General features: G+C 38.6%; 1 protein-coding gene across 2 annotated transcripts; it reads right to left on the bottom strand.

Moving 5' to 3' along the window:
- Window positions 1-33,746: 33,746 nt before the first annotated feature.
- Window positions 33,747-39,819, bottom strand: LOC134841964 (zinc finger protein 423-like). Of its 2 annotated transcripts, none has more exons than XM_063858075.1 (3): window positions 39,037-39,819; window positions 37,005-37,382; window positions 33,747-34,020 (listed from the first exon to the last, which is right to left on the bottom strand). In XM_063858075.1, the coding sequence occupies exons 1-3, from the start codon at window positions 39,092-39,094 to the stop codon at window positions 33,878-33,880; spliced, it is 579 nt and encodes a 192-aa protein (XP_063714145.1). In that variant the 5' UTR covers window positions 39,095-39,819; the 3' UTR covers window positions 33,747-33,877. The 2 variants fall into 2 exon arrangements, with proteins under 2 accessions (XP_063714145.1, XP_063714144.1); XM_063858074.1 differs by lacking the exon at window positions 33,747-34,020 and adding an exon at window positions 35,600-36,627.
- Window positions 39,820-72,089: the final 32,270 nt, after the last annotated feature.

Below are 72,089 nucleotides of genomic sequence, written 5' to 3'. Positions count from 1 at the left end.
AAATATCGATATTTCAAAAATCGCGATTTGTGGGGGGATCAAAATAACGCTATTTTGACTCTAAAAAACAGTCTGTTTTCTTTGTTTTTTCACTGAAAAACGATATAGGAGTATTAATATGGGCTATATAAGTAATAATATTAGTAATAATATACCCCTCCGGGTTTGTTCAATATCCGAATTAAGGTGCTTAACTCGGATATTTGCAGTTCGGTGAAGGGTCACTACAGTGCAGCACTGTCGAGCCCCCCACAGATTACTATCTTAATTTTTGTATCAAAAGGATACAACATTTGTTAACGATACCCAACAGTCGATTGCTGTTGTCGTTGAGCCCCTTCTTGTTGCTCCTTGTACTGCTTGGCGAATAAGTCTTCTCCCAAGACCCCTCCAAATTGAGCGCAAATCAGCAGACCCTTCCGGATTGAGCGCAATTTAGCACTAACGTGCTTAAATACTCAAATCACCCTACAGTACAAGCCTCACAAACGGGCCACAAAATTGATCGTAACGATCCTAAATGATATAAATGCCTGTAACAACATTATATCTATCAACAACAAACGGGGGGGGGTAGTATCACATCTTGTCTGGGGCGATGATTTCTACTGATTTTATACTTTTGTACTTTTTTTGTTTTTTTTTTCGGTTATTTTTTATTTTTTTCTTTTTCTTGGGTACTATACTACTTTTTGTTTGGTTTCTTATATTTCTTTGAGTGTTTTTGGTCACAGACCTCTCAGGGAACGAGGGGATGGCCGATTCTCCCACCCTTCCTGGTTCGTGAGTTTTCGGTCTTAACTAGGTTAAAACTACCCTTCCGCCCCGGCGGTTTTGGCCTTTTAAGGGCGTTAATGTGAGCATCCGCTCGGCGCGGAGTGCTCGTTAACGTTTCTGCCGGTCATGATGTTAAAAAAGAATAACACCCAGGAGCGCCACAAAAACATCTATGTAACATTCGCCCGGAAGTACATATCGACGCAAAATAAAGCTAGGTCCTAAGACGACTGGCCAACGTCTAAGCAGAGCTTTAAATGCTTTTTACCGTCTCTACCAAAGCCAGTTCTTTTGGTGGTCTTTCTAACATCGGGTCGACAAAAACGTTTTTGCTTTCGGCTTCTGTCAAAACAGTCAAATCAAATTAATTGCATGCAAAATTAGTGAGCTCATGGCTGGGTCTCAGTATACCCAGACCAAGAGGTCACTCATAAAAACAGGGCTACTACTACTTTTTATTTTACTATTGTTTTTGTTCAGTAGATAAAAATTCATCATCTCCATCGAAGATGGATCAACCCTTTCCCCCAACTCCTAGCTTCTCATCCTTGCAAAATGAATTCAAATGTTAATTAAATTCAATTCAAGACATAACCGGGAAGCTAAAAGTTTATATAAAAGAGTTTCAGTTCAACTCCCGAGACGCCTCCGGATGGCTGAATCCGGGGAAATAACGTCCTTATCTTCCTTCCGGAAGGCTGTCTTCTACCCTTCACCGTTGTTCTGAACGGCCTTGCAACTATTGTAGCGACACAATAGTTGCAACTCGGAGCGGTCTCTGCTAACTCTGCATTTCGTTGTGGTTTTTCAATCACAATTCTCGTAGTTATCGCTATCGCAACTATTGTTGTTCTGATTTTGTTCTGGTTTTCTTCCAAAATGGGCGTTTCTGACGTTTCTCAGAATTATAACGTCATCACTTCGAATTTTTAAAATTTCAAAATACCAGAATATCTTGACCTTCACCGTTTAACTAATCGTCCCAATAACGTTGTTAATCTCTTAAAACCGTCAATTCGGAAAGTTAGCTGCTAAAATTTTGATTCCATCCAATCTGCAGTTTTGTCCATTCTGGTCGAATGTCACATTGGTTTATTTAGGAATCTTTAGATTCATAAACGAGTAGATTTGTCTCAGTCTTGATAGAGAATGAGGGACAGTTCCAGCATGCATTTTGAAAAACTGGTCCTGACTGAAAAGGCATGAGCAACTAGACTGGAGAAAGGTACGAGTGAACTGGCCCAACAAATCACCTGTATTGATTCATAATATGGACAGCATTGATAAACGAAATGAAATTAGAAATCAGGGTATACCTGAACCTAAAGACTTGTCCAATTCAAAGCTTTTGGAACACGATGAAGAACATTTAAAGAATTTTCTAGAAACACTCGGTGAATGGGGAAAAAAACAACATTAATCTGGTAAAACGGCTTGGTCCCTCATCGGATTGCCCGCGGTCCCTTATTGTTAAATTTTCCAAGATTGGACAGCTAGGAAATGCTTGACAAACGTTTTGACTGGATAATAATTTTTACATTGTTATGGAAAAGCTTCAGATTTATGATTTTTAGCTCAGCTTTAGGAGTTCCATTTTGCATGAGCTCGCTGCGTTTTTTCAAAACACGCTTTTCCAAAAAAACTTCTTCTTTTGACAGCGGTTTGTTAATAAAGACTGGGTAATCATAATTCCGAAGTTTATATCCTTTTGTCAAGCATTTCCTAGCTGTCCAATCTTCGAAAATTTAACAATAAGGGACCGCGGGCAATAATATCCTTCCTGACTGTGGTTATGCTGTTATATCACAAAACAATAGGCAAAATGGTAATCATGGCGGAGTTGCAATTGTGTACAAATCTTGTTCCCAGTATTCCGCTTACGATTTTACTAGCGCTGATTACGATTTTGCTTGTAGTTGTATTATCAACTCCGACCCCCCTTTGCTTTTTGTTACTATTTACAACCCACCAGTTTCTTCCGAGTACCGCATTCAGAGTAATGTGCTCAACTCGTGTATTTTATCATATACTAGTAGATTTGCTGCTAGGCATCCTGATGGCGTTATTTGTATTTGCGGCGACTTTAATTCCCCAGATATCTGTTGGACGTCTTATACCGCTTTCAGACTATTCAAATTCAATCATTGATTTATTTGAACAGTTTAATGGCCTTCAGATAGTCGAGAACAGTACTCATATTAACGGCAAAATTTTAGACATTTTTGTTACTAACTGTCCAAATGTTTGCTCTGTATTTCTCCTTTACAGCACTTTTTGTTCGGATCATTATCCAATTTCTATCAACATTCACAATAATTACAACGAACGGGAATCCAGTTCCTGCGATGTTCCCGTTTACTCTAAAGGCAGTTTTAATCTTTCTAATTGTGACCTTGGTCTGATTTATTTCAACAATTTTCTTTTGTACTATTATCAAATGGATGCTCAACCTTTTTTTGATAGTTGGTACAAAATCCTAATAAATGCAGTTTACATGTCTGTTAATGTCAAGCACAAGAAAAGGCAGCTTTTACCGTTTTATTTTTCTAGCCACTCTGTTCACGTCACTAATATGGTTGCTACTGAGAAGAGACGGTTAGAGTCTGTTGGGTTACTTAGCTCTCACAAGCTTGGTGATTTGCAGGCTACCCTTATGGAGTCCGTTGACCATAACAAATTAACATTAATATCTATTTTCGAAACTCTTGATACAAATAATTGTTACAAACTTCCTAAAAATTTATCTGGTGGTGGTATGCTACCTGCTGAAATTACTTACACGTCAGTAAAAGCGTCAAACGACCATAGCAAAGCAAATTTATTCAATACGTTTTTATCTTCGGTTTTTCAACAGGAGTGGTTTTTTACGCCGATTCCTGAAGTGAGCGAAGACACTTGTATTAAATTAGATGCAGTCAATTTTAGTTCCAGTGATGTTGAACTGCTTTTAAAGAAAATTCCGGACACTGCCTCGGTTGCAGCTGATGGTATCCCCCCTTTCATTATTAGAAACTGTGCCAATATTTTAGCGCAGCTTGTTTACGTTCTTTTTACTTGCATTGTTTCTACGCGTCTCTGGCCAAATATTTGGAAACAAGCTCATGTTATACCTTTTTTCAAATCTGGCAGTAAAATTGATGTGTGTAACTACAAAGGCATTAGTATTTTACCCCGATTGTCTCTCGTTCTAGAGAAGATCCTCTTTAATTTTGTATACAACCGTGTTCGTGACGAGCTCTCAAATGCACAGCACGGTCTTAGATGCCGGCGCAGTACGTTTACTCTGCTATTAGACTACATTGATAAAGTGTACAGCTCTTGTGATGGTAATATTGATTATAATTCTGTTTATTTTGATGTTCAAAAATTGTTATTCAAACTACGCGCTTTTGGTTTCAATGATGCGTTTTTTGAGTTACTTTCTTCGTATCTTTCAGGTAGCACTCAGAGAGTCGGCATAAATACTTATCTTTCGTCCGGTACTGCTGTTCCCAGTGGTGTACCACAGGGCAGTATTTTGGGCCCTTTGTTAATTTTAATTTTTATTAATGATTTACCTGATTGTGTGAAGTCGTCAAGTTGTTACCTTTTTGCAGACGATTTAAAGCTTTTCTCAAAGTTTAGTCACGAGTTATTCCAAAATGATATTAACTCAGTTGCAAGTTGGGTCAAGTATAAAGGTTTAATTTTTCATCCCAGCAAAACTGTGTTACTCACAAACGTCACAAACAGTCAGTTTTTTCTTAATGATACTGCCATAAAGATTTAAAGATCTGGGTTCGGTTAAAGATTTGGGTGTCAATTTATGTCCAGACCTTAATTGGAACAACCATATCAATACTAAATTGGGCAAAAGCATGCGGAGCTTTTATTATATCAAACGGACTGTTCCTTTTAGCGCCCCGGTAAAGACGAAATTATCTGTGTATGTTGCCTGTGTTCAAAGTATTCTTTTGTATAACTCATGTGTCTGGAACCCATATGTGACTTTGCTCAAAAAATGGAAAAACTTCACAAGAAAGCTGCAAAATGGAGATGAGAGATAATTATGTTGCTGCTCTTTTGATTTTACGTATTTTACCCATTTGCTATCAAATTATCCTGAACGACTTTGTTCTTTTCAGTAAACTTCTGCAAAACCATTATGATTTTAATTTTTTTAATCATGTTTCTTTTTATTATTTACGAGCGGGTAATCGGTCCAGCGATGCAACTGTGTTCGCGCTACCGAAAGTCCGCAAGATCACCACATGGGGAAGCTATTTTTATCGGACTGTGGAGAACGCGAACTATGTTTCAGGAAAGGGAATCAACCTGTTGCAGAATCCATCAACTGTGAAAAAACATCTAGAAACACTGTTATTCAACAAACTGACGGATTTTAATTTGAACTCTTCATGTTCTTTTTCTTTAAAAGGGTAAATGAGCGACTTGTCGCGCTTAGTGCTGTTTTTATTTTTTATTTTGTCATTGCCCATTATCAGGGAATAAAGTCTTTTAGTAGTAGCAGTAGTAGTAGTAGTAGTAGTAGTAGTAGTAGTAGAAGTAGTAGTAGAAGTAGTAGTAGTAGTAGTAGTAGTAGTACTAGTAGTAGTAGTAGTAGTAGTAGTAGTAGTAGTAGTAGTAGTAGTAGTAAAAGTATTATTATTGATTACCTTGCTGGAGCTTACTTCAGAATAGTTATCATGTCTTGACCTTTTTTCAAATTAACTTAGAAGAAGAAGCAAAGCGAATGAAGTACGAGAGCCTGACCAGAAACTACATTTTCCAGCCTGTTGCAGTCGAACACCCCGGCGGCCTCGGAACCGACTTTCTGAAACAGCTTTGCCGCAACATTATCGCGGAAACCGATGACAAAAGAGCTGGGACTTTCCTCAGACAGCGGCTGTCGTTAGCCGTCCAGATTGGCAATGCAGCCATTGTGAGAGAGTCGATAGAGCGTGCCAAAGAAGCAACCGTCCCAGACACCTGAACAACCCCATTGTCACTAATGACTCCATTCTCCAACTCATCTTACCTCAATTCCGCGGCACATATCAACTCCAGACTCCTTGATCATTCCAGACTTTTTAACAATCCCTGACATTTGAATTGGCATTTTATAGTCTTTTGGTAACTTACCAATTTTGATTTTGAATATAATCTAGTTTTGATTATCTAAAAAACAATTAACTTATACACAGAGGCGAAGCTGATCTTCGTATAACTTGCGATACAAATCAGGAAAGCGGCTAAATTAGAAAAAATTAAAAGTAATGAAAAAAGTAGATCTATCAAAACAATAAGACTAGTTTTCAAATAAAAAAAAACATGCTTAGACAATGAAATGTAACATAAACAACCGAAGAAAATTTACCAAACAGTAACAACGCCGACAAATACCTTGTCAGAAATCCTTTCAGCCGAAAAAAAATCAACGATACTTGAGTTAATAAGTTCCCCTCATCCTCAAAACATATACAGGCACACACTGAAAATTTTTTCGCTCGTCGAAAAACGCAATGTGGCCTTTAAACCACTATAATATAGGCCAAATCTATTGCGCCGAAAGAGAAGGAAAATAGAAAAATGAAAAAGCAGAAAAAAAGCCGAGTTTTTTCAGCATTTAATTTCATCCAGAAAAAAGTATGAGAACTTTGTTTTTCTTGAAACGAATCGAAATTATGTCACATAGGCAATAAAAAACCTGCGAAGTCATTCGGGCTGATTAAAGTCTTTAAGCAAAAAACCAAGAAAACAAAAATTCAAGTGATGTCTAAATGAAGAATGATTACAATAATTATGAAGGCTAGTGAAGAAAACTCCTCGTTGAATAAAACATCAATTCAAACAATGCTTCACGCAATATCTGAAATAAAACAAACATTTAATTTACATGTTAAAAGGAACTTTTAATACACACAGGCCATATCTCTACATCCCCCGAGCCAGAGACTGCATATACCTCTATCGCCGCAAGCTACAACGCAACCCAGTTACCAGAATCTGCCGATAACCCAACCTGGCCTTCGTTCCCCGTTCTCTACTGGCCGATCTTACGCCACCACTAGAGGCTTCAATTTGTCCCCGGTGTCCCTCGGCGTCCCCAATGTCGATTCCGGTAGCACCCCTGGTAACTGATCGGACGTCGTATCTACTGTAAGCGGCATCGGCTCCTCCGCACCTTCTTGTCCTGAATGCTCTACCGGTAACTCAACTACCTTTGTTCCATCAGTGGGGGTAAACTCAGGCAACTGCGGTAAACTGTAGCCTGCAAATTGACCATTGGAAGATCGTGGCACCCCCACCAGGAAGGACTGGGGCATTCTATACCTCCTAAGAAACCGACAATTCCTGTGTCGTTCTACTAGACCCGTCTATTTTATTCACGTACTGTTCGTTGGCTCGTACCTCAACCACTACACCTGACCGATCCCAATTCCTAGCATGACTACCTAATATGATTCTACACAAACGCCCTCTCACCGACCCTCAGTGGCTCTAATGATCGAGCACCTTGGTGAAGGTTCTCTAGCGTCTGCACGCAGCGAGAACGTAGAGCCGATTCCTTCTCTTTCCAGGCATCCCGCCAAACGGAACGGACAAGGTGTTGCGTGAACCTGTCCTGCTGTATTGCAAATGCAAAAGAGTCCTTCAGTGGTCGTCTGAACAGTATCTGAGCGGGGTACATCTAACTATCAGCGTCAGGCTTGTTGCGAATGGCTAACATGGCCTTCAGTAGTTTGTCAGTGTTGAGTGACCCGTTTGGACCAATGTTTGCCATGAGCGTTCTATTCGCTTGTTTAACGGCTACTTCCGCCCTGCCGTTTGATTGTGAGAAGTATGCAGACGTGAGACGATGTCGCACACAACACGTTGTCAAGCATTCCCATGGCACAGACGAGTTGAATTCTCCCCCCTCCCCACGCCACTTGACAGGTCCTGACACACACCAAACGTCGCGAATAGGGACTTCAGGCACGCCACTAGAGCCGCCGTTCCAGATAATTCCGTGCTGCTGTTAGTGTTGTAATTTTTTGTCATACCGGACAAGCGGTCTCCTAACACCAAATAGTTATGTCCCCGATGCTCAAATAAATCAGCAGAAATAGCTTCGAATGGGGTCGCAGTGACCGGGCATACATTAGACGGATGGGGTGGTGCCTGTGACGGCGCATTTCGATTGCAATCTTGGCATCCTTACCGTGTTCTATTAATGTCTGCCGACATGCGCGGCCAGAATACGAGTTGGTGCGCTCTGGACAGCATCCACGAAACACCTTGGTGAGCAGCATGTAGCGCCATCAACACCTCTTTTCGTGGAGAACGCGAACTATGTTTCAGGAAAGGGGATCAACCTGTTGCAGAATCCATCAACTGTGAAAAAACATCTAGAAACACTGTTATTCAACAAACTGACGGATTTTAATTTGAACTCTTCATGTTCCTTTTTTTAAAAGGATAAATTCGCGACTTGTCGCGCTTAGTGCTGTTTTTATTTTTTATTTTGTCATAGCCCAGTATTAGGGAAAAAAGTCTTTTAGAAGTAGTAGTAGTAGTAGTAGTAGTAGTAGTAGTAGTAGAAGTAGTAGTAGAAGTAGTAGTAGTAGTAGTAGTAGTAGTAGTAGTAGTAGTAGTAGTAGTAGTAGTAGTAGTAGTAGTAGTAGTAGTAGTAGTAGTATTATTATTGATTACCTTGCTGGAGCTTACTTCAGAATAGTTATCATGTCTTGACCTTTTTTTCAAATTAACTTAGAAGAAGAAGCAAAGCGAATGAAGTACGAGAGCCTGACGAGAAACTACATTTTCCAGCCTTTTGCAGTCGAACACCTCGGCGGCCTCGGAACCGACACCGACGACTTTCTGAAACAGCTTTGCCCCATTGTCACTAATGACTCCATTCTCGAACTCATCTTACCTCAATTCCGCGGCACATATCAACGCCAGACTCCTTGATCATTCCAGACTTTTTAACAATCCCTGCCATTTGAATTGGCATTTTATAGTCTTTTGGTAACTTACCAATTTTGATTTTGAATATAATCTAGTTTTGATTATCTAAAAAAAAATTAATTTATACACAGAGGCGAAGCTGAGCTTCGTATAACTTGCGATACAAATCAAGAAAGCGGCTAAATTAGAAAAAATCAAAAGTAATGAAAAAAGTAGATCTATCAAAACAATAAGACTAGTTTTCAAATAAAAAAAACATGCTAAGACAATGAAATGTAACATAAACAACCGAAGAAAATTTACCAAACGGTAACAACGCCAAAAAATACCTTGTCAGAAATACTTTCAGCCGAAAAAAAATCAACGATACTTGAGTGATTAAGTTCCCCTCATCCTCAAAACATATACAGGCACACACTGAAAATTTTTTCGCTCGTCGAAAAACGCAATGTGGCCATTAAACCACTATAATATAGGCCAAATCTATTGCGCCGAAAGAAAAGGAAAATAGAAAAATGAAAAAGCAGAAAAAAAGCCGAGTTTTTTCAGCATTATTTTTCATCCAGAAAAAAGTATGAGAACTTTGTTTTTCTTGAAACGAATCGAAATTATGTCACATAGGCAATAAAAAACCTGCGAAGTCATTCGGGCTGATTAAAGTCTTTAAGCAAAAAACCAAGAAAACAAAAAGTCAAGTGATGTCTAAATGAAGAATGATTACAATAATTATGAAGGCTAGTGAAGAAAACTCCTCGTTGAATAAAACATCAATTCAAACAATGCTTCACGCAATATCTGAAATAAAACAAACATTTAATTTACATGTTAAAAGAAACTTTTAATACACACAGGCCATATCTCTACATCCCCCGAGCCAGAGACTGCATATACCTCTATCGCCGCAAGCTACAACGCAACCCAGTTACCAGAATCTGCCGATAACCCAACCTGGCCTTCGTTCCCCGTTCTCTACTGGCCGATCTTACGCCACCACTAGAGGCTTCAATTTGTCCCCGGTGTCCCTTGGCGTCCCCAATGTCGATTCCGCTAGCACCCCTGGTAACTGATCGGACGTCGTATCTACTGTAAGCGGCATCGGCTCCTCCGCACCTTCTTGTCCTGAATGCTCTACCGGTAACTCAACTACCTTTGTTCCATCAGTGGGGGTAAACTCAGGCAACTGCGGTAAACTGTAGCCTGCAAATTGACCATTGGAAGATCGTGGCACCCCCACCAGGAAGGACTGGGGCATTCTATACCTCCTAAGAAACCGACAATTCCTGTGTCGTTCTACTAGACCCGTCTATTTTATTCACGTACTGTTCGTTGGCTCGTACCTCAACCACTACACCTGACCGATCCCAATTCCTAGCATGACTACCTAATTGATTCTACACAAACGCCCTGTCACCGACCCTCAGTGGCTCTAATGATCGAGCACCTTGGTGAAGGTTCTCTAGCGTCTGCACGCAGCGAGACCGTAGAGCCGATTCCTTCTCTTTCCAGGCATCCCGCCAAACGGAACGGACAAGGTGTTGCGTGAACCTGTCCTGCTGTATTGCAAATGCAAAAGAGTCCTTCAGTGGTCGTCTGAACAGTATCTGAGCGGGGTACATCTAACTATCAGCGTCAGGCTTGTTGCGAATGGCTAACATGGCCTTCAGTAGTTTGTCAGTGTTGAGTGACCCGTTTGGACCAATGTTTGCGATGAGCGTTCTATTCGCTTGTTTAACGGCTACTTCCGCCCTGCCGTTTGATTGTGAGAAGTATGCAGACGTGAGACGATGTCGCACACAACACGTTGTCAAGCATTCCCATGGCACAGACGAGTTGAATTCTCCCCCCTCCCCACGCCACTTGACAGGTCCTGACACACACCAAACGTCGCGAATAGGGACTTCAGGCACGCCACTAGAGCCGCCGTTCCAGATAATTCCGTGCTGCTGTTAGTGTTGTAATTTTTTGTCATACCGGACAAGCGGTCTCCTAACACCAAATAGTTATGTCCCCGATGCTCAAATAAATCAGCAGAAATAGCTTCGAATGGGGTCGCAGCGACCGGGCATACATTAGACGGATGGGGTGGTGCCTGTGACGGCGCATTTCTATTGCACTCTTGGCATCCTTACCGTGTTCTATTAATGTCTGCCGACATGCGCGGCCAGAATACGAGTTGATGCGCTCTGGACAGCATCCACGAAACACCTTGGTGAGCAGCATGTAGCGCCATCAACACCTCTTTTCGTGGAGAACGCGAACTATGTTTCAGGAAAGGGGATCAACCTGTTGCAGAATCCATCAACTGTGAAAAAACATCTAGAAACACTGTTATTCAACAAACTGACGGATTTTAATTTGAACTCTTCATGTTCCTTTTTTTAAAATGGTAAATGCGCGACTTGTCGCGCTTAGTGCTGTTTTTATTTTTTATTTTGTCATTGCCCATTATTAGGGAATAAAATCTTTGAAAAGTAGTAGTAGTAGTAGTAGTAGTAGTAGTAGAAGTAGTAGTAGAAGTAGTAGTAGTAGTAGTAGTAGTAGTAGTAGTAGTAGTATTATTATTGATTACCTTGCTGGAGCTTACTTCAGAATAGTTATCATGTCTTGACCTTTTTTTCAAATTAACTTAGAAGAAGAAGCAAAGCGAATGAAGTACGAGAGCCTGACGAGAAACTACATTTTCCAGCCTGTTGCAGTAGAACACCTCGGCGGCCTCGGAACCGACTTCGACGACTTTCTGAAACAGCTTTGCCGCAACATTATCGCGGAAACCGATGACAAAAGAGCTGGGACTTTCCTCAGACAGCGGCTGTCGTTAGCCGTCCAGATTGGCAATGCAGCCATTGTGAGAGAGTCGATAGAGCGTGCCAAAGAAGCAACCGTCCCAGACACCTGAACAACCCCATTGTCACTAATGACTCCATTCTCGAACTCATCTTACCTCAATTCCGCGGCACATATCAACGCCAGACTCCTTGATCATTCCAGACTTTTTAACAATCCCTGCCATTTGAATTGGCATTTTATAGTCTTTTGGTAACTTACCAATTTTGATTTTGAATATAATCTAGTTTTGATTATCTAAAAAAAAATTAACTTATACACAGAGGCGAAGCTGAGCTTCGTATAATTGCGATACAAATCAAAAAAGCGGCTAAATTAGAAAAAATCAAAAGTAATGAAAAAAGTAGATCTATCAAAACAATAAGACTAGTTTTCAAATAAAAAAAACATGCTAAGACAATGAAATGTAACATAAACAACCGAAGAAAATTTACCAAACGGTAACAACGCCGAATAATACCTTGTCAGAAATCCTTTCAGCCGAAAAAAAATCAACGATACTTGAGTTAATAAGTTCCCCTCATCCTCAAAACATATACAGGCACACACTGAAATTTTTTTCGCTCGTCGAAAAACGCAATGTGGCCATTAAACCACTATAATATAGGCCAAATCTATTGCGCCGAAAGAGAAGGAAAATAGAAAAATGAAAAAGCAGAAAAAAAGCCGAGTTTTTTCAGCATTATATTTCATCCAGAAAAAAGTATGAGAACTTTGTTTTTCTTGAAACGAATCGAAATTATGTCACTTAGGCAATAAAAAACCTGCGAAGTCATTCGGGCTGATTAAAGTCTTTAAGCAAAAAACCAAGAAAACAAAAAGTCAAGTGATGTCTAAATGAAGAATGATTACAATAAATATGAAGGCTAGTGAAGAAAACTCCTCGTTGAATAAAACATCAATTCAAACAATGCTTCACGCAATATCTGAAATAAAACAAACATTTAATTTATATGTTAAAAGGAACTTTTAATACACACAGGCCATATATCTACATCCCCCGAGCCAGAGACTGCATATACCTCTATTGCCGCAAGCTACAACGCAACCCAGTTACCAGAATCTGCCGATAACCCAACCTGGCCTTCGTTCCCCGTTCTCTACTGGCCGATCTTACACCACCACTAGAGGCTTCAATTTGTCCCCGGTGTCCCTTGGCGTCCCCAATGTCGATTCCGGTAGCACCCCTGGTAACTGATCGGACGTCGTATCTACTGTAAGCGGCATCGGCTCCTCCGCACCTTCTTGTCCTGAATGCTCTACCGGTACAACTACCTTTGTTCCATCAGTGGGGGTAAACTCAGGCAACTGCGGTAAACTGTAGCCTGCAAATTGACCATTGGAAGATCGTGGCACCCCCACCAGGAAGGACTGGGGCATTCTATACCTCCTAAGAAACCGACGATTCCTGTGTCGTTCTACTAGACCCGTCTATTTTATTCACGTACTGTTCGTTGGCTCGTACCTCAACCACTACACCTGACCGATCCCAATTCCTAGCATGACTACCTAATTGATTCTACACAAACGCCCTGTCACCGACCCTCAGTGGCTCTAATGATCGAGCACCTTGGTGAAGGTTCTCTAGCTACTGCACGCAGCGAGACCGTAGAGCCGATTCCTTCTCTTTCCAGGCATCCCGCCAAACGGAACGGACAAGGTGTTGCGTGAACCTGTCCTGCTGTATTGCAAATGCAAAAGAGTCCTTCAGTGGTCGTCTGAACAGTATCTGAGCGGGGTACATCTAACTATCAGCGTCAGGCTTGTTGCGAATGGCTAACATGGCCTTCAGTAGTTTGTCAGTGTTGAGTGACCCGTTTGGACCAATGTTTGCCATGAGCGTTCTATTCGCTTGTTTAACGGCTACTTCCGCCCTGCCGTTTGATTGTGAGAAGTATGCAGACGTGAGACGATGTCGCACACAACACGTTGTCAAGCATTCCCATGGCACAGACGAGTTGAATTCTCCCCCCTCCCCACGCCACTTGACAGGTCCTGACACACACCAAACGTCGCGAATAGGGACTTCAGGCACGCCACTAGAGCCGCCGTTCCAGATAATTCCGTGCTGCTGTTAGTGTTGTAATTTTTTGTCATACCGGACAAGCGGTCTCCTAACACCAAATAGTTATGTCCCCGATGCTCAAATAAATCAGCAGAAATAGCTTCGAATGGGGTCGCAGTGACCGGGCATACATTAGACGGATGGGGTGGTGCCTGTGACGGCGCATTTCGATTGCAATCTTGGCATCCTTACCGTGTTCTATTAATGTCTGCCGACATGCGCGGCCAGAATACGAGTTGGTGCGCTCTGGACAGCATCCACGAAACACCTTGGTGAGCAGCATGTAGCGCCATCATTACCTCTTTTCGTGGAGAACGCGAACTATGTTTCAGGAAAGGGGATCAACCTGTTGCAGAATCCATCAACTGTGAAAAAACATCTAGAAACACTGTTATTCAACAAACTGACGGATTTTAATTTGAACTCTTCATGTTCCTTTTTTTAAAAGGATAAATTCGCGACTTGTCGCGCTTAGTGCTGTTTTTATTTTTTATTTTGTCATTGCCCAGTATTAGGGAAAAAAGTCTTTTAGAAGTAGTAGTAGTAGTAGTAGTAGTAGTAGTAGTAGTAGTAGTAGTAGAAGTAGTAGTAGAAGTAGTAGTAGTAGTAGTAGTAGTAGTAGTAGTAGTAGTAGTAGTAGTAGTAGTAGTATTATTGATTACCTTGCTGGAGCTTACTTCAGAATAGTTATCATGTCTTGACCTTTTTTTCAAATTAACTTAGAAGAAGAAGCAAAGCGAATGAAGTACGAGAGCCTGACGAGAAACTACATTTTCCAGCCTGTTGCAGTCGAACACCTCGGCGGCCTCGGAACCGACACCGACGACTTTCTGAAACAGCTTTGCCGCAACATTATCGCGGAAACCGATGACAAAAGAGCTGGGACTTTCCTCAGACAGCGGCTGTCGTTAGCCGTCCAGATTGGCAATGCAGCCATTGTGAGAGAGTCGATAGAGCGTGCCAAAGAAGCAACCGTCCCAGACACCTGAACAACCCCATTGTCACTAATGACTCCCCTCTCGAACTCATCTTACCTCAATTCCGCGGCACATATCAACGCCAGACTCCTTGATCATTCCAGACTTTTTAACAATCCCTGCCATTTGAATTGGCATTTTATAGTCTTTTGGTAACTTACCAATTTTGATTTTGAATATAATCTAGTTTTGATTATCTAAAAAAAATTAATTTATACACAGAGGCGAAGCTGAGCTTCGTATAACTTGCGATACAAATCAAGAAAGCGGCTAAATTAGAAAAAATCAAAAGTAATGAAAAAAGTAGATCTATCAAAACAATAAGACTAGTTTTCAAATAAAAAAAACATGCTAAGACAATGAAATGTAACATAAACAACCGAAAAAAATTTACCAAACGGTAACAACGCCGAAAAATACCTTGTCAGAAATCCTTTCAGCCGAAAAAAATCAACGATACTTGAGTTAATAAGTTCCCCTCATCCTCAAAACATATACAGGCACACACTGAAAATTTTTTCGCTCGTCGAAAAACGCAATGTGGCCATTAAACCACTATAATATAGGCCAAATCTATTGCGCCGAAAGAGAAGGAAAATAGAAAAATGAAAAAGCAGAAAAAAAGCCGAGTTTTTTCAGCATTATATTTCATCCAGAAAAAAGTATGAGAACTTTGTTTTTCTTGAAACGAATCGAAATTATGTCACATAGGCAATAAAAAACCTGCGAAGTCATTCGGTCTGATTAAAGTCTTTAAGCAAAAAACCAAGAAAACAAAAAGTCAAGTGATGTCTAAATGAAGAATGATTACAATAATTATGAAGGCTAGTGAAGAAAACTCCTCGTTGAATAAAACATCAATTCAAACAATGCTTCACGCAATATCTGAAATAAAACAAACATTTAATTTACATGTTAAAAGGAACTTTTAATACACACAGGCCATATCTCTACATCCCCCGAGCCAGAGACTGCATATACCTCTATCGCCGCAAGCTACAACGCAACCCAGTTACCAGAATCTGCCGATAACCCAACCTGGCCTTCGTTCCCCGTTCTCTACTGGCCGATCTTACGCCACCACTAGAGGCTTCAATTTGTCCCCGGTGTCCCTTGGCGTCCCCAATGTCGATTCCGGTAGCACCCCTGGTAACTGATCGGACGTCGTATCTACTGTAAGCGGCATCGGCTCCTCCGCACCTTCTTGTCCTGAATGCTCTACCGGTAACTCAACTACCTTTGTTCCATCAGTGGGGGTAAACTCAGGCAACTGCGGTAAACTGTAGCCTGCAAATTGATTATTGGAAGATCGTGGCACCCCCACCAGGAAGGACTGGGGCATTCTATACCTCCTAAGAAACCGACAATTCCTGTGTCGTTCTACTAGACCCGTCTATTTTATTCACGTACTGTTCGTTGGCTCGTACCTCAACCACTACACCTGACCGATCCCAATTCCTAGCATGACTACCTAATTGATTCTACACAAACGCCCTGTCACCGACCCTCAGTGGCTCTAATGATCGAGCACCTTGGTGAAGGTTCTCTAGCGTCTGCACGCAGCGAGACCGTAGAGCCGATTCCTTCTCTTTCCAGGCATCCCGCCAAACGGAACGGACAAGGTGTTGCGTGAACCTGTCCTGCTGTATTGCAAATGCAAAAGAGTCCTTCAGTGGTCGTCTGAACAGTATCTGAGCGGGGTACATCTAACTATCAGCGTCAGGCTTGTTGCGAATGGCTAACATGGCCTTCAGTAGTTTGTCAGTGTTGAGTGACCCGTTTGGACCAATGTTTGCCATGAGCGTTCTATTCGCTTGTTTAACGGCTACTTCCGCCCTGCCGTTTGATTGTGAGAAGTATGCAGACGTGAGACGATGTCGCACACAACACGTTGTCAAGCATTCCCATGGCACAGACGAGTTGAATTCTCCCCCCTCCCCACGCCACTTGACAGGTCCTGACACACACCAAACGTCGCGAATAGGGACTTCAGGCACGCCACTAGAGCCGCCGTTCCAGATAATTCCGTGCTGCTGTTAGTGTTGTAATTTTTTGTCATACCGGACAAGCGGTCTCCTAACACCAAATAGTTATGTCCCCGATGCTCAAATAAATCAGCAGAAATAGCTTCGAATGGGGTCGCAGTGACCGGGCATACATTAGACGGATGGGGTGGTGCCTGTGACGGCGCATTTCGATTGCAATCTTGGCATCCTTACCGTGTTCTATTAATGTCTGCCGACATGCGCGGCCAGAATACGAGTTGGTGCGCTCTGGACAGCATCCACGAAACACCTTGGTGAGCAGCATGTAGCGCCATCAACACCTCTTTTCGTGGAGAACGCGAACTATGTTTCAGGAAAGGGGATCAACCTGTTGCAGAATCCATCAACTGTGAAAAAACATCTAGAAACACTGTTATTCAACAAACTGACGGATTTTAATTTGAACTCTTCATGTTCCTTTTTTTAAAAGGATAAATTCGCGACTTGTCGCGCTTAGTGCTGTTTTTATTTTTTATTTTGTCATTGCCCATTATTAGGGAAAAAAGTCTTTTAGAAGTAGTAGTAGTAGTAGTAGTAGTAGTAGTAGTAGTAGTAGTAGTAGAAGTAGTAGTAGAAGTAGTAGTAGTAGTAGTAGTAGTAGTAGTAGTAGTAGTAGTAGTAGTAGTTGTAGTAGTAGTAGTAGTAGTAGTAGTAGTAGTAGTAGTAGTAGTAGTATTATTGATTACCTTGCTGGAGCTTACTTCAGAATAGTTATCATGTCTTGACCTTTTTTTCAAATTAACTTAGAAGAAGAAGCAAAGCGAATGAAGTACGAGAGCCTGACGAGAAACTACATTTTCCAGCCTGTTGCAGTCGAACACCTCGGCGGCCTCGGAACCGACACCGACGACTTTCTGAAACAGCTTTGCCGCAACATTATCGCGGAAACCGATGACAAAAGAGCTGGGACTTTCCTCAGACAGCGGCTGTCGTTAGCCGTCCAGATTGGCAATGCAGCCATTGTGAGAGAGTCGATAGAGCGTGCCAAAGAAGCAACCGTCCCAGACACCTGAACAACCCCATTGTCACTAATGACTCCATTCTCGAACTCATCTTACCTCAATTCCGCGGCACATATCAACGCCAGACTCCTTGATCATTCCAGACTTTTTAACAATCCCTGCCATTTGAATTGGCATTTTATAGTCTTTTGGTAACTTACCAATTTTGATTTTGAATATAATCTAGTTTTGATTATCTAAAAAAAATTAATTTATACACAGAGGCGAAGCTGAGCTTCGTATAACTTGCGATACAAATCAAGAAAGCGGCTAAATTAGAAAAAATCAAAAGTAATGAAAAAAGTAGATCTATCAAAACAATAAGACTAGTTTTCAAATAAAAAAAACATGCTAAGACAATGAAATGTAACATAAACAACCGAAAAAAATTTACCAAACGGTAACAACGCCGAAAAATACCTTGTCAGAAATCCTTTCAGCCGAAAAAAAAATCAACGATACTTGAGTTAATAAGTTCCCCTCATTCTCAAAACATATACAGGCACACACTGAAAATTTTTTCGCTCGTCGAAAAACGCAATGTGGCCATTAAACCACTATAATATAGGCCAAATCTATTGCGCCGAAAGAGAAGGAAAATAGAAAAATGAAAAAGCAGAAAAAAAGCCGAGTTTTTCAGCATTATATTTCATCCAGAAAAAAGTATGAGAACTTTGTTTTTCTTGAAACGAATCGAAATTATGTCACTTAGGCAATAAAAAACCTGCGAAGTCATTCGGGCTGATTAAAGTCTTTAAGCAAAAAACCAAGAAAACAAAAAGTCAAGTGATGTCTAAATGAAGAATGATTACAATAAATATGAAGGCTAGTGAAGAAAACTCCTCGTTGAATAAAACATCAATTCAAACAATGCTTCACGCAATATCTGAAATAAAACAAACATTTAATTTACATGTTAAAAGGAACTTTTAATACACACAGGCCATATATCTACATCCCCCGAGCCAGAGACTGCATATACCTCTATTGCCGCAAGCTACAACGCAACCCAGTTACCAGAATCTGCCGATAACCCAACCTGGCCTTCGTTCCCCGTTCTCTACTGGCCGATCTTACGCCACCACTAGAGGCTTCAATTTGTCCCCGGTGTCCCTTGGCGTCCCCAATGTCGATTCCGGTAGCACCCCTGGTAACTGATCGGACGTCGTATCTACTGTAAGCGGCATCGGCTCCTCCGCACCTTCTTGTCCTGAATGCTCTACCGGTAACTCAACTACCTTTGTTCCATCAGTGGGGGTAAACTCAGGCAACTGCGGTAAACTGTAGCCTGCAAATTGACCATTGGAAGATCGTGGCACCCCCACCAGGAAGGACTGGGGCATTCTATACCTCCTAAGAAACCGACAATTCCTGTGTCGTTCTACTAGACCCGTCTATTTTATTCACGTACTGTTCGTTGGCTCGTACCTCAACCACTACACCTGACCGATATCAATTCCTAGCATGACTACCTAATTGATTCTACACAAACGCCCTGTCACCGACCCTCAGTGGCTCTAATGATCGAGCACCTTGGTGAAGGTTCTCTAGCGTCTGCACGCAGCGAGACCGTAGAGCCGATTCCTTCTCTTTCCAGGCATCCCGCCAAACGGAACGGACAAGGTGTTGCGTGAACTCCTCCTGCTGTATTGCAAATGCAAAACCGTCCTTCAGTGGTTGCCTGAACAGTATCTGAGCGGGGTACATCTCACTATCAGCGTCAGGCTTGTTGCGAATGGCTAACATGGCCTTCAGTAGTTTGTCAGTGTTGAGTGACCCGTTTGGACCAATGTTTGCCATGAGCGTTCTATTCGCTTGTTTAACGGCTACTTCCGCCCTGCCGTTTGATTGTGAGAAGTATGCAGACGTGAGACGATGTCGCACACAGCACGTTGTCAAGCATTCCCATGGCACAGACGAGTTGAATTCTCCCCCCTCCCCACGCCACTTGACAGGTCCTGACACACACCAAACGTCGCGAATAGGGACTTCAGGCACGCCACTAGAGCCGCCGTTCCAGATAATTCCCTGCTGCTGTTAGTGTTGTAATTTTTTGTCATACCGGACAAGCGGTCTCCTAACACCAAATAGTTATGTCCCCGATGCTCAAATAAATCAGCAGAAATAGCTTCGAATGGGGTCGCAGCGACCGGGCATACATTAGACGGATGGGGTGGTGCCTGTGACGGCGCATTTCGATTGCAATCTTGGCATCCTTACCGTGTTCTATTAATGTCTGCCGACATGCGCGGCCAGAATACGAGTTGGTGCGCTCTGGACAGCATCCACGAAACACCTTGGTGAGCAGCATGTAGCGCCATCAACACCTCTTTTCGTGGAGAACGCGAACTATGTTTCAGGAAAGGGGATCAACCTGTTGCAGAATCCATCAACTGTGAAAAAACATCTAGAAACACTGTTATTCAACAAACTGACGGATTTTAATTTGAACTCTTCATGTTCCTTTTTTTAAAAGGGTAAATGCGCGACTTGTCGCGCTTAGTGCTGTTTTTATTTTTTATTTTGTCATTGCCCATTATTAGGGAATAAAATCTTTGAAAAGTAGTAGTAGTAGTAGTAGTAGTAGTAGTAGTAGTAGTAGTAGAAGTAGTAGTAGAAGTAGTAGTAGTAGTAGTAGTAGTAGTAGTATTATTATTGATTACCTTGCTGGAGCTTACTTCAGAATAGTTATCATGTCTTGACCTTTTTTTCAAATTAACTTAGAAGAAGAAGCAAAGCGAATGAAGTACGAGAGCCTGACGAGAAACTACATTTTCCAGCCTGTTGCAGTAGAACACCTCGGCGGCCTCGGAACCGACACCGACGACTTTCTGAAACAGCTTTGCCGCAACATTATCGCGGAAACCGATGACAAAAGAGCTGGGACTTTCCTCAGACAGCGGCTGTCGTTAGCCGTCCAGATTGGCAATGCAGCCATTGTGAGAGAGTCGATAGAGCGTGCCAAAGAAGCAACCGTCCCAGACACCTGAACAACCCCATTGTCACTAATGACTCCATTCTCGAACTCATCTTACCTCAATTCCGCGGCACATATCAACGCCAGACTCCTTGATCATTCCAGACTTTTTAACAATCCCTGCCATTTGAATTGGCATTTTATAGTCTTTTGGTAACTTACCAATTTTGATTTTGAATATAATCTAGTTTTGATTATCTAAAAAAAAATTAACTTATACAAAGAGGCGAAGCTGAGCTTCGTATAACTTGCGATACAAATCAAAAAAGCGGCTAAATTAGAAAAAATCAAACGTAATGAAAAAAGTAGATCTATCAAAACAATAAGACTAGTTTTCAAATAAAAAAAACATGCTAAGACAATGAAATGTAACATAAACAACCGAAGAAAATTTACCAAACGGTAACAACGCCGAAAAATACCTTGTCAGAAATCCTTTCAGCCGAAAAAAAATCAACGATACTTGAGTTAATAAGTTCCCCTCGTCCTCAAAACATATACAGGCACACACTGAAAATTTTTTCGCTCGTCGAAAAACGCAATATGGCCATTAAACCACTATAATATAGGCCAAATCTATTGCGCCGAAAGAGAAGGAAAATAGAAAAATGAAAAAGCAGAAAAAAAGCCGAGTTTTTCAGCATTATATTTCATCCAGAAAAAAGTATGAGAACTTTGTTTTTCTTGAAACGAATCGAAATTATGTCACATAGGCAATAAAAAACGTGCGAAGTCATTCGGGCTGATTAAAGTCTTTAAGCAAAAAACCAAGAAAACAAAAAGTCAAGTGATGTCTAAATGAAGAATGATTACAATAATTATGAAGGCTAGTGAAGAAAACTCCTCGTTGAATAAAACATCAATTCAAACAATGCTTCACGCAATATCTGAAATAAAACAAACATTTAATTTACATGTTAAAAGGAACTTTTAATACACACAGGCCATATCTCTACATCCCCCGAGCCAGAGACTGCATATACCTCTATCGCCGCAAGCTACAACGCAACCCAGTTACCAGAATCTGCCGATAACCCAACCTGGCCTTCGTTCCCCGTTCTCTACTGGCCGATCTTACGCCACCACTAGAGGCTTCAATTTGTCCCCGGTGTCCCTTGGCGTCCCCAATGTCGATTCCGGTAGCACCCCTGGTAACTGATCGGACGTCGTATCTACTGTAAGCGGCATCGGCTCCTCCGCACCTTCTTGTCCTGAATGCTCTACCGGTAACTCAACTACCTTTGTTCCATCAGTGGGGGTAAACTCAGGCAACTGCGGTAAACTGTAGCCTGCAAATTGACCATTGGAAGATCGTGGCACCCCCACCAGGAAGGACTGGGGCATTCTATACCTCCTAAGAAACCGACAATTCCTGTGTCGTTCTACTAGACCCGTCTATTTTATTCACGTACTGTTCGTTGGCTCGTACCTCAACCACTACACCTGACCGATCCCAATTCCTAGCATGACTACCTAATTGATTCTACACAAACGCCCTGTCACCGACCCTCAGTGGCTCTAATGATCGAGCACCTTGGTGAAGCTTCTCTAGCGTCTGCACGCAGCGAGAACGTAGAGCCGATTCCTTCTCTTTCCAGGCATCCCGCCAAACGGAACGGACAAGGTGTTGCGTGAACCTGTCCTGCTGTATTGCAAATGCAAAAGAGTCCTTCAATGGTCGTCTGAACAGTATCTGAGCGGGGTACATCTAGCTATCAGCGTCAGGCTTGTTGCGAATGGCTAACATGGCCTTCAGTAGTTTGTCAGTGTTGAGTGACCCGTTTGGACCAATGTTTGCCATGAGCGTTCTATTCGCTTGTTTAACGGCTACTTCCGCCCTGCCGTTTGATTGTGAGAAGTATGCAGACGTGAGACGATGTCGCACACAACACGTTGTCAAGCATTCCCATGGGACAGACGAGTTGAATTCTCCCCCCTCCCCACGCCACTTGACAGGTCCTGACACACACCAAACGTCGCGAATAGGGACTTCAGGCACGCCACAAGAGCCGCCCTTCCAGATAATTCCGTGCTGTTGTTAGTGTTGTAATTTTTGGTCATACCGGACAAGCGGTCTCCTAACACCAAATAGTTATGTCCCCGATGCTCAAATAAATCAGCAGAAACAGCTTCGAATGGGGTCGCAGCGACCGGGCATACATTAGACGGATGGGGTGGTGCCTGTGACGGCGCATTTCGATTGCAATCTTGGCATCCTTACCGTGTTCTATTAATGTCTGCCGACATGCGCGGCCAGAATACGAGTTGGTGCGCTCTGGACAGCATCCACGAAACACCTTGGTGAGCAGCATGTAGCGCCATCAACACCTCTTTTCGTGGAGAACGCGAACTATGTTTCAGGAAAGGGGATCAACCTGTTGCAGAATCCATCAACTGTGAAAAAACATCTAGAAACACTGTTATTCAACAAACTGACGGAGTTTAATTTGAACTCTTCATGTTCCTTTTTTAAAAGGGTTAATGCGCGACTTGTCGCGCTTAGTGCTGTTTTTATTTTTTATTTTGTCATTGCCCATTATCAGGGAATAAAGTCTTTTAGTAGTAGTAGTAGTAGTAGTAGTAGTAGTAGTAGTAGTAGAAGTAGTAGTAGAAGAAGTAGTAGTAGTAGTAGTGGTAGTAGTAGTAGTAGTAGTAGTAGTAGTAGTAGTAGTAGTAGTAGTAGTAGTAGTAGTAGTAGTATTGTTAATGATTACCTTGCTGGAGCTTACTTCAGAATAGTTATCATGTCTTGACCTTTTTTCAAATTCAATTAGAAGAAGAAGCAAAGCGAATGAAGTACGAGAGCCTGACCAGAAACTACATTTTCCAGCCTGTTGCAGTCGAACACCTCGGCGGCCTCGGAACCGACACCGACGACTTTCTGAAACAGCTTTGCCGCAACATTATCGCGGAAACCGATGACAAAAGAGCTGGGACTTTCCTCAGACAGCGGCTGTCGTTAGCCGTCCAGATTGGCAATGCAGCCATTGTGAGAGAGTCGATAGAGCGTGCCAAAGAAGCAACCGTCCCAGACACCTGAAAAACCCCATTGTCACTAATGACTCCATTCTCGAACTCATCTTACCTCAATTCCGCGGCACATATCAACGCCAGACTCCTTGATCATTCCAGACTTTTTAACAATCCCTGCCATTTGAATTGGCATTTTATAATCTTTTGGTAACTTACCAATTTTGATTTTGAATATAATCTAGTTTTGATTATCTAAAAAAAATTAACTTATACACAGAGGCGAAGCTGAGCTTCGTATAACTTGCGATACAAATCAAGAAAGCGGCTAAATTAGAAAAAATCAAAAGTAATGAAAAAAGTAGATCTATCAAAACAATAAGACTAGTTTTCAAATAAAAAAAACATGCTAAGACAATGAAATGTAACATAAACAACCGAAGAAAATTTACCAAACGGTAACAACGCCGAAAAATACCTTGTCAGAAATCCTTTCAGTCGAAAAAAAATCAACGATACTTGAGTTAATAAGTTCCCCTCATCCTCAAAACATATACAGGCACACACTGAAAATTTTTTCTTGAAACGAATCGAAATTATGTCACATAGGCAATAAAAAACGTGCGAAGTCATTCGGGCTGATTAAAGTCTTTAAGCAAAAAACCAAGAAAACAAAAAGTCAAGTGATGTCTAAATGAAGAATGATTACAATAATTATGAAGGCTAGTGAAGAAAACTCCTCGTTGAATAAAACATCAATTCAAACAATGCTTCACGCAATATCTGAAATAAAACAAACATTTAATTTACATGTTAAAAGGAACTTTTAATACACACAGGCCATATCTCTACATCCCCCGAGCCAGAGACTGCGTATACCTCTATCGCCGCAAGCTACAACGCAACCCAGTTACCAGAATCTGCCGATAACCTTCGTTCCCCGTTCTCTACTGGCCGATCTTACGCCACCACTAGAGGCTTCAATTTGTCCCCGGTGTCCCTCGGCGTCCCCAATGTCGATTCCGGTAGCACCCCTGGTAACTGATCGGACGTCGTATCTACTGTAAGCGGCATCGGCTCCTCCGCACCTTCTTGTCCTGAATGCTCTACCGGTAACTCAACTACCTTTGTTCCATCAGTGGGGGTAAACTCAGGCAACTGCGGTAAACTGTAGCCTGCAAATTGACCATTGGAACATCGTGGCACCCCCAACAGGAAGGACTGGGGCATTCTATACCTCCTAAGAAACCGACAATTCCTGTGTCGTTCTACTAGACCCGTCTATTTTATTCACGTACTGTTCGTTGGCGCGTACCTCAACCACTACACCTGACCGATCCCAATTCCTAGCATGACTACCTAATTGATTCTACACAAACGCCCTGTCACCGACCCTCAGTGGCTCTAATGATCGAGCACCTTGGTGAAGGTTCTCTAGCGTCTGCACGCAGCGAGAACGTAGAGCCGATTCCTTCTCTTTCCAGGCATCCCGCCAAACGGAACGGACAAGGTGTTGCGTGAACCTGTCCTGCTGTATTGCAAATGCAAAAGAGTCCTTCAGTGGTCGTCTGAACAGTATCTGAGCGGGGTACATCTAACTATCAGCGTCAGGCTTGTTGCGAATGGCTAACATGGCCTTCAGTAGTTTGTCAGTGTTGAGTGACCCGTTTGGACCAATGTTTGCCATGAGCGTTCTATTCGCTTGTTTAACGGCTACTTCCGCACTGCCGTTTGATTGTGAGAAGTATGCAGACGTGAGACGATGTCGCACACAACACGTTGTCAAGCATTCCCATGGCACAGACGAGTTGAATTCTCCCCCTCCCACAACACTTGACAGGTACTGACACACACCAAACGTCGCGAATAGGGACTTCAGGCACGCCACTAGAGCCGCCGTTCCAGATAATTCCGTGCTGCTGTTAGTGTTGTAATTTTTTGTCATACCGGACAAGCGGTCTCCTAACACCAAATAGTTATGTCCCCGATGCTCAAAGAAATCAGCAGAAATAGCTTCGAATGGGGTCGCAGTGACCGGGCATACATTAGACGGATGGGGTGGTGCCTGTGACGGCGCATTTCGATTGCAATCTTGGCATCCTTACCGTGTTCTATTAATGTCTGCCGACATGCGCGGCCAGAATACGAGTTGGTGCGCTCTGGACAGCATCCACGAAACACCTTGGTGAGCAGCATGTAGCGCCATCAACACCTCTTCTCGTAGACGTGATGGTATGACTACACAATCGCAGTACAATATTGCCCCTTCCACGACTAACAACACATCTTTGTACTTCCAGAGCTGAACCATTTTCAATGCAGGCGCGAAGTCCCGCAATCTCACCATCGCGCCAATGGCAGCCACAATCCTCTCCCAAGTCATGGCCGTCGTAGCTATAGTTTCCGATTTCAGTTGGGGATGGATACCGACCGAGATGTGGCGTCTTCGACAGTGTTCGTCTTCTCCGGCAGCTGATGAATAGCGAATCTCCGTGGCAACGTTCGCTTCCTTAGCCGGAACAATCGCGTGTTACTTCTCTCGTCTTCGCCCAGCAGCTTCACCAACGGTTTGTGTTCTGTGACAACAAGTAGCTTATCGCACCCTTGAGTAAAGTATTTAGTTTATTCGAGTCCCCAAGCGACCACAAGAGTTTCGCCCTCCATGGGCGCGTATCATGCTTCGGCTCCAATGTGACTCGCCAGCCATACTCACAGCAAGCTGGGAGTTCTAACTCGCAGTTGCAATGTTTCTGCAATAGAAAAAACCTATGCCTTGCTTTGACCAATCGGGCCGCAAAAATGTCCTCCTCTGGATATCAAAGATTTCAACACCAGACCGAATCGCTTCCATAATTGCCGACTTCGAGCTTTCAAATCTTCTTTCCAGCTCGTCTGTCCACGCGAATGGCTGCTTGGGAATGAGTAACGGTTTGAAAGGGGCCATGACATCTCCCAGCTGTGCATAATGTGTTACTTGGTTCACAAGCCCAAACCAACTGCGAATATCTGTCAGCGATCTCCGAGTGGGAAACTCGCGGTTAGCGTCCAAGTACTTTGGCAATGGCTCGATGGCGGTATCAGAGACCCAAAAACCTGCAAAGCTTACATCACGAGATGCAAACTGGAAATTGTCGGGGTTAAGCACTATCCCAGACTCACCCACCAACCGAAAAAAATCGATAACACGCCACCAATGCTCCTCCAGTTCGACGTCGAATTGGACGGTATCATCAACGCATCGCTCTTTGTGCGGCACGTCACTGAGGATTGCGTCGAACCTCCTATTGTAGCCGTCACCAGAGGACAAGAAGCCTTGTGCTGCTCGCTTATAACGCCATCTGCCAAACGGTGTTATGAATGTCGTTAGATGCTGGTCTTCTGGCCTCAACGGGACACTGTGGTTACCGTTCGATGCGTCCGTGACTGTTTTCCAAGTGTTAGGTGGAATCCGACGAACCCGGTTGAACGGGCTCTCCGTAGCAAATGTTTCTCGCTGACAAAACTTGTTCAGTGGAGAAAGATTGACGGTTCGCCTTGGCGTGCCATCATGCTTCTTGGTCAACACCATTCGATGACACCAGGTGACCAGTTTGACGTACGGTACCTTCTCAATGACTTCTAGGGCCGCGTCTCGGATAAGATCAGCTTGCACTTTCTGCTGCCAGTGTAGCGGCACTACTGCAGCTGTGTGAACCGCCCATGGCACTGCCACCACGCTCAGGTGAATCTCACCAGAAGGGGTTATTTCATTGAGGGCAGAGGTCGATGATGGCATGTGTTGAACGTTGACCCGACGAGCTCCTTCAGCAGCTACTCACGCATCTTTGCGTTGTTGATCGGTGTGCATTGAAACGGCAGCGACCGAGAACGCTTGGGTACTTCCATCCACATTAAGCACCCATAATGGTCGCTGGCTTCACTGGACATGCAACCTGCATTGGCTTCCCTCTAGATCTCTATGACCTGGGCCGCTGCACGATTCGCCTCCTGGGTCTTCCGCCTGGCGGCTGGAAAATCTACTGGAAACCTGCCCAACTCCACCATTGCTTCGCGCGATAAATAAAAGCCCGCTCAGATTGACTTACGTATGTCATCTCACGGGTCTCCACTCGAGTATCGCCGTTGCTCCTGCAGCTCATGCGCAAAACAACTGCTCCATAGATCTTTATGCCAGATTTCTTGGCAGCCATCATCTCAACTGACACTGGTAGCAAAAGATCCCTTCGGATCCAGCCTTAAGACATTCGCTCAAGGACAACAATGATGACTGTTCCCTGAATCGGCCATCAAATCGACCTTGAAATTGGGCAGGGTCGGTGCTACAGCTCCAAACGCATCGTGTTGACTTTGATCTACTGACAGGAGCAGCGTAACAATGCGGTGCTCGCGGAACCTGGCTCTACGCCACTGGCCCCTGCTGAAGATGTGGGGAGCAGTGGTGAAGTGGTTTACGTCTCCGCCTCTCAATCGAAAGGTCGGATGTTCGAGGCCCACCATGATCCGTGCTCGTTGCTTGAGGGTGAGGCAACATTACCCAGCCCAGAAAAATAACCAAAAAAATTGCATGTAGTTCTTAAGCAGGGGCACAACAGCGGTTCGCCGTGATGGGCTGTACAGCTCGTATGTTGGTCCTATCCCTCGTGGATAAAAATTGAAAAAAAAAAGATGAGGTGTGTGAGCTTGATAGGCGATCCCACTGACTGGACTCCGACCTCGCCAAAACCCTCCGACTGAAGCGACAGTAATTTCCCTACTATAGCACCAACCCCAGAGCTAACTTGGGCTACTCCAATTTCCCTGCGACTATGCTGGGCACACAAGCACTTACTATTCCATCTACCCGATATAGTCTTCTTATAAATAAAAACCACTCGTTGGCATATAGGGCAGTTGGCTTTCTGCTTGGCATCAGCAGGCGTGCTCACATGAGCAGTCGCTCCCTTTTTGAAGGATGATACTGCACTGGTGACTGGGTGTTGGGGCAGCGCGTTCTTGGCCATTTCCTTCCCCTCAACGCATGCGATGATGTCGTTGAGAGGCTTTTTGAGAATGCCCTGTTTGCTGAAGATTTCTTTGCGAATATCCCTGTCAGCTATTCCCGCAATCAGAACATCACGGTTCATCTGATCGGTGAAATCTACAGTTGGTCCACACGTACAGGCTATAACATACGCGCATGTTTCTATTTTACCGCGCACCCTATCAGCAAACGCCCCGAATAACTCGTCTGGTGACTGCTGCATCTGCACAAACTCGGCCCGGAGTAATCCGATGGCAACTGGGATGACGGCTAGCTGTCTGATAATCTCTAGCACTGCACCGACGCTCTTGTCTGTGAATTTACATGATGAAAGGAACTTTACATACACACAGGCTGTATCGCTACAGCTAGTAAAATTGCAAGCGTCGGAGATAAATCAGAACATAAAAGCAAGTAAAAATTTTAAAAAAAAGTTCAAAAGGACAACTAAGCCGACTAAACATAATCAGACCAATGAGTCGACAGTTTTTTGTTGAAACGGAATTTCTTTGTGAAACGGCATAATTCTCGTTTCTTTATGATCTTTCTAATTCTTTTTTTTCTTTCTCTTTCAAATATTAATCAGAAGGTCAAAACTATCATAGTAACTGAGGTTACAACCAGGAGTCCCTTCATCACGTATTCCATTCAAAACCTTAGAATTTTCTCGATATGGAAGTGATAAAGATAAAAATGAGATGTCAGGTGTTGATGTCCTTAAAATTAAACTCCAAACGTGTTACGTTTCTTCAAAAAGAACACGCAATTCGACGCGAGAAACTATAATATACAAATATACTTGTGTTACAAATATGAAATTGCGTCAAAAGTTGTTTTCTCAGTTATTGTTCCGAGTACTCACTCAAGCATCTTTCGCAATCTGTATTGTTGGGGAGATTCTCTGTTTTGAAAAGCTGCCTGATCTGGGTTCCTCGGTGTACATGCTTAGGTCTTTACAACGCTTGCTCTAAAATATTCTGTGCTTGGGCCAGCCGCGCCCTGAATCTCAAAAGTAGTGGTCAACTAAATTTTTATACCTGTCATTTTTTCGCTCTTCCGCTTCAGCGGCAGCCGTACCAGATTTACCAACAGACCAGTACCAATCCAGGCATGGTTTCGCTTTTCCGCGGCAGCCGTACCAGGGTTGCAAGCAGACACGGTACTAATCCTACTAGGGGCTAAGGAGTCTACTACCGTTACATCCCACAAGAGCTGCTTACAAACAGCCCATGGAACGAGCGTCAAATCGTCTAGTTGCTTCTTATCGGTCATGTACAGGTGTCGTGGTTCTAAAACAGACGGAAAGTGAATAAAAGATAAACTTTGCTTTATAAGGGCATTCAGGTCTGAATGCCCAGAGAATCTTCCTGCACTTCTGAGGCAAGAAAGGCCATGCCAACCATCTTCGGTAACGTTTTTTCCGCACACGCTTTTTTGCAGTTCGCAAACTTTTGAGCCTAATCGAAGTCCTACTGAAATTCTGAGTTGAAGGTTCGACAGTTTTAACCTTAATCTTTTGCAAGGGATGGCGTTCAATCATTGGGAGCCATACCTATCTTAGAACTCGTTGAATCTTCTTTCGTCCGTTGGTTCGAGTAGTAAAATCAAGTCTGCAACTTCGCTGTCAAAAATTGGCTCCGTCCAACTTTTTTGGTTTCGTTTTTTTTTTCAAGCCATTTCAATTTATCCAAGTTCAAACCACCGTTTAAGCGCTTCATCATAGGTTCCATCTACATGCTCCAACCCAAAAATTTCGCTTAAGGCACATTTCGCTCTTACTGCTGGGGCTAAGAAAGCGGAGAAAGCGGAATTTCTTATTAATTTGTCGTAGCTTTCCAAATAATCAATTTGCAAAAATAAGGACTCGTGCGCAAAAAATATAGGAGTTTTGGTATGCTAAAGCAACTTTTTAGGAGATAAAAACCATAATGGGCGCCTAGTTTGTCAATGACATCCGAGATTTCGATGTTTTTCGTCGAGCAATTCTTTCCGACAATGTTCGCCTATTGGAGATCCTAACATGAGGAGTTCTTCTTTTGTTTTTAATTAAATTTCGGGGAATATTTTAAGTTCGTATTTTTCAGTTTTCAAGATCAGGCCGTGAAATTGTTCAGAATTTAGAATACTTTTATGGTCCCGGAGTACTATCATATAGTCACCGGCTAATTTTCCATCATCTAAATACTAGATGTTATTTTTCGACTTCAACTGTTTGACTAGTGTCTGAATTGTTTCCGCAAAAAAGGGTGGGGCTTCAGGATCGCCTTGCTGAGTTTCGTCGTCTGACATTATGATAGAGCTTCTGTAAAAAAGGTAACTAGGTTTACCATACGCGCATTGGGTGTGTTTTTACAACTCGCGACGATTTGAAAAAAACATGATTCAGCATTCTTTCTCTATTTAGAGAGTTAAAGGCATTCTTAAAATCTAGTTTTAAGAGAACAGTTCATTTTGGATTGTCGCCGCGCTCAATTAAATTTCGAAACGAGTATGCAGCTATTTGCTATTTCTGCTCCTCATTTAAAACCGCATCCGACCTGTAGGTTTCGGAAAAAAGTTTTCGCTCGGAGAGGGCTTTGTTTCCAGCGCATTTAGACGCGATACGTCTCAGCGTGTTGCCTATGGCAATCGGTCTCAACCCTTCGTCTATATGAGGAGGATATGGAAGTGATTTGACCGACAGAATTTACGCCAAGAAAACACGTGGGTCATTTGGTACTCTCTTGAATACTCGGGCATTTGAGATAATTGTCTTCTACTAAATCATTACCTATTGACGCTTTAATAACAGATTTTACATCACCGCCTAAAGGCATTAAAACAATGTTTTTTTTAAGCGTCGCTAAGAGAGAAATTTATAACACTGATACGATACCAACTAGAACACCAATCACATCCAATCCAATTTATCCGTCCTGAAGATTTTAAGCAACATTCGATTGTACATTTTTTGTTTTTCCTCATCTTGACTCAGCGTAAAGGTAAAAAAAGGATTTTGACTGGACTTTAGGGGACTGAACTAACCCCATGATAAGCGGTTAGTGGGAACTTTATGAAGACAATTAAACTAATTTAAAAATTTAACATCAAACTACACAGATCAGAAACAAGGCACAATCTCGCTCGAGCTCAGTAGGTCCAGCGGTGCATCACCAGACTCTTCAAGCCAGTTCCAGTTTCCCCTAGAAAGTCTCTTGACAAATCTCAAAAATTCCTCAAAGGGCGCTCGACAAACAGGCACAAACATCAAACATAATAAATCTATTTATTAAAATTATCACAAAAATTAGGCTTAAAGTTGTGATAAAAGATAACAGATTCTCGTTTGGAAAGATAAAGCAAGTCGTGTCAGATTCGAACACAGGACTTTGTCAAGCCAAATATATATTCGTTACCTCCAGACTAAGTAAGCCGGAAACATAGAAATTAGAATTAATTAAAAACTGAACCTAAATTTACCATTTCTAATGTTGACCATTCTGTGCCTAGTTATCTACGGGGAAAAAGTCCAGTAACGATTGCAATACCCTTACCATCGCAATGGTAATCAAAGTGGTGCGTACCCACTGATCCGCAAACTCGGATAGCCGAAAAAAATGAAATCTCTCTGGGTTTTTTAAATTCAGATCAAACTGTTTTTCTACTAAATTGAGACTGAATTTGACTGGATAAAAAACGACTCAAATTCTACCCTGTTAGCTAACAAAAGTCCGAAAGTCGAACTACAAAATTAAACACAAAATTCCTCATTTTTCGTGCTCAAAAACATAGTCATTATAATCGATTATAATTACACTTTGAGACCACATCGCACTTGCGCAACCGATCCCACACATGTCCCTCCCTCCCATACATGTGGGAGAAGAAAGAAGAAAGGTGGGAAGAACCCAAATAGGATTTTACGGTTATATATTAATTTAAATGTGGGATCTCTTCAACTATTCCTTCCCTTCACGCCAGGGGTACCAAATAACGAATCCCCCCACCCCTCCACCCTCTTCAAAAAATCAACATTTAAGCCTATGAGAATTTTGTATCTAATAACGAACCTTCCCCCCTTTCTGCGAAAGGGGAAAATAAATAAAAAAATCCATTTCGAAAGCCTAATTGTTGTAATAAACTTATTAAATAGTTTCAGAGTAATGCCGAGCAGGAGTAATGCAGAGCAGCTATGCAGCTTCAACCGCGAAGAGCAGTGACGACTGTCCCCAATGCGGAAAAACAACCGACAATTTAACCTCGTGTATTGATGGATGTCAGATTTGGAGTCACGCGAGCTGTGTACAGCTTAGTGACAATGATGTGGAAACAAATTCAAAAATTGATGCTTGGAAATGGTTTTGTTCTGCCTGTTTGACAAAGTTTGATACTACAAAACTTGATAAAACAGTAATCACAGAAGTCGAGATGGTCAAGTCGACTGTAGAAAGACATCAAGAAGACTTTCAGACGTTGGCGGAGAACTTTAAGCAGTTGCATACTGATTTCAAGTCAAAACAGGCAAACGCGGTAGAGGAACCACTTAAAATACAACTGCGTATCAAGGGGATAGCTGAATCAACAGCAACGGAAAACCATGCACGCGAAAAGACATGGAGTTCAAAGTGCAGCCAGTGAACTTTTCACGGACTGGAAAATACACTGACGGCCGTGTGCGTCCGGTTATTGTGGAACTTCAAACACCACTTCAAGCAAAATCAGTTATTTCAAAAGCTATACAGATCAAATTGTTTCAATCGAAACAAATATTCATCAGTTTAGCACTGACTGATGATGAAAGAAAACTAGAGAAGCAGGTGTTAAAACGAAGGTATGAATTGATTCAAAGTGGAATAAATCGAACAACATTACGCATCAAATAGATTCAACTTTACCAGAATGGGATTCTGGTTCCCTTAACCAATTGACAACTATCAATGTTCTTAAAGATGACTGTACGTGCATTAGAAAAAAGAATGTACGTGCAATATGTTTTAGGTACCTGGCTACTGATCTAGCCATGTACAGTATAGATATTTGTTGCATCACCGATACATGGCTTACAAATGTCTATAATGATATGTACATTCATATACCAGGTTACCAAGTCATTCGTTGTGACAGAAGTATTCAGAATTCAGCGAAACAAACTGGTGGAGACGTCTGTGATTACTACAGAAATCATTTTGAGGTTCCAAGAATTACGCCAACTGGAAGTCTGAATCATGAGTTACTTTGATTGCTTATTCAGTTTAGAAATCAGCGTTTTACTATCGGCGTCATTTGTTGATCATGTTTTGGATACTGCTGAAGTCGAACTCAGAAATGGTTCTTCAGCTGTTCTGCTTTTCATCTGCGAGTTCATTGACCTGGACTCTTCTTCACTGTCTCCATTGTTTGTTTGTTTGTTTGTGGCACAATTCACAGAATCAACTACAAAAAATTCAAACCTCGATAAAACACTTTTTTCCAACAAGAAAAAGTTTTCCCAGAAGATATCGGTCATCACATCAACTGCTCCCAGTTAGCACAAAGCCGTTATTTGCGAGCCCAGTTTAATTGTTGCACCAGTTAAACGTAAGGTTTTGTTTAGATTACAAAACGGAAAATACCGCGCAAGACTTGGGCTTGCGATGGACGCCTTTGATTTTAGCTATTTACTAGAATATGTCGATGCGGATACTGCAATGAAAACCTTCAGAGGAGTTACAAACAACTTCATTAACATTTAGTGCCCAAAACGATCTCTCACTATGAAAGATAAGATCCAACCCACATGACGGCTTCCATCAAGTTCTTAATTCGAAAAAAGCAACGAGAGATATACCAGCGCTGTCCGAGAAAATATGAAATGAAATTGACCAAAGTTTGAAGAAGGGCAGGGGTAAAAAAAAATACAAAATACTGGTGGAAAACCGTTAATGAACGACGCCATGAACCCAGGTTAATAGACGAGTCGAAGGAGTGGAATTCTGACAGTCTGAACGAGTATTTCGCTGGTATATCAACAACTGACAGCTACGTAGAACCATCACATTGTGATATTTCGAACTACGAAGCTCCTGTTATTCAAAAGCGAGAGATAATTATGTCACTCAAAAAATTGAAGAAAACTGCTGTTGAATTTGACGAAATCCCAGTCTGGTTGCTGAAAGAAAAAGCACACATCGTTACGTTTGCTCTTTCACACATATACAGTTTGTCGCTAAAGGTAGGACGGTTTCCTACTTCCCTGAAAACGGCTAAAATCAATTCTCTGCCGAAAGTATCTAAGCCCAAGTCGCTATCCGATTTTCGACCAGTTGCAGTAACACCAGTGATAGCTCGTCACTTTGAGCGCATTGTTTATACAAAGTTTCTGAATTCAAAGTTTCTGCATTGCTTATACAAAGTTTCTGGTAGAGACGCAATCAGTTTGGATTCCGAAACGGGGGATCCACTACAAACGCCATTCTCAAGAGAATGGATCGTATCAAGTATTTCAGTACTCAAGGTTTCGATTGTGTACGAGTATTTTCCCTAGATCTTTCCAAAGTGTTCGACAGAGTACAACATTATCACATTATTTAGAACCACTAAGTCGATAAATAAGAGGCCACTTAGTCGATATTAATTAGGCCAAAATTTATAAAGTCGATAAAAAAGACAAAAAATACCGTAATTTCTTGAACCGGAACAATTACCGTTCGAATAAAAACACAGGACCTTTGCCATCCCAGGCGTTTTCGTTACCACCAGCCTAAGCGTGCAAAAAAGTTTTAAAAAAATTTTGTGAACCAAGGTACCAAAATTTTTTATGAACCAAGGTACCAACAGTTCAATGAGTCTTATGAGTCCAGTGGACAAAGTTGTTTACGGGAAAAAAGTCTAGTACCCAATTGCAATGCCTTTGCTATCGCTTTCTAATGATATCTTTGCTAATAAAAGATTTGAATGCTGCAATTTCCTTTTGTCATCGTGGTACTGAAGCTCCTCAAAGTTACGTATCTGTGGGCTGGATTTGAATACTAAATAGAACTGATTTTTATATTTCATACTACTAGTTGTATTTGTCATCATAAAATTAGTCGGCAGAGTTTTTCAGTTTTCTGCAAGGTTGTGGGGTCGGGCAATCTGTGTTTTTGCACACACTGAAAACGTGGTCCAGCATTTGGGCGTTACTGATTTTGTGAAAACTTTCCAAATGACTTGATAAATCCTCGATTATTGATGAATCACAAAGCTTGCAAAATTGAAAGTCGGGAGACTCGAATTGATTTGCAGAAGTGCTCGGAAGGTCGGGGCTAGTCGTTGATGTGTGAACTAGTTTCGGTGACAGACTCTTTGATCTCTGTTCGGCTGATTCGTTTTCTTCCGAAGAGGACGAAGTTGTCAGATGCTTCCGAACAAGTTTTCGAACAGGACAGTAAAATTTCTCGTGTCCCCGTAAATTTTTCTCCTCGTTGAATTTGATGTTGCAACTATGACATTGGAATTTGGCGAACGGTTTCAGGTCTGGGTCTGAATCAGAGTTCGGCGATCTTCGTTTACGAAGAGGCAACGCCATGTTGCCGAGAGGCGAAGTCAGCTTCTGGGCTCGTCTGTTATCTAAGAGTAAATTTTGCAACGCGTTCATTGATGCAAAAGTCGGTTCTTCACTGCCAAAACTGTGCAATTCCTGTTCGGATTTTAGTAAACCATTCGCACTTGCTGAAGATGATGATGTAATGATAGCCGAATCGAAACTCTTCGGGCTACTTCTTCTTTTTTCTGCTGAGCAGTATATCTGTTGGTGGGTCTTCAAAGTACCGAGTTCTCTAAACATTACCCCGCAAGCTTCGCATTTGAACTTTTTACTCAAATTGTTCACTTCTCGGTTTTGAGACGACTCGGGTTTGTTATCGGATGTCGAGAGTGTTCGGTTTTCAGCTGAGGAAGGCGGGCTGAGCTTGATTGGTCTTACTCGACAATATGACCTCAAATGACCCTCAAGAGTGTCTTTGCTGTTGAACGCGGCCGCGCAATTAGAACAGTGGAATTTTTTCCCAGCCGCAGCTTTTCCTAAAAATCATTTCATCCGATGATTTATTAGCAATTGTCTAATTTTTATTTGAATCTGCGGTAAATGATGAAAGACGCATAATGCTTCATTTAGCCTTACAGAAACATTCACAGCGGGAAAATTGTTTCATAAAAACGTTTTTTTTATTCATATTTTTGCTTTTGATTTCGTAAGTATATTTGCTGAAAAGGTCATTATATGATCGTTTTTGCGTTTTTGGGGTGTTGATACCCTTATTTTAAACATGACTTTCAGCAATATTCAGCAATTTATTTTTTTTCTAAAAGCTATCCGAATTTCAAAAAAAAACAGAGCGCACAAAAGTTTTACAAACAATAAAAACAGAAAAGACAAGCGCATTAACAAACATTCTTACCTTGTGCTGCAACGGCCGACGCGAGTAGAAGTCGCTGCACTAAAACATTGTATGCTATAGACGAAGACGCTGCAACGTCGGCCAGACTGGGAAGAAGATTTTCAGGCAGCTCTAAGCCAGAATTTGACCCGTTTGGAGTCGTTATTTGGCCTGCATCACATGTGATTGTTGTCGTTGATGTTACTTTTGCTGTCGTTGTGGACGCCGAAGACGACGATGATCGGATTGATAAGTCGACTGGTGAAGTGTTCTCGGCATTTGAGGAAGATCCTTCGCCTGTTTCGGAACAGTGGGAACATCGGCCATTTGAGACCTCACTTTCAGTTATCAGTTCAGAGGCACACGATGGGCAAAAAGTGGTCTCTAATTCGTCCATTTCTGAAGAACAAAAAACACTTTTTGAATTTTGTTCAAACATTCCAGCCAGGCAAGCACTCACTTAAAAACTAAATTACTAAGACAGTTTTATGCACAATGGAAAGAAGTAACATGCACAGGGGCGGATCTAGGATTTTGTCGAGCTCTCCCAAACCAAAGCACTAAAAAGACCCTGTTTTGGTGTTTTTTTTTGTTCACGCAAATAAACGTGTTCTGGGATCGAGTGGTATATCAAATTCAAACCCTTTTAACTAGCAGCTGTACGTCTATTGAAAACTTTATAAATTTTTCTGCTAGTGTTGATAAAATTGGTGAATTAGACTGAAAAAATGATCAACTATGCCTGAAAAATTATTCAAAAAAAGCGAAATTCACTCAATACAAATTTGATTTTTTTAATCGTTCGCCATGTCGACAAGACTACTCGTATCAGGGCGAAGCCCTGAATGTTCCGACTGCTTTTGAAGGTTTATGGAGCAGCAGTAATAACATAAAAACATTATATGAAATAAAATAAAATGAAATTTTTTTTTTCTAAAATTTGAATTTTTTAAATAAAATCATCCCCCCACACGCCATATAAAGTACAAAAAGATAGTTTTCGTTCCTTGTAACACATCAATTATGGCAAATAAGCTTCGTTCAACCAATTTGGAATGATTTATAAGACGGATTAAATCTCCGCTTACGCGTTAATAGCGCGAATTATATCGCGCGTTAATTGTCCCAAATTGGTCAAAATGGCCAAAATGGCAATCTTTAAACCCTCATAACTTTACGAAAAATGATCACAGGTGATATTTTTTCAAATTTAAGCTCAAGACAACAATACCTTTTGAATGATATAAAAAAATTCCGTCAAAAATGGCTAGTTAAAAATTCGAAATTTGTCTGAAGAAAAAAAAACCCACCCCGAGCACAAATATTCCGTTACTTTCGTGTCGAAAGTCGGAACAACAATTGGTACTTATTTCAACTGGGCTGGTTATATGAGTGCGACGCACAGAATTATAGGCCCTTTAATATTTATAGAGAAGTATTTTGAAAAAACAAGTGACAAATGACGAAACTTCCAAGAAAACTTAACAAAAAATTTTTAAAAAAGTGAATATCGTACCACACACGCTATTCAAAGTAGAAAAAAAAATACATTTTTTATATGCTAATATAGTAAGCAGAATAACTAGCAAGCATGAATTCAAGATGGAACGATTACTGAGCCGGATCAAATCGCAGCTTCCGCATTAAGAGCACAAAGTATATCGCCCATTAACTATTCCAAAAACCAAAATCGTTTTTTTAAAACCCTCTTAACTGGGACAAAAATTACCACAATGATAAACGATTTTCAATTTTCGAGCTTAGGACACAAAACTTTTCAGATGGAAAAAAATCCCACCAAAAAAAAGATGATTTTTCAAAAAAGTCGAAAATTACCTGCAGATTGAAAACTACGCGAACACAAATGTTTCGTTACTTTCTGCAAAGTCAGAACAAAAGAACTGCTGGTATATGTATTTTGCCCTGAATGTTTATGGTGTATTGTTTGATGTGAAAAATTGGCGAACTTTTCAATAAAAGTTGAAACAATTCACAGAAAAGCTTGAATTTTCTTGAAAAGGATCCACCACTCTAATGAAATGGTTCGACTTACCGGAAGTGATAAAATCCTTCTGAGTTGTCGACAAATCTAGAACTGCCGTTTCCATCATTCTTAACCACAGAATCGTCAGAATGGTTAAACAAATTTAAATCAAAATAGAGAACTTTTTTTTAACTTTCTTTTTTAATTTCCAATTTTTCCCGTACTGAACAATTTCCTTCGTAATTTCATATGATAAAAAAATTTTTGATAAAAAAGAAGATTTTTTTGTGAGAATTTGTCGATAATGTGAAACTGTGTAAATCAGTGAGTAACGCACAGCACAGGTAACATTTAATAGAAGAAAAAGCAGTAAATAATCTTCAAAGAGTGATTTAGTGTGAAATTATCAGTCTCAATCAAAAGGTAGAAATCTTGTGATAATTAATCTTGAAGAATTTCTTCAAGAAGTAGAAAAACTGTAGAATGAAAGTATTTTCTTATTACAGTAGTCGTCGCGTTATGTCGATAGTGTCTTTATTTTGTGTCTTTACTTAAATGCGTGTGGGGGGCTGTATATATTGAAATGTAAATTAGATAAGGGTTGAAATAAGATAAGGGAATTTTATTGTGAAAGAGCCCGAGAATAGATAAGGAAATAAGTAGCAGAGAACTAGAGCAGTTGTGTTCTTACAGTTGAGGGTTCTTTCACTTGCTTGTTCGTTGTCCAATGTCCAATCCTCCCCTATCTTCTCTTGTAGCTCAGCACAAAGTAGATATGATTGAATCCCCCCTTTGATAATATGACAAACCATCGACAGATAAGACCACATATACGACTAATATCAATTCACCGACCGGCACCGAGATCCATTCATTAAGATAACATGCCTCACATTCAAAACTCTCACCAACCCCCCCCCCCCCCCCCGTGTTATCTATGCGCAATCTTTCCCTGGTTGCCACGATCGAGGCTGTTATCTTTATCAGATTTTTGCTATCTTCTGTGAAACAATTTTGTTTCACTGACTAACAATAATTTCGCAAATGTTTCATAAATCATTTGTATTTTACTGCTGAAATGTCGAAATTGATTTTGTCTCGTAAAAAAGCTTTGACAATACAAATTAGTCATTTTTCATATTACGAAAAAGATAATTTTTAAAATTCGATCTTTTAAGGTTCATAGGTCTTAAAATATTTTTGGAATTGCCGCGAAATAAATTAAGTTACTTAAATTAAATATGAAGGCTGCTAGGCTTGTCGATGATCATTGGGTTTACGGATATGATAAATAACCTTTTGTGACGTTGAAAATTATCCGCTTTTGTCATCCGAATCACATTTCAAGAGTATCTTAAATTTATGCTCACATCAGAGAGAGATAAGAGTGGGGATATTTGGGCTTTGGGTCGATACGGGCAAAACACATATGACACAAGAAAGAAATATACCCTGATTAAGAACCTTAGATTGTAATTTGTCAATTACCCATTCTGCTAGCCCTTTATTTGCTTTATTTGTATTGTAGGTTCGTCACCCTTCTTTGCACCCTGTAGCCTGCCAAACCGAATTTGAAATGAACACAAAATCGAAGTAGCCACTTTCGGCTAGAATTGTACGTGGTATCTTTCGGCTAGGTGGCCGCTGGGTTCTTATCTCAATCAGAGCGGTTGCATTCGACTCTTATCAATCCCCGCTCTCAGAGCCTAATCTCAAATTCAATTCATTTGTAATCTTTATCTCCCCTCTTTCTGGCCCTGACAAGCAAATTGTCCCATAATGCATAAAAGTTTGCTCAACCGTCAATTTAGATTTGTTTTTATATACTTCATGCCCTCCAAATTTTGCCTCTAATTTCAATGTGAACATTCAACCCCCCCTCCCCCCCCCCCTCCCCTGATGTATTAGTACACTGATCTAAGAAGCGTCCTTAACTGTCTACTAGACTACTAGATTCGAGCGACTATCAGGAAGATGAAGAGAGGAGATAGGGGCGATCAGTTTTAATCGTCACCCCCCTCCCCCCCCCCCCCCCCCCCCCAACAACCACCACCCTCTCCCAAAACTAATGCTCTAGACGGTAACTTGGGCTATTTATTATTACATCCACTGACCGAGTGGTCATGATTTTTGAATCTTTTTGTCTTAAATTTCTAGAAAGCTCTCGACAATGGGTTTCGAGAAATTGTAACTGCAAAGTTCTAGTGATTCCGTATTTTTCGATGAGATCGAAAAATCGAAATAGCTGGGATGAAAAAAAAATCCAAATGGTTTCCACAAAAAGGCCTCTCCCACCACCAGAAAATTATGTGCGGAACATTGTTTGTTATTTCAGATTTAATCTCACCTTCCGAAAACGACTGTAAACTTTAATACACTCCGCAAAAAGTGGAAACTATCTGTTCTAGATCATTTCAAGTCTACTCAGCAAAATTGGGAACCTGAAATGAAAACTTTAATAAAGTGCATAAACTTTGGAGAAAAAAAACTAGAAATTGTAACATTATCAAGCAGGTCATTCCCAGTAGAATTCCGAAAAAATAATGAAAATTTTAAAACCTTATTTCTTAGCCCTATTTTTCATATAGTGGGCAATACTGCATAACAGTTTTGAGCTTGACAGCTAGTTTGATCTGCGTTTCCATATTTCCTTTGTTTTATTAGAGGCCTTTTATAGGCTACTCTTTGGTCACGAAATTTTTCAAATCCCAGAAAAATTCTATTGCGATTGCGATTTACTGTACAATTCTTACAACAAGTTTTTAACTGAAATATCACTGTATGAATGTTCAGCAAAAATTTCCAAACCCAAACTTTCCAAACTTTAAAGCGTAAGCTAACTTTTTGAGCTCTAAAAGAGCAGTGTGCGAAAAATTTTGAGCCCATTTTCCATTTCAAACACATAATCTGAAGCCAAACAGAAACGATACCAGCCAGTTGGTTTCTCGCAAAAACCAGTTGATTTTTTCTGATTGATTTATCAACTCTTTTGAATAAAACTTTTTAATAGGCCTTATACTGCAGTAAATAGGCCACTCTGATCTTGTTCTTCCAATTTTTGACAAAAACGGAATATTTAGGCTCGGTGTAATTTTTTCTACTCAATCAGTTTTGGCGATCGAAAAAACAGTTTTCAACAATTTTTTTTTATAGCGCATTGATGATATCGACTTCAAACTTAAGATTAGTTTTATCTCCGATTATTTTTTCTAAAGTTTTGGGTGTTAGAAGTTGCCAAATTTGCAATGTTCTGAACTAAATAATATTTTAAAGAGTTTATTCACAAAACTGAGAGCGTAACGCGAACTATTTATTGTGGCGAAATATCCCGCACAACAAAATCGTTCCAAATTAAATTGAGGTTAGCTTGTCGATCGTATTAGTTTTGTACGACTGAAAATTTCAAACTTTGATATTGTCCAAACCTTTTAGGGTTTTAGATTTTTCTTTTCCCAAAACGGTTAGATATGAATTAAGGGACAGTGGCAACATTCAGGGCTTTGCACTGATATACGAGCAGTCTTGTTTTATCCAATTCGAGTTTCAGAGTTTTGGAAATTTTGTTTTTAAAAAATAATAAATGAGTGGCCTAGACAAACAACAAAAGTACTAGTATCAAGGCAAAAGGCTGCCATTTACCGTTTCTCAAGCTACCATGGCTTAACAAAATCGACCACTTCAACTTCGACCACATGAAATCAATTTTTGTTGAAACCTTTCCCCTGTGCCTAATTCATAGTTAAAAAAGACATAATAAGCGTGAACTTACCAACCCGCTGTGCGGGTCACTCCATTAAGCTCCAGTTCGATTGGAAATAATTTTGGAGCCGTATTTTTTGCGGCTTTTGTAGCACTTTAAAAGAAAACTAAAAAAGTTGCGCTCATTAACTTATACCATATTGCCGAAACTTGTAAGTTATAAACTACACTAATCTTCCAAGTTTAACCCAGCTGAAATGTTTTTTTTTCTGAATTTGTGCTCAGCATATCGTATTATTTAAATGAAAACAATTTTTGTCATAAGTGGTTTATCGAAAGTCCGGTCTGCAAAAACAAAACCAACGGATAAAATTTCCGTAATTTTCTCCAAAAGTCGAAGCAAGAAGTGGTTTGCCCAAAAGAAATGTTTTCTCGTGGAACAAATTTGATTTTGCTGACTTACGACAAGAGATTTACGCCGAGGAATCCCAGATCAAAACGTTTCCTGGACATCAATATTGGCCAAAAACTGACGCTTCTAAAGCAATAAATTCTCTCCAATAAAACTAAATTGAGTTAATTTTTTTTATAATTTAGGACTTTTTACCCCTCAATCAAATTTTTCAACCACTGTTTTTCTTGCTCACGTCTCTTAACAAGAAGCCTCTTCTTCCTTCAAGCGAAATTATGCGATTGATTTCTTTTTTTATAGTCAGGTCCCGCAAAGGATAAAATCTGCACAAAATTTGCTAAACGGGGATACTTCGCAAAAATTTGTATATTAAAAAATGTCATTTACATGCGAGCAGCAAATAATAATCAGCCAGTAGGCGAAAAAGACGAAGGAGTAATTGAAGACAAAAAAATTTTTCCCGTGGAATATGCAGATCGTACATCCGCGAGTGGATGGGAAGAGTTACAGCGCGATAGTTTCACTGTAATAGCAATCGCAGAAGCATTCAAGATAAAAAAACCTGTGAGTATTCAAGAAGAAGATTTAAACGCCCATATAATAAAAATGAAAATCAAAACAGAAATCATATTTGCGATTGCTGATTCGGGAACCCCGATGTCATTTCTAAATGAGAAAGCTGCACTAAGATCAAAACCGAACGAAAACTCCGCAATATTCAAATACAATGCGCCGGAGGATGCTGCAAGAAATTTAGCTTGCTACAACGATACAAAATCACGAAAGGAAGATTTGTCATGGCAGTAAAATCGAACTAGTCACTTTCGGCTAGAAGTGTACGAGGTATCTTTCGGCTAGGTGGCCGCTGGGTTCTTATCTCAATCAGAGCGGTTGCATTTGACTCTTATCAATCCCCGCTCTCAGAGCCTAATCTCAAATTCAATTCATTTGTAATCTTTATCTCCCCTCTTTCTGGCCCTGACAAGCAAACTGTCCCATAATGCATAAAAATTTGCTCAACCGTCATTTTAGATTTGTTTTTATATACTTCTTGCCGTCCAAATTTTGCCTCTAATTTCAAAGTTAAAACTCAACCACCCCACCCCCCTCCCCCCTGATGTATTAGTACACTGATCGAAGAAGCGTCCTTAACTGTCTACTTGATGCGAGCAACTATCAGGAAGATGGGGAGAGGAGATAGGGGCGATCAATTTTGCCTCAATTTTTTATCGTCACACCCCCCCCCAACGATCACCCCTCCCACCCCCACCAAACTCTCTCCCTCTCAAAATTGATGCTCTAGACGGTAATTTGGGCTATATGTTATTACACCCATTGACCGAGTGGTCATGATTTTTGAATCTTTTTGTCTTAATTTTCTAGGATGCTCTCGACAATGGGTTTCGAGAAATTGTAACAGCAAAGTTCTAGTGATTCCGTATTTTTCGATGAGATCGAAAAATCGAAATAGCTGGGACGAAAAAAAATCCAAATGGTTTCCACAAAAGGCCTCTCCTACCACCAGAAAGTTATGTGCAGAACATTGTTAGTTATTTCAGATTTAATCTCAACTTCCGAACACGACTGTAGACTTCAATACATTCCGCAAAAAGTGAAAACTATCTGTTCTAGATCATTTCAAGCCTACTCAGCAAAATTGAGAACCTGAAATGAAAACTTTTAAAAAGTGCGTAAACTTTGAAGAAAAAAAATAAATTGTTTTGATTATGAAGCAGGTCATTCCCAGTAGAACTCCAAAAAAAAATAATGAAAAATTTAAAACCGCTCCTGATTCTGAGACCTATTCTTAGCCCTATTTTTCATATAGTGGGCAATACTGCATTACAGTTTTGAGCTTGACAGCTAGTTTGATCTGCGTTTCCATATTTCCTTTGTTTTATTAGAGGCCTTTTATCGGATACTCTTTGGTGACGAAATTTTTCAAATCCCGGAAAAATTCTTTTGCAATTGCGATTTACTGTACAATTTTTACAACAAATTTTAACTGAAACATCACTGTATGGATGTTCAGCAAAATTTTCAATGCATTTCCAAACCCAAACTTTCCAAACTTTAAAGCGTAAGCTAACTTTTTCAAGAAGAAGATTTAAACGCCCATATAATAAAAATGAAAATCAAAACAGAAATCATATTTGCGATTGCTGATTCGAGAACCTCGATGTCATTTCTAAATGAGAAAGCCGCACTAAGATCAAAATCGAACGAAAACTTTGCAATATTCAAATACAATGCGCCGGAGGATGCTGCAAGAAATCTAGCTTGTTACAACGATACAAAATCACGAAAGGAAGATTTTTCATGGCGATCGAATTTGTTGGAAGACTAATCAATCGGCTTCGTTCATCACTCTGGACGATCAGAGACCAAGTATTTTCGGAAGAAACATTCAAACACAGATTGGCATAAAGTTGGTACAAAAAAAAGACAAAACCAAGTTCCCAACATCCACGAGCAGGCAAATTGAGATCCAAAAATAAAAAAAATCGGTCAAAGGTAATTTCCAGCAGTTGTTCGTGAGAATCGGAGAAATGAAAAGTAAAGACGTACAACAAAAAGGAAAACGTATACCAAATTCATTTTCAGGAACGCGTAGAGAAGGAAATGAACAATTTGATCGACCTAAAACATATTGTCAAATTTGATAAATGCTCCGATCAACTATTTGTTAGCCCAATGGAGATTTTGAAAAGGACGAAATAGTAAAATGACTATTAGATTCGAAGAAAAACATTAAATTCGTCGACAAAATCAATTATCAGATGCTAAATCACAAATTGCTATTGGACAAAATCGCACAAACAATTTAAGCAAACGACCAGAATTACACACTGTTCTTGAAACTCGAATTACCATACGCTTTCTTACAAGTGTCTCTGGATCCAAAGACTAGAAGCCAGAGTAATTTCAGTATCATAGAAGGAAATGCAACCGAGACATCAATTCCCAACAAGGTTTTACGGCCTCACAGAAATGCCGGCCGAGTTTCAAAAAGCAAAAGATTTCAAACTTACAAACTGCAAAAACACATTCTTAGATGATATTTTGACCATGACAAAGGGATCAAAAAATCGGATCAAGGAAACAGAAAGAGAATGTTTATTAGTATATTAATAAAAAGTATTTTATAGATATCGAACAGCCAAACGCACCACAACACGCGATATTTACTGAAGACGAGAAAACCGACCTCCCAAAAAAGTTTGCTCGCAAATAACAACAAACTCGCTAGAAACAGCAAACCGACCAAGAGAGCCCGATGAAACAAAAAGTCAAACCTCAAACTGGGAAACGAACTGGGGAACCTCAAACCGGGAAAACCAATTTCCAAGACAATTACGAGGGCATTGATATTCAAACCAAAACCTCTTAGTCACAAGAACCAAAAAACAAAACTACAGTATAGCCAACGAACTCATCTAGTGAGGACTGGTTGTCGACTTTCGAGAAAACGGCGCTATCTCCAAAGCGGCTTGACGTAAAGAACACGCCACTGCAAATTGCGCTCGAGGCAATTTAAAAACCGTTGTGAACCATATATTTCGCCTTCGCAGGGGCATTTGGGAACCCAGTACTCCCTAGTATGATCAAATCGCCCAAGAAGTTCTCCCAGAGCAGCCAGAACAAGAAAGAAACAACTCAAATATGAAGTGTTTTATTCACGAGATGGATTTCGGCAAAAAGTCCCCAGAAGTTATTGCTTGTGGAAAATTTCTAGAGGCAATCAAACCAAAGAAGTCTCGAAATGTAGAAAAGGTCGATCTGACGTCTCCGGTGACAAACTCGAACAGAGTCGTGCTACTCGTAATCGAAAAGGACATAAAAGCGACTCCAACAACAACAAATTGGACATCGACAAACAATCCGAAAATCAGAAACAGGAGAAGGGAAGCAGCAGGAGGAGGTCGACAATGGAAAAGAAGAGACGCAGAAAACGAAGACAACCAAAAAGGAAGAAAAAGAAAAGAACAGAGAGAGAACAGGTATAAACAACGATCGAATATTTCCACAGGGACTCTAAAACTCTAGCCGTGAGTGGTGAATCAGTCCAAGTAAGGAAATGTTTCAGTTTGATCTGTTGCATGTTTTTTGAAATTATTAATACATTGCTAACGATATTTTCTAATTATTACAAAATTTTCTACTTTGCATAGTGGTTGGGGAGATTGCAATATAAGTAATCTGAAAAACATTTTTTTTCCAATCGACGATTCAACAACGTTTGAATTTCTTTAAAAATGTTTTACTCCTTGAACTTTACGGGGCGTTTTGAACCTTCAAGGGTTTTCACTGATACAAAGACAGTCTTTTTCATTGAAGATTTGACGGTAATATTTTTACAATTTTTGAATTTGGTTTAACGTATTTTGGTCGAAATGGTCATGATCAAATTGTATTTGAAAATTATTTGTCGATCGAACTCCGGGAGTTCAACAGCGCCGAAGTTCAACAGTGCTGAAATTGAAAAGTATTGAACAGTGCCGAAAATTGATGATTTGCGGCAATGTTGAAAACTACTTTTTTTCGGCACTGTTGAGCGCCTCTCTAAGGGCAGCATAAAAGTGCCGAAGTACAACAGTGCGGAAAATATATTTTTAGTTCAACAGTGCCGAAAATCATCATTTTTCGGCATTGTTGAACAATTTTTCTTTTTCGGCACTTTTTTTTTACATCGGGTCTGTTGTACTGCCCCCTTTGTACTTTACATCGCGTGTTGGGGGATGACTTTTGTAGAAAAAAAATCTCAAATTCAAAAAAAAATCAAATTCAATTTATTTTGTTTTATTTTATTTTTTCATGTTTTACTGCTTCATAGACTTTAACAGGCAGTCGAAATATTCAGGGCTTCAGGGCTTCACAATAAAAGTGTTAAAGTATGAGCTCTTCACTTGACTTCTAGCTTCAAATTTATCACAGCCTGACCCATTTCGGCTGCAATAGTGGAACCACGTGAAAATTCCAGACACAAAAAACAGCCTCGAGTCGCAAAAAAAGAGCTCTGCTCAACAAAATAAAACAGTCTGGAATGTGATTAGACAATACAAATGGGTTATCCTCGACAGGATTGTTAAGGCCTATTGATAGCTTCTCTGCGATTCGCAGGAACAACTTATACGAGCAGTCCTGTTTTCTTTTTCTTCTGACTGATTTATCAACTCTTTTGAATGAAACTTTTTAAAAGGCCCTATACTGCAATTAATAGGCCGTTCTGATCTGCGCGCAGTCTTGTTCTTGCGACTTTCAAAGAAAACGGAATATTTAAACTCGGTGTAGTTTTTTCTACTCGATCAATTTTCATCGATCGAAAAAACAGTTTTCAACAAAATTTTTTTTATAGCCCATTGAAGACATCGAATTCAAATCTAAGATAAGTTTTAACTCCGATTAATTTTGTAAAGTTCTGGGTGTTAGAAATTGCCAACTTGGCATTGCTCTAAATTAAATAATGTTTTAAAGAGTTTATTCAAAATGGGGAGAGCACAACGCAAATTATTTATGCGTGGCAAAATATCCCGCACAACAAAATCGTTCCAAATTGAATTGAGGTTAGCTTATCGGTTGTATTAGTTTTGTACGACTCAAAATTTCGAACTTTGATATTGTCCAAACTTTTCAGGTTTTTAGATTTTTCTTTTCCCAAAAACTGTAAGATATGAGTTAAAGGACGGTCGGAACATTCAGGGCTTTGCACTGATATACGAGCAGTCTTGTTTTATCAAATTCGAGTTTCAGAGTTTTGGAAATGTTTTTCTTTTTAAAAAAATAATGAATGAGTGGCCCAGACAAACAACAAAACTACTAGTAACAAGGCAAAAGGCTGCCCTTTACGGTTTCTCAAGCTAATTTGGTTTAACAAAATTGACCACTTCCAAAAATGAAATCAATTTTTGTTGAAACCTTTCCCCTGTGCCTAATTCATAGTTTAAAAAAAGACATAATAAGCCTGAACTATCCAACCCGCTGTGTGGGTCACTCCATCAAGCTCCAGTTCGATTGGAAATATTTTTGGAGCCGTATTTTTTGCGATTTTTGTAGCACTTTAAAAGAAAACTAAAAAAATTACGCTCATTAACTTATAGCATATTGCCGAAACTTGTAAGTTATAAACTACGTTAATCTTCCAAGTTTAACCCAGCTGAAACTGTTTTTTCTAAAATTGGGCTCAGCATATCGTATTATTTAGATAGAAATAATTTTGTCAAAAATGGTTTACGAAATGTCCGGTCTGCATAAAACAAAACCAGCGGATAATTTTTCCGTCATTTTCTCCAAAAGTCGGAGCAAGAAGTTGGGATCAAACTCGTTCCCAAAATATCTTTTTTCTCGTGGAACTAATTTGATTTTGCTGACTTACGACAGAGATTTATGCCGAGGAATCTCAGATCAACATTTTTCCTGGACATCAATGTTGGCCAAAAACTGACGCTTCTAAAGCAATAAACTCTCCCCAGTTAAATTAAATTGAGTTTATTTTTTTGTAATTTAGAAATTTTTATCTCGCAATCAGTTTTTCCAACCAGTGCTTCCCCTGCCCCCGTCTCTTACCAAGCAACCTTCTCTTCTTTCAAGCGAAATTATACCGTTGATTTTATTTTTTTTCTAAATCAACATTTGAACGGTTTGATTTGTTTACCAAGAAGCAATGTTGATTGGTTTCTGATTGCTAGATTTTCAAATACAAGGAGCAATTTTAGGGTTATTTTTTAAACAATCTTTTTGACCTTTTTTTGGTGAACAATTACGCAAATGAGATCTGAGTGTTTATGCGGTTTGAAGTTATTACACTATGCTTTGTCATGCAATTTTTTCCTGCTGAGATTTTTTTGTCTAGAAAAAGGGAAGCGTTCTGATAAGAATTTGCAAATATACAAACCATTCACAATTCATTTTGTTGGCTTGCTGCTTCACTGGGGCTCGTTTTACTAAGCTCTGTGCTGAATTGAACTAAAATATTTAGAGGGAGTGGATATAGTTCGATAAGTGAACCTCTAGATAGGAAAATGAAAAAATAAATTTCTGCTTTTGAGAGAGTACAATTTGATATATTTGAATATGTAAACACTATGAGAAGTTTTAATGCAAATCTCAGATAACTGATTATAGATATACAACTTGCCTATCGATCTCATTGAAAATTGAATGCATCTTAAATTGTATGAATCTCTTTAAATGCATAGACTAGGAGCGATTTTGGAAAAAAAAACGAATGCCTGCTTATTTTCAAGTGATAAATTTACGGTGTACATCAAGTTATTGTTCCAATTTTGTAACGAAATTAACGGAATACTTGAGCTCGGGTTGATTTTTTTTCTGACAAAATTCGAATTCTTAACTAGCCATTTGCTTAAACCTGAAAAAATATTTCACCTGTGATCAATTTTTCGTAAAGCCATTGGGGTTTAAAGATTGTCATTTTGGCCAATTTGAGACAATTATCGCGAGGTGTTTTTCGCGCTCTTAATGCGTAAGCGGAAATGTAAACCGTCCTAGAAATCATTCCAATTTGGTTCAAGCAAGCTTATTTGCCAGAAATGATTTGTAACTAGGAGCAAAAACCAACCTTTTGTACTTAAAATGGCGTGTGGGGAATATAATCTGCAAGTTACAGACAAACATTATGAAGGTCTTTAAGTTAATACGCGTGTGATGCCATATACCTTATCTGAAAAGAATGAAACATTGGTAAAACTAAAAGAAAAAAAGAAGACGAAGCCATAGAACGAAACAGAAGAGATACAGTGAGAATCAGGATAAAAAATTCAATGTACCAATATTGACCTCAACAGACCTGGAGGAATACAGAAGGTGGAAGAAAAATTTGCTTTGGTGGAGCAAATAAGCACAGATGCCACCGGAAAAGCAGGCCCTCATGTCATTATGAATGGAATAACCAATGCAGAGTTGAACGAAATCGTGATTACGAAGCATAGAGTCAAAACCCAAACAGAATTGGCGAGCAGAAAATTTTTGAGCTATCGGAAGGTTACTTGACATCAAATCCCTTCCTGAAACTCGCAATGACACATAATCAGTCGAAGGGATATAAAAACGGTCCGTAAATCAGCTGGGATGAGATAATAAAAAAAATGAAGCGATACCGAAAAGAAGGCCGACAAGACAATTAATGACAGGATCCTACGTATTGCCTTTCTAGAAAGATCGAGTTTACATGAGGTAACAATCGTCAATATTGAAAATTTTGCGAGAGACAAAGTATCAGAAAACCGAATGGACCCTGTCATTCTGGAACTATCATTAAGAAGATTTACGGTAAACAAGAGCCAAGCAGCAAACATTCTCTTCAATCAAAACCATAACTGGGGATGCAACATGTCGGGGATTAATAGAGGCCAAAAGCGAAAAGGGAGAAGATTTTACAGATAGGCAAGCGGTCAGTCAGGACAACAAGGGGGTTGTTTTGAATGTGGTTCAATGATCACTGGCTGAGATATTGTAAGCTAATCATGGGATGGAGACAAGTAATGGGAGAATAGGAAAGCAGTTTTACAGAGGAAATCCGGATATGGAAGGAGTTGCTACCAGAGTTTCCAGACTACATCTCAATATGAGATTAAGAGTTCTAATCAAAGAGAAGAACGGAGATCGTACCTGTCGGGTTTCGTCAAGATTGAGGAGAAAACTGAGATGTCCCCTTGTTTATTTTGGGGAGAAAGATCGGGGACGAGAGGAGAAGATAGAGAAAGAAAGAGAAGATGAAAAAAAATTTAAGTTATAGTTGACTCAGGAGCAGCCAGGTCGACTATGTCCTTGAGAAAGTTGATGGAAATTGAATACCGGTTAACAGGGAAGAATGGAAGCAATTAAAGGAAAGAAAATTAAAAATGGAAGGAAAGGAAGGAAAGTTCATATTTGGAAAAAGAGAGGTGATGAAAGCGGAATTCGTGGGGTTACTGCCAATCAGAGTGTCAGGAAGTTTTTTAACACTGAAATTGAACGTAATCGATGATATCATACCTGCCAAAAAGCATAATTGTTACAAAAGATCAAGATCTCAGAGGAGAAGATTTATTGGACAGAAAGAATAGGTAATGAGGGAAAGTGATTTTAAAAAGGACATGCCAGAGAAAGAAAAATGAAAAAATTTAATGAAGAATCCGGAATTAGGGAAAAATTACGAGAATGTAATCTCAAACTGTACAGCATAAAACAAGAAGAGTAGGAAGTATCCAAAACCTGCTAACACAAAGAAGTAAAGATTACAATGACTCAGTAGCGATCGATCTTGTGGAATGGACCGACCATAAAACAAATCAAAAAGTCATGATAGATGAGTTCTCAAGATTTTAAGTCATGAGCGCAGTTGAATCAAAGAAAAGAGTCATTACTATGGAGAATACTGTAATTGGATTATTCAAGCGGCCTGGTACACCAACCAGAGTATTACATGTTTTGGGTGGGGAATTCAAAAATTACCAGATTTTATAACTGATGTCAACATTTTTTTTTGCCTTGTGAAAACCACGGCACCATACGCGCCACTCTTAAACGGGGTATTCGGAAAACTAAATGAGATCAAAAAAGGCATATTCACGAAACTACGGAACGAATTTTTGGTGAGTTCTCATTAAAGGCAACAATAGCTTTTTCCCTATTTGCGAAAAATTTGAAATTAGAAACGTTCAATCCATGTTCATGACTCTACTAGCAAAAGACTGGGATATTGATGGGGACAAAATTGCAGAAAGTTGGAGGAGTATTTTCAAAAATGAGGAGATAAGTCTACAGAAAACTCAAGTAGGTAACCAAATTGTCGAAGAGAGAACTAGAGAGCATAAAATTAAGTCTGTGGAAAAGAAAATGCACAGAAGAACAAGTCGACTTTAATGAAGGGGAATGCAAGATGTCGGCTGAATAGTCAGCGGCCTAACGGCATAGTGAGACATACGAGAGCTCGACAGGAATGTAAACGAAGATTGTTCAAATGCAAGAAAGTATCCAAATTTCAATGCCTATTTTACTAGCTAATAATGACAAAGTTGTACAAAATGTGATGACTCATGACAACAAAACAAACAATCAAGTAATATTTGATATTGATCCAGCGTATGAGAATTTGAAGCGAAAAACAGTTGGATTGCGAACAGCCAAGATAGGGAAGACTACGAATTAAGACCTGTACTGGGAGATGTGGCAAAAAAACTTCCATCAGAGATATAACAGATATGAAACGAGAATATCGAAAGGTGGGGAAAAAGTGTTAAGGAAAAGCGGAATCATGGAGAAAAGACTGAAAAAGTTTAAGAGGAAGGCTGATCAAATACAATCTGAGAAGAGCGACGAAACGAAACAAAGAGGAGAAGGAACGACACGAGAGTTATACCAGAGCCTAAGAATTACCTAGAGCTGAGATGCAATTCGAATATCAAGGCAAAACGAAGCAACGAGTCCTAAGCGAACCAAGTCTGATGCGATTTAAGGATGAATAAATTCGAAATGAAACAGTAGAGTAGTAAACGGGGATAGAGAGAAGTGAAAATAGCTGGGATGTGGAGAACAACGAATAGTCTGGATCGACTGAAGTAGAGACAACAAGAAGGTAACAAGAGAATATAAATTCATGTACTGCGGAATTGAGTACTAGCAGCACCCAAATTTTAAATGAAAACGACAACGAAATGCAAACAGAAGAGTTGAATGATAAAAAAAAACTGGCGCAGGAGTGATACATCATCCACTCATTTGAGGATGGCCGACTTTGAAGCACAATCGAAGGCAACTTGACAAACTAAGTGGAACAGCTATGGCGACTGGACATCAAATGAATCACTCATACACGATCCAGAATTTGTACACGATAATCATGTCGCATGTACCATTAACGAGAGCCCGAAACGCCATAGCAAGTTAATGACAACGGTTCGGAAAACCAATATTTTGGTATTTACCGAACTAAACCTACCACAAATACGTAATAGGTGTACGGGAATTGAAGGAAAACCAAGACATATTTTTCACAGTAATCACAAAAAGAGTAAATTGATTGATGGAATAAGTTTAAAATTATGAAGCTACTGAGCAACCACGAGGCCGGAGATCAGCGGAGGCGCAAATTTAGAAAGCGATGGTTCGATGCGGGGAAATTCAAAGTTAGCAGGGCGGTAAGACCAAAAAACACAAACCCTTTTTTTTTTAAAAGCTTCGCCCAAAGGCGTCGAAAACTGCCTGCAATTTTGCCCTTAGTCTATTGAAATCAAACAATTGAGAACACATAACGATTGGCATCAGGAAGGTTTTTCTGCAATCACGAAAGATAAAGAAAAATGTATACATAAAACCACCAGTCGAAGCCCGAATATCGAAACACATTGCTCGTAGCGGGTCGTAGCGGCTTATGGATTGAGTGATGCTGCGCACGAATGGTATCAGACATTATCAACAGATTTTATAAGCAACAGTTTTTTCAGTGCAACACGGTTTATTTCATTCGAAGCGGAGAACGGACATTGTATCGGACTTATAAAGGTTGATGACATTCTCTTCGGTGGTACGACCGAATTCGAGAATCAGGTGCAAAGAGCGGTAGACGGAATAAACCTGGGAACTGTTAATCGTCAGACTTTCGTTTTGTTGGGAATCAGCGTGGCCACGTAGAGTGACGACATAGAGGTGAAGCCAGTCCTGCGACATGTCATAGCGATCCAAGAATTTGAGGACATGCCGGCGGCGGAAAACGAGATGGCAATGAAAGACGGGATGGTGGCAATGGCCAGATCGCTGATCGGCGACCTTCAGTGGATGACAACTTTAATTCCCCTGGATCTATCAAAAAGACTGAAAGATGTCGTGAGCCGGCTAACACAAGACCGGCATGGGGACTGAATCGAGCTCTTAACAATGCGGTGAGACTCTACAAAAGGCGGCCAAAGCAGTCGATGAACTCTAGGCAACTGAGGGAGCACTGCAGATGAAGTGTTATGGAGATGCAAGCCAAAAGCATCAATCTACGATGGGCAAGATCGGAATTAGACGTGAAAAGGATTCGGAAAAGGTAGCAACATTTCTCTGGCAGTAGAGAGCAATCGGAGACCACAAAACAACATCTTTGAAATGGAGGCATACGCGGCCCAGAAAACTAGTGAAGAGTGCAACTTTAGCAATTTACCGTTTTAATCGTTTTAACCGATAGAATTACCGTTTTAAACAATAGCAAGTCAGTTAAGGTGAAAGTTGAGACACTTAAATTTAACCAAGAAGCTTCCAAGAAGAGTTATTGCCGTGGTACGGTCGCTGATACAGTTTGAGGTGATCAAGTTTCACTAAATTCCATTTTAGATGATGATTGTGGATTGTCTTGGGAGTCCTAGAAGAGAGATTTTTGAGAAAAGTTGATCTGAAGTCAAACTAATCTATCAAGGCTGTGAGCATGCATGCACCCGTGGAGTACTTGGACAAAGATCTTGATGAGGAATACGTTTTGTGCGGATTTGTCTCCAGATGAACAAGAGCAATGGTCATCAGATCAATCAGAGACAGACAGAGGGTGAAACCAAAGTGGACGGGAAGATTGCATAGAAAAAAAAGACTATTGAAATTAAAAAGTGAAATAAAACCTTGATAAACTAACACTCAAGATAAAAAAAAATGAATCGATGGAAGTCAGTTTAATTTATGAAGTGACGCAATGAAATTGATTCCGGGATTAGAACAACGAGGATATGTGGAACATGATCTGTCAGTTTTAGACAGCAATTGTGAAAATCATAAATTTATTACGTGTGTGACGTCATATAAATTATCTGAAAAGAGAGAAACATAGCTAGATCATTACACAAACTAACCAGTTCCGATTCAGTTTGTTTCACCTTACTAGAAATGTTCCAACAGCGTGTGGGGGTGATTCTCACAAAAATCACAAAAACAAAAATAAAAATTCCGTTTTATTTTAATATATTCATTTTTTTCATGTTATTACCGCTTCATATGCCCTAAAATGCAGTCGGAACATTCAGGTTTTGCCCTAATACAAGCAGTCTTGTTTAATTGAAGAACATTTCTTTTTAGTTGTAAGTTTTATAAATGGTTATACCAGCTTGCTCATAAGTCGGAAGTTTTGCGGAATTCGGGAACCGTTTCAGTATTCAAGATGGGATAGTCTCCATGCAAAACTTCTTGGAATTATTTGCAAAATTTGAATGAACTTGGAAAATTTGAACAAGCAAATTTTTATGAATGAGCTTTAATTTTTGCTGATATATTTTATGCTACTGAAAATTAACAAACATATCCTTACTTAATTGTACCAAATTTAAACCTAAACTTTTGCACCGCAGCCGATTTTCCAACAGGCCCAAAAAATGCGTTTCTACCATTTTTTAGAAAATTATGATAAAAAAAATTGCGTTTTTTTGAAGCGCGCTCCTCCCTTAAGTTTTGTATATATTGACGTCCCCCCTCTTGGTATGACCAACCTTTTGTCAACCAACCTTGAGTTTTTTTATAAGAGCGCCTTCGGTGCCAATATATGCCATTTTGAAGGCGAGCGAGCGCTACAATACGCGATTTGTTAGTAAAAAATGCTCGAAAAGTGTCCAAAATAAAATTTTTTAAGTGTTTTTTTTCCAGGCCGAAAAATTTGTCAAAACAGGGTCTTTATAGTTTTCCAAGAGCCCTCGGAAAATGAGTTTGGTCGACTAATAAAAATTTGACAAATTTTTGAAAATATGCCCTTCCCCTCAAGAAAGCTTAAGATCTGCTCCTGAGCAAAGCATTTTTTAGACAAAAAAACTTAATTAACACAGTTCAGATTTCGGAGCGCATCTTTTTAACACATTTTTATATACTATAAAAATGGATTGAGATCAGATCCCCGAGCAGCCCATTGTTAATTAACAGTTAATTGATGAAAAGTTACCCGCATGTACATTGTTATCTTCATGAGAAAAAAAAATTGCAGTTATATCAAACATTTATTCGCATTCTACAACATTCCAGTCTAGTCGAGCGAAATTTGCGTTTGAGCGTGTCACATGCCTTTTTCAAGACAATAAAAAAGCAAACTTGATTTTTCATCGAAACCGAGCGTTTTTTGCTTCTGGAACCTGATCTAAACTACATTTTATGATTGGATAAATTAGATATTTTACCAATGTAAAGTATTTAATATTAACCAATCATGATCCATCTAACTAACAACCCACTTATTTGTAAGTGCTGAAGTTACTTGTAATTTCAGCACCAGAGAGATTTGAATTTAACTTAGAAATTAGTTGGACTCTCCCGAGCACTTCAGCAGCCGCAATAAACCAGTATACCCTAGATCTATTGAGCCTAGCAGAGACTAGTTAAACAACCTGAGACTAGATAGTATAAGAGTAAGATTAGGATCGGTATTAGACTAAGAAGTTGCACGAATCTATCCGGCCGAAAATAAGATAGCGTGACGAGCAGACGGTGTACCCTATCCGAAATTACTCTATGAGTTATACACTCCAGTCCTAACTCATCTGGTGCGACCATAAGTCTCGAACAAGACCTTAATAGCTTACAATTAACCAAAATAGATTAGAAATTAGACAAAAACATTTACAAAATGTTATACGACAATAATTTAATCGAAATGTCTCTACGACTCAATAGATCAGAGCCAATATTCCGAACCATAACAGAACTACCCGGAATTGGAAGAAGACCTCGAACCAGAGACGACATACGACAAAGTAGAAACTTGCCATATAGCTATATGATAGTTAGGCAAAAACCAGAACAAACTTTTATATTTAGAATACTACTGGCAATGAATTTAGATTTTCATTTGCAAACATAAAACCTTGAAGTTAATCTTCAAAATCATTTCAGGCGCTAAACAAATTATTAATATACAATAACGATTGATAAAAAGATCTAAGATCGTTTTCCTAAAACTCTGCAGTAATATACAAAACATGTTTGAAAAATATTTATTGAAAAATAAAAAATAAAAATTAGTAGCATGACAATAAATGGTTAGTAATCATAAATCATCCTGTTGTTCCAGCTCCATCACCTAAAACATAACAGCAATCATAAACCCACTAATATCATCAAAACACTAAATCTTTCCTTTACACACATTTAAAATTTTATTAAAACTTAAATTCACTTAATTTTAAAACCAGATCATCAAGGCTTATCCTTGGATCTTAAATCATTTTCTACTTAATTAAATTTCAAATTTGATCATCAAGGCTTATCCTTGGATCAAACAGAACAACTTTGTTCTCCCCCACCCACTTAATTAGTGTCTAACGACCTCAAACGTCGATTCACTACCCAACCCTTTCTAAAGACCTAAGACTAATAGAACTTTTTAAACAAAACTAATCATTCAAATTAGGATAAACAGTGAAGAACTTCGGTTATTCATCCTTCACTTGACCCCCCCTCTTACCAGACCCAGGATAAATCTTAGACTTAGTAAGTTTAAAATAGTATCTAACGAACTACTCGCGTTCTAATTATACCTGAACCTTGTGGATCGATTTACTATTCTCCAACCCTTGAACACAATCACTACCCCTAAGTAAGATTAAGTAAGTTAACACCTTAACTTATACTAGCCACGAGAAAGTAAAAAATCATTCTTCGGAATCGATATACTTTTCTCTCCAACCCTGAACAAATAGACCCAGGTTAAGCTAACCAAAAAATCGTAAGAACTAACAGTTTAGGAAAAGAGAAATCATTTAACAACCTTTTGCATCCGTCATCCTAAACCTTATGTCATTTAAAAACCTAGGAAATAAACAAACAATCGTTTTACACAATTGTGAAATAGATAACAAAAAATACGACCTTGTAATCACACCTCATACACAAACAGTTGGATACATTCGAACAAAACGACAAACACTAAAAAGAAAAATACTAACTAAACAAAGACAAATAACACGAAAAAGATTTTCAAAAAATCGAAACGCATTTTCAGAATCAGAAACCAACAGTTTAGACGAACTTTACAAACTAAAAGAATCAATAGATAAAAATTGCCCACTTCACGATCAATTATATTTTTCTGACTCAGAAACAACTTCAAATTCATCAAAAAGAGGAAAAAGAAGAATAAAAAAGCAGTATAAACACAAACCAGTACATTTATACAATTGGAATCAACCAATTCGACACATTAATAATTACATATTAACAGTCATCGAACGAAAAAATGAGCTCAACGCACACCCCAGGTGAAGAAAGTCCAGATGATGATGATATTTTCCCCTTTATAGTAGATGCAACCACTGATAGAGGACAGCATATATTTTGCAAAAATTTACTATTAAATTTATTTGAACCCGGAATCAGTCCATGTAAAACAGAGTTCCCAGATGTAAAAATCAAAAGACAAATCATAGACCACTACTTAAAAGATATATGCAACATAACACAACAGTATGGAATCTACTCCATAGAATTCACCTCACCAAACCATAATCATAGAAAATATACAATTCAAACAGACGATCTTGATTTAGAATTTTCAAAAGTTTTTTCAGAATATATAAAAAGCATCCAATATCATAACTCACAAAGAGCAAACTCCATATTCACCAATGAAGTTTTCGCAATAATATATAGTTATATTTCGATATTAGAAAACGAAATCCCAATAACAAATGTCTCACCGACAGAAACATCTAAACATTTAAGAGTACGACATGAAATAACACTACTCTCTAGTTATTTAAACATCATTTAAGAAAATTTCACGAAAGACGACGTTTCACAACATACAAAACACGATCTACAAAAAATTTTGGCATGGTTCATAATAGATTATTTCACACACAATATTGATTTAATTGCACAAGCAAGAAATAATTTTAGACCCCAAAACTCGAACGATGATACCGCTATCACAGAACAATCAGATTATGTTTGGGACCCCGAATGGTCTCATCCCGCATTTATAAGCTTCCCACAATCAATCTCAAGTCAAGCAATAAGTACGATATCTTACATAAGAGATTATGTAAAAATAATACCATTCACCATTGATGCAACACCATTAAACTATAATACATTTTTGCCCGATACACAAAATAATAGTTTAAACTCTACAGTCATACACAATGAAAACCTCAATGGAACTAGGAATCTTACTCAACAAGATATCCAGACACCATCACACTTCATAAATGAAGAAATTGTACACACAACAACTACACAACAAAGTATTTCACCAATACGCCCAAATTTAACAACACCAAGAAATACAAATCCTTCACAAACACAGGTAACCTTACAATCAACCGTTAAACCTTCGGTTGCCCCTAAATATTCACATATGGATTACCAAACATACAGACCCATGACAATACCATCAAAAACACGCAAAACATTCACTAGAAACAACTTTACAGACCATAATTATAATTATACACATCCATCAAAAACATATAATCAACCACAAAGAAATTTTAACCAATATACAAGATCTCGAAATTGGGATAACCCAATGACCCAACCTAATTCAATAAATTTCCAAACAAATCCTCCACAGGATCACAGTGAAAATTACCCATTTTTTCAACAAAATAAAAATAAAAAACTGACATCTTATCAAATGGATTATTTATCCTCAGATGATGATTTCTTACAACCAGATATATTTGCACCAAATACTCAAGAATATCGTAGACAAGGAATACAGAAAACACGTACAAATCATAGAAATTTTTCTCCACAACCAATAGATGCACAACATCAACAACCAATTCAACAACAAAATCTAATTAATACACAATCTTTTCAACCAATTCAACAACAAAATCCAATGACTGCACACTCGTATCAACCATCACAAATGCAAAATGAAATACCACTCCCATATTATCTCCAACAACATGAAATAACAAGAAACCAACTTTCAAATTTTTCTCAAATGCCAAATGCAGCAGAATCATTACAAATGACAATGAATCCATACCTTATGGGTGGATCATCAATAACATCAAACAAACCTTTAATGGTTTTCACAGGAACAGACCCTGAATACTCTGTAGAAGATTATCTAAATGCAGTAACAGCAAACCTGATTTTAAATATAGGACCTGAACCAATTAATACGCCACTACACCAAAACTGGATACATCGACGCACAGCGTTAATACAAACAACTCTAGATGGCGCAGCCCAAAAATGGTTTTCAGTATTGCCTATAGAAATAAAATCAAATTGGAAAAGGTTTACACAGGAATTTTCAAAAATGTTTGACTCCGAAAGAAACAAACAACAACAAAGAGTTTTATGTAATGAAATTCGCAGATTACCAAACGAAACCATCAAGCAATTAGCAGTACGAATCGAAACACTAGTTCGAAAAGCATATTCACTAAATACACACGACTATAAAAACACAAAGATGACAGAAATCTTAATGATGACCTTAACACCACAATTAAGGAAAATAGCAATAAAAAAGAGAGCATCCCATCCTTCTTCAATTCGAGAACCCGATTAAGATTTTCGAAAGCTAGTAGACAAATTAGAACAAGCAGAAATCACGATGAAACTAGAAGAAACGGAAAATCTGAAATTACAATACGTTAACAGAATTGAAACGACTCCCACTAATATTAATAATATACAGGAATCAGAGACAGACCTCGTTGAAAAAATCACTGAAATACTCAATATTTACGAAAAGAACCCAAACTTTAAAGGCAAACCATCTTTCAAAAAATGGTGTAATTATTGCCGACGATACGGACATAGTATTTCCGAATGTAGACAAAAACAGCAAGACAATCAAAATAAACCTCAAAAATATAAAGAACCAAATAAATCATTCTATCAATACATGAAAAAAGATCAAAATCTACCGAACAAAACAGTCTACAGCAACAACAGTTCAGGAAAACCACTCCCGAACAATACAAATTATACAAGAAATCAATCACCATATAACTCAAGTTATAGAGGAAGATCACCAGAACGAAGAAACACGCATAATTCATCACAAAATCACTACAATAGACCAAATAGTCGAAATAACTACTCCAGATCACATTCAAATACACAACGATTTGTTTCTAGATCTAATTCCCAATCAAGAAATAACTACTATCCAAACAACCAATCACGAAATTCATCATACAATAGGAATAGAAACTACTCCTATAATCGAAATAGAAGTTATTCAAACAACCGAAACCAGAATTACCCGAACAATCAATCAAGGAATAACTCATATAATAGATCGAACTATAACAGACCAAACAATAATTACCAAAACAGATAGCGAAATAATTCACAAAATCGACACTCAAGTTATAATAATCGTTATAGAAATTATTCCCAATCACCACACCGGAATAATAATAACTATAATAATTCTAATAATCGCCACAGAAGTAGTACACCTAAACATCAAAGACATATTAATCAAGTACAATCTAATCCAGAAACAACATCAGACCCTCCAGGTATTGATGACACAGTAACTGATACGTTACAACTCAATCAAATAAACTGTACATCATCAGATTCAGAAAGTGATACAGAAAACACTCTTTCTATCAATATGATAAAAGTCGAAAATGACTATGAATCTGTCATATATGAACAACCTTTTTCATCACACATATATGAAAATCAATCAGAATTTCTTCAAAATTATTACACTACACCCATAAATTCCACACCAACGACACAAGAAACAAATGAGATTAACACTACAAATCAAACCATTAAAAATATCAAAACAAAATGCTTGAATACAAACCACATTTATCAAAATATACAAAAAGAACAACCCAAAGAAAAAATTTGGACAATACCATTTCTCTTAGAAAGCCCAAGAAATAAAGAATTTCAACCACCAGACCTTGAAATAGATTTTTTAATTGATTCAGGAGCAGAATCAAACATAATAAACATCCCCACATGGAATGAAATAAAAACTTTACACCCAAAGCTAACACCTCTTGAAACCTCCAGTAAGTTAGCAACAGCACAAGGATCAACATTGATAAACTACGGAAAAATCCAATTATTTCTCCTCCCCACCAGAACAATGGAGCAAAGCAAAATTTTAAATAAGCCATTTAAACAAATATTCCATATCACTGACATTAAATATAATATCATTGGAATACCATTTATTTCGAAGTATATACCAACAATTAACATACTAAATAGTAAAATATTAATCAAAGATAAATATACAAAAACAAAAGAAACATCCTTAACATTTTTTCAAAGATTAAATAAACAACCACCATTCTTTTCAAAATTCTACCCGATATTTAACCAACAAAGAAAACACTTGAAACCACTATCAGGAAACATCTATAATTTTTCAATCAAACAAGTTCACCAATATGATAAAGAACAAAACAAACAAAAATTTTATATGTCAGATTTTGAATTCAAACCTATTCACAAATTTTTCAAAATCACAATCTCATCCATAAAATATTTGAAAAATTCGAATTCAGATATCATTTCCTTACATGTCTATAACAACACACCTTACCAAGTAACATTACCTTTAGGACTTTTAGGATATTGTGAAACCAACGCTACAATATCACCAATACACGAAAAAGCTTATCGCGTAAATAATATACTCCAATTACTAGATATTTGCCAATCTACAATTCTTAATGAAGAATTATCTATAAATAATATAATAAGTAACGAAAACAGAAATACGGATTATTTCACAAAAACTCCATATTTCAAACCTACATTCAACATAAGTACCTACACAGAGGACCAACAGAAATTTTTAACAATGTTTAATTTCCAACATTCACAAATAACACAAGACGAATTCGAAAAGTTAGCCAAACAGCTAATTAAATATTCATCAGTCTATGCAACATCAAAATTCGATGTTGGAAAAATCAGTTCATCACTACATCTCCCGTTAAAACCAGACGCAGTTTTCAAAAAACAGAGAGCAAGTAAAGTACCAATTCACTTACATGATAAAGTGAACAGATTACTCGATATTTTAGAACAATACAACATTATATCACCAGTTAATAAAGAAGAACAACCAAAAGGGAACACATTTATCAACCCCGTTATCATTCTAGCTAAAGGAGAATCATTAAAAATCGTTCTCGATGCTAGATACCTCAATTCACTTATAGATGAATCAAAATGTAATTGGCCCATTGAACCAATACAAGTTATTTTAACAAAAATAAACGGCAAATACTTTACAACCGCCGATATGAATAGTGCATACAATCAAATGCCACTAGATGAACAATCACGACGTTTAACACAATTTGTTATCGGAAACCAACAATATGAATTCAACCGCTTATTCTATGGAATATCCATAGGACCAGCAGCATTTTCAGCTTTTATGAGCAAAATTTTTAGACCACTAATACTCAAGAAAAACGCAATCACCTATTTAGACGATGTTTTTATGCAATCACAAACAAAAGACGAGATGTTCAATGTTTTAGAAAAATATCACCAAATACTTCAGAACGAAAATCTGAAGGCCGCCCCCGATAAATCACACTTCTTTTTGACAAGAGTTAAATTCTTAGGACATAATATAGAAAGAAAAACAATTACTCCCTTGAAATCACGCATTGACGCTATTCAAAAACTTCAACCACCAACAAATAAAAAGAAAATCCAAGAATTTCTTGGAATGTTAAACTTTTTAAGTAAATATGTTTATAAAATGCAATTATATCTACGACCATTTTATAACATCCTTAGACAACAAAATAATTTTGAATGGAACACAGAACATCAAACACGATTTGAAGAAATAAAGAAACTTTTAACTGAACAAATTTCAAACACAATTCCAGATTCAAATCAACCATTTTATGCAATGTGCGATGCTTCGAACTTTGGCATCGGTGCAGCACTATTACAATCACATAATGGTACAAATAAAATGAACCTCATTTCAGCAAATTCTCGATTATTCACTCAAGCAGAGCTACGACTCTCAACTCTAATGAGAGAATGTACAGCCATAATATATACACTGACAGAATATGAATTTCTGATACTTGGATCAAAACACCCCACAGTTCTATTCACAGACCATAAACCAATCATCTTTCTTTTTACACAAAAGTCTAATCCAAACCACCGAGTTTACAGATTTCAACTAATTCTAATGAAATTTCCAAACTTACATATAGTTTGGACTGCAGGAAAAAATCTTGCATTACCAGACACCTTAAGTCGAAATACACCACCTGAATTACTTACACGAAAAACAACAGTTGAAATACCCAAAAACATAAAATTCTACCTTGCAGAAAACGAAACATCACCCCGATTGGAATGCAAATATGCAGTAAAAACTGATATTGAACAATCACAAATAAATAGTTTACAACATTTCCCACTTTATTTAGATTGTCAAAATAATCATTATGAAGTTGATCTACTTGGAACATCAACTTTCAAACCAATCCCATATTCTCAATGGATAAAAAATAACACCCAACAAAAACGAACAAAACAACACCCGCCTAAGAAAGACCATTTTCCACTAATTGAAAAAGAAGATTTAACTGATAAAATAAATTTATCAGGACCACAAACAAATGATTCAAAATACACAATAAATCAAGTTTTTGACCTTCACGACCCACTTGATACAATACCCTTATCTAAATTCGAAATTGAAAACATTTTTCTCCCTCCAACAGAAACGATTACAATTTCAACACTGAAACAATATCAAAATCTTGACCCGATAATTAGACAACTAAAATCATGGCACAAATATAAAACTAAACCTGTCAAGGCAGATTCAACCATTCTAGGAAACAAAACACTCCTCCGATACTTTCGCAAATTTAACAACACAACAATTAACGAAAATACAGACCTTTTAGAGTATAACCTGAATGAATCTACAGTTCCCTGTCTCCCTTTAAGTATGATTCTTATAGCTTTTAATATTTCACATACGCAAAATATTAAAGGACACTCTGGATCAGAAAAAACATATTCAAATTTTATACAAAATTTTTACTTCCCAAATGCACCAATTTGGATAAAAGTACTATGCAATGATTGTATAGTATGTCAACTAAATAAACCTTACCCAAATCAAAAACAAATAGCACAAAAACAAGATTTTAAAGGACAAAGTTTGTACTTTAATCATCGTATCTCATTTGATACCAAAGGACCAATTTCACCCTCATCCGAAGGAAACTCCTACATTATGGTAATTGTTGACGCATTTACACATTATGTAGCAATTAACCCAGTACCACATTGTAACGCTTATTACGCTTACACAACACTCTATGAACACTGGATAGCAAAATTCGGACTACCAGAAATTTTAGTTACAGACAACGGTACAGAATTCATAAATAATGAAATTATCACACTATGTCATTTATACAACATTAAACACAAACCACGTACATCTCATGCACCTTGGACAAACGGCTTAGTCGAAGGTATGAACCGTTCATTACAAGAATATCTCAAATGTATCATCAACGGAAATGATACAAAATATACCGAATGGTCAGCAGATGTAAAATTATTTCCCTTAGCATATAATTCACAAATTACGACAACTTTAGGAATGTCACCATACGAAATGGTTTTTAACCAAAAGCCACGCAAACCAATAATGTTTACAGCAAATTCTCATAAAAACGCACAAGGTTATTGTCAACCAAATAAAGACTCAATTTGTTATAACCTACCTTTACATACACACGATGAAGATCATTTTCATCACCCACAAATTCTTAAACTAGCCTCCGGTACACACACCGAATGGATTCTAAATAGAGATAAAAAACACAATGAAATTTATCAAAAAATAACAAAAAAGTTATTACAAAGACAAAACATTAATGAACAAATCAATTCACGTTTTACACCAGCCTCCGAATTAAAAATTGGAACATTTGTTTTAATACCTAATTTTAATACTCAAAAAGGAATTTCTAAAAAATTACAACCCCTTCGAAAAGGACCATACCAAATAATTGCAAAACCCACTGATGTCACATATAAAATTACCGACTCAAACAAAAAAGAAATCGTTCAACATCGAAACAACCTATTACCTTATTACCCAAAAGAATACGCACTCCGCGAATTAACTCAATTATATTCTTTCACAGGATTAAAAATCATTCAAAATGAACCACATCTGAAAAACACAGAACAAAATGATAACCCCACCGAAAATCAAAACACAAAACCAACCGCCACCAAAAACAATACACAAAACCATAAAGAATCCCCAAAACAAAGAAAAAATAGAAAAATGACCGAACAAATAATACCCCAAGAACAAATCGACAAATCAGAAAATAGAAAAACAACAAGACTCCGAAATCAACCACGTAAAAACTATAAAATATTCATCCCCCAATCTAAAATTTTAAAGAAAGTGGAATTTCAAAAGTAATTTTAACATTATACTTCACAATCTTGAAACCTCCGAAACATTTTTCATTTACATTTTTCAAAATAACATGCTGACAAGTACGCAATAATTCTAGTTCAAAATAGACCAATAGGATTCATCCAATCCGTCACTTTCTCTAACTCAAACTAAGACCAATTAGACGAATCATATAGAACTCCAGGCACATCTATAACTATAACTTTACGACCCCCAGGTCAAAAATAAGCAAACCACTCCAATTTGACAACTAAAATAAATATCACCATAATACCGTACCCCTCCCTTATCTAATAACCCAAAGATCAACAATATTTCCCCAACTCAGACCACGAATACCCCCAAAACAAATTTGTTAACTTAGCCTAAAGTAACAAAATGAACATTTTAACTAGCCTAAAGTATAAAAATCTCACCATACCCCGGATCATTTGACAAACAAAAATAAAGAAAAAGACGACCTCCCGATCACCATGAAAATTGCACCCAACAATTTTTTACAAAACTCAACCCACTTGTCAAAAAACTAATAAATAATCCGACCACACTTGAAAATCGCCTCAAACAGCAAAAAATATTCGACCAAGAGATCATTTCTTAAATGCTCTTCTCTCAATCAGTTACTCAAAAACTCATAAATCTTAAACATTTTTTTACAATACTTGAAACCTTTATAATATTTCTTTTTGATATACTTGAATCTTTTCTAATAATCCTAATCATTTTTTGTAACATTTTTTTAATTTTCTACACTATACTCGAACTATTCCTCCAACTTTCCAAAACCCTTGATTATATCCACAGGTACGATTTATACAACTTGTCTAAATGATACGAACAATTTTCAGTAGAACTGATATTTTTTTATTGTTTGTAATTTTCATAACATTTTTATCATCCCTCATTTTGACAATATGCAAATGTATAAAGAAAGCAATCATCACATTTGCCCTAGCAACAATTTTTCTAATTATTTTTTTGGAAGAATATTATAATAAACATAAACCTTCCCACTAAAGTAACAATTCAAAAATCCATCAAAAATTGCTACCCAACAGTCACAGAATCAGTCTTCACCGACATCATCCCAAGATAACCCAACACCACCTTCAATTACTCAAAATTCTCAAACATCTACACGAATTTCTTTTCAAGACAATCCATACACTTTTGAAGAACGACATGCTCGTTTATCAGAACCACTAGAACCAGTTCAACGACAGGCACCTCTAAGCGAACCAACATATAACCTATACCCAACACTACCACAAGAACTAAGTAGAATAAGAAATCCTAGTCAAAACCAAAATACAGTCGAAATAAATAGACAAATTATACATCCTCGACGAAACAGAAATTTTCAAACTCCCCGAGTTCATTTTGATATACCTCAATCCCCATCACAAAACACTCCAGAAAACCCCATTGGTATATTACCAGAAACCCCTACGCTTCTTTAACAACGTAGCACCTCAAGCCTACCATCAGATTACTTAGGTTCAACACCAACATCTGAACAAGTACGTGAAAATCCCTTTAACCCCCCAAACCAGGCATCACGACTACCATATTGGACAACACATTCATTTACACAAGGTGAACTAAATTTAGTCAATGATCCAATAGATATTTCTACGGATACAACAACATCCTCATCACTACCAGAAACATTATCACTACCATCAACACCATCAATAAGCCAGATTTCACCACCACCTTTTAACTTAAATTTTCCAAATAATCTCGACGCCAGATATCGAGAACAATCATCAATAAATATTCCTTTAAGATTAGATTGGAATACATTTACAGCACCTCCACCATTATTTGGACAACATCAAGAAAGTAACCGCCTTCATAACTGGGCACTTAATAGATTACAATATCGCCAAGATATTCACAACGATATCCGTGATCACAATATTCAAATACTCCAACAAAACAGTTTACAATTAAAGTTTGAAATCACAGTTAAGTTAAACAATATTACCCAACATCCCTACCCATTAAACCCACCTAACATAACAGCTCAATCACTACCACCACCGTTTATAACTACTGAAGTAATATACAAATACGACAGATATACCAAAAACACAATTGGCTACATTACATTTTATAATCCATACTCAGGATTATCATACACATGTATATTCTAAAATTATTAATTTTTCTCCAACTCCTTTTTCTAGTAATCTCAAATCAAAACATAAACCCTTCCCCTCGTACAGGACCACAAGATTTATTAGTAACACATTACGATTGTGAAGAAAATGAACAAAAAACACTACACAAATATGCAATAAATCAAGTATCACAATGTGAAACAGAACCACAAGCTATAGAAACCACAAATGTAATAGCAACACTCTATTCAAAAGCCCGAGCAACAACAGTTACAGTTTATAAATTCACAGCAACATTTTCCGAAAAGAAAGTACATTGTTCACAAGTCTCGAACGGAAACAAAAACCGACTTGACCATGAATCATTCTATCAGAGTAATATAGAACGTCTTTTACATCTCAATCCCGACGATTGTAAAAATGAATTACTTAGACTAAACATCACACAAAATAAAAACTCCGAAAGAAAGTTAGTTAACTTTCAAGTTTTTTCAGACTCTGTACATCAATCACAACTTGAAAGACACCAAGGACATATAAAACTAGACGACAAATCCCCGTATAACGGCGCACACGGACGATTAACCTATGACCTACACGATAAACATTGGATACCACACATTGGTATAAATAACCAATCAAACTGCAAAGCAGACACAAAAAATAAAGGATACCAAGAAATAATGTTTTTCGATTGGAAAATACAACTCGAAAAAATACAACTAACACGAGATTTATCAGATAATACAATGATCTATCAAGGAATCCGATTACCTTGTAAAAATGATCAAGGTTATTGCGACCCTACAACGAGAACACAAGCAACAATTGTTTGGTTCCCCGAAGATACATGTACAACATTTCAAGTAGCAAGAATACACGCTCGTATGATAAAATTTCACGAAAAATACTTTATACAATCAGTTCCATATGAACAAGTACATCCATCACGAAAACAAAGTACTAATTTTAGAAACATACACAATATAGAAAATAAATTGACACGTTTTCAAATATATCAAGAAACAGAACTTGCATGTAAATACAGAAATCCACTCCATAAAACACAATACTCTGAAATATTAGTTGAATACGAAAAAGGATTCGACATGACCACTGGAAAAATAAAACTTGACCCATATGCCACAGGTCATCCTCCAAACGAAGGAACATCCTATATACCAGTTAATTTTGAAAAAAGCAACGGACAACCTGGTGGACATCTAAAACCCCATGACACCAGAAGCACACGCTTACAAGAATTATCACTAATGAATACTACATATTTCGGTAATATCCACTATGATATTCATTTAGATATGAAACTAGATTATACAATTAGCCGAATTTTTCAAGAAATGTCACTCTCCGAATTAGAAACACTACACCAACTATGCGAATTAGAACGAACACAAATATTACAATCACTTGCACTAGCAGTATTAAAAATACCCTATGCAGGATACTTATTATCTGGAAATAGATCAAATTTTTTAGACTATGAAGGAAACATCTTATGGTTTTATACTTGTACTAAAAAAGTATCACCACTATACGTTTTTGAAGATAAACGATGTTATAAAAGAATCCCTATCTTTTATAAGAATAAAGTACATTTCGTGGATACACTTTCACGAAGAACCTATTTCTGGGATACCGCAGTCCCATGTGGATCAGAAAACAGCCACAATGTAGTACAACTAAACCCTGATGAAAATAAATATTATCTTCTCACTCCATATCCCACATTAATGCAATCACTCAAAAAATTTTCACCAGAAAGCATTCGCGCTATTGCTCGAAACCCAAATATAGACTTACAATCAATAGGAATCTATTCAAAATCAGATATTCAACATCACATTAGAACACAACAATTCCAAGAATTATTAACACAAATGGACACTATACAAAGACAATCAATAGACCAAAATTTACGCAAACTTGCAGAAACCGCAGGATTTGCCGATATCTACACGCAAGACTATAGCGGATATTTTAAAGACATTAAAGATTATATATATCTAAACGGTGAAAAATACCGTCCCCAAGATATATCACCAATTAACATTTTTAGCTTTGTTACACTCAAAAATGAGATCCTCGATTTTCTAGGATGGCCCTACTACATCTTAGAAAAATTGACTATTTTATACGCAATGTTTAACTTTATTGGATTTCTTTTCTCACTTTTAAAAGGAATCTACAACACATGTGCTATACACACACAAGTAAACAGACAAGCAAGCGTAGCACGCATACTCTTTGCAGGATTTTTTGGAATCTTTTCTACATCTATAAACAAAATTCTTTTAGACGCACAAATAAAAGAATATAACACAAAAATAGCAACACGACAAAATACATACGACGAAGAACATAACAATGTAGACATAACGCCAACGGCACCACAATTACCACCCCTACCAAATAACCATCCACTATCCCTAGTCCCACGAAATTTTCGAAATTTAGCCATCACACATAA

Source organism: Symsagittifera roscoffensis, chromosome 3 (genome assembly GCF_963678635.1).
Source record: "Symsagittifera roscoffensis chromosome 3, txSymRosc1.1, whole genome shotgun sequence".
Classification (NCBI taxonomy): Eukaryota; Metazoa; Xenacoelomorpha; order Acoela; family Convolutidae; genus Symsagittifera; species Symsagittifera roscoffensis.
Note: the sequence above shows the minus strand (reverse complement) of the source record. Positions and strands in the feature narration are given on the sequence as shown.

Coding starts and splice junctions, on each gene's coding strand:
- LOC134841964 (XM_063858074.1), bottom strand. CDS start 39,094: ATGATGGAAACGGCAGTTCTAGATTTGTCGACAACTCAGAAGGATTTT. Junction 37,383..39,036: donor GAAGGATTTTATCACTTCCG/GTAAGTCGAACC, acceptor TTTGTTCTTCAG/AAATGGACGAATTAGAGACC. Junction 36,628..37,004: donor GTCGGCCGTTGCAGCACAAG/GTAAGAATGTTT, acceptor AATGATTTTTAG/GAAAAGCTGCGGCTGGGAAA.